The sequence below is a fragment of the Mauremys mutica genome, unplaced genomic scaffold (assembly GCF_020497125.1).
Source record: "Mauremys mutica isolate MM-2020 ecotype Southern unplaced genomic scaffold, ASM2049712v1 Super-Scaffold_100120, whole genome shotgun sequence".
NCBI lineage: Eukaryota > Metazoa > Chordata > Testudines > Geoemydidae > Mauremys > Mauremys mutica.
Genome location: NW_025423273.1, coordinates 1,325,077 through 1,395,453, shown reverse-complemented (window position 1 = coordinate 1,395,453; position 70,377 = coordinate 1,325,077). Strand labels below are relative to the sequence as shown.

At 53.3% G+C, this 70,377-nt stretch overlaps 1 protein-coding gene and 1 non-coding gene across 3 annotated transcripts; both read left to right on the top strand.

The window, feature by feature from the left end:
- Positions 1-13,192: 13,192 nt before the first annotated feature.
- Positions 13,193-55,258, top strand: LOC123359407 (maestro heat-like repeat-containing protein family member 1). 2 transcript variants are annotated; one of them, XM_045001078.1, is made up of 10 exons: positions 13,193-13,233; positions 13,587-13,718; positions 14,429-14,534; positions 15,525-15,620; positions 16,328-16,432; positions 16,783-16,918; positions 17,694-17,788; positions 18,273-18,425; positions 22,381-22,529; positions 47,550-48,029. In XM_045001078.1, the coding sequence occupies exons 3-9, from the start codon at positions 14,493-14,495 to the stop codon at positions 22,483-22,485; spliced, it is 732 nt and encodes a 243-aa protein (XP_044857013.1). In that variant the 5' UTR covers positions 13,193-13,233; positions 13,587-13,718; positions 14,429-14,492; the 3' UTR covers positions 22,486-22,529; positions 47,550-48,029. The 2 variants fall into 2 exon arrangements, 1 of the variants encoding a protein (XP_044857013.1); XR_006575853.1 differs by lacking the exons at positions 13,193-13,233; positions 13,587-13,718 and adding an exon at positions 55,133-55,258 and having other exon boundaries at positions 14,362-14,534; positions 47,550-47,725.
- Positions 55,259-68,732: 13,474 nt separating this feature from the next.
- On the top strand, positions 68,733-68,917 carry LOC123359421. Its single transcript, XR_006575862.1, has one exon. It is a non-coding gene; the product is annotated as a U2 spliceosomal RNA (small nuclear RNA).
- The last annotated feature ends 1,460 nt before the right edge of the window (positions 68,918-70,377 follow it).

Here is a 70,377-nt window from a genome sequence, read left to right as displayed (position 1 = left end):
AAGGGGGGCAGCCAAGCTTGGTGCCCCAGCACTCTCCCCCGCTGGCCCATCAGCGGGGCGAGGTAATGTGACCATCAGTTGCTGCAGCTGGTTCCCCAGTTGCTGCACCAATTGCTGCTGTTGCTCCAGCTGATCCGCGTGCTGCTCCTGCTGTAGTTGGAGATGGGCGGCCTCTCGTTGCTGCTGCTGCTGCAGCTGGGCCGCCTGCTGCCGCTCTTGGCTCTCCGCGAGTAGTTGGAACAACCGCTCCATGTCCATGCTCCTTGCTGGGAGGAGGGTGGGCAGCGGCCCCTCCCCTTCGGCCCCTTCTCACAGGGACTCCTAGGTTCGGGCAGGGCACCAACCACCGAGTCACGATGCTCAGCCCCCTTTTGGCCCAGGGCTGAGCATACAGTCAGTAACCCCAAAGTTCAGGGAGCTCAGGCCCTCTGGTTCAGGGCTGAGCAACAATACAAAGTTCAGGGAGGCTCGGGCCCTCTGGTGCAGGGGCTGAGCAACAATACAAGTTAGTGACTAGGCCAGGCCCTGGATCAGGGCAGGGCAACAACAGCCAGGGCCCAGGCCCTTGGGCCTGAGCGCTGGGGTGAGGAGGAAGACGGCCACCCGTGAGCGGGGTGACAGGGGGGACGCAGGCCCACCCACTCCATTGTGTCCCAGCCCGGGGCCCTAGCAGCGGCTATCACCGCTGCAGGTCATTGGGGATCCTGACCGCAACACACTGACATAGGTTCAGGTGTGTCCGCAGCCTGACTGGGGTCGGCTACCCCTGGGCTACTTCCAGTTTCCCCCTCAGGGCCTACCTGGTCCGTGGCATCGGTTCCAGGCCAGTCCACCAGCATGGGCTCCTCTCGACCAAGGCTTGGCGGCAGGTCCGGCAGCTCCTCGGGGAAGTCCGGCCAGGCATGCTTGGGCGGCTCCTCTGGGTAGCAGCAGGGCCGGGGAGGCTCCAGCGGCTTCTCCGGGTAGTGGGCGTGGGGAAGCTCCGGGGTCTCCTCCGGGTAGTGGGCACGGGGAAGCTCCGGGGGTTCCTCCGGGTAGTGGGCACGGGGAAATTCCGGCCAGTTTGGGTGGCTGCCCCGGGTCCTGGAGATTTCCCAGCCTCATGCTCCCGGCGGCACGTCTGCTCCCTGCGGCGGCTGGGGCCTGACTGAGCTCTGGCGGCTGGCTTTTATACTTCCTGTCCCGCCCCTTGACTTCCGGGGGCGAGGGGGGCGGGAACAGGTGGCAGTGGCTCCGCCCACTTAGGTGTCTGTAAGAGCGCTCCCTCTGCTGGGCAGGAGGGGAGCCACACTGACTCACTACAATGCCTTATAAAATCTATCTTTCTGTAGCTAATAAACTTGTTTTACTATTTTATGTAAATCAGTGTGCTTGTGTTTGATTGAAGTGTTTGAGAAATCTCTACTCAGGTCAACATGGCTGGTGCATATTCATTACCCATTGTTGGAATGATGGCCTAATTTATGAGTTTGTATGGGCCAGTGGGCTACTGAATGGTAGAAGATGTACATTTCTGGGAGGCAAGGCTGGGACTGTGGGTGTCGCCCTGTATCTATTCATGGATGATGGGACATAGCATCCATGTACTCAGCTGGGAGTGACTTTGCATGCCGGTGGCTGTGAGTGAGCAGAGCCTGGAGTGGTTTGCTATTCCCTAGCAAAGCAGTGTAAAAGGCATCCCAGACTGGGGAACTAAGGGGACAGAGCAGCTTAGCAGTTCAGGTTGCACCCTGGGGAAGGTCACAATAAGTAACAAGTTGCTTTGCTGAATCCTGCAAAGGGAACTGCTCAGACACCCAGGTGGAATCTCACTGCAGTTGGTAGAGTGCTGCATAGGCACAGGGGTTGCGGGGTGCTAAGGGCCAGATTTTCAAAGGTATTTCAATGGGATTTAGGTGCCTAAACACCTTCAAGGATCTGGCCACCAACATTTTGGGGGGAGGGATAGCTCAGTGGTTTGAGCATTGGCCTGCTAAACCCAGGGTTGTAAACTCAATCCTTGAGAGGGCCACTTAGGGATCTGGGGGAAAATCTGTCTGGGGATTGGTCCTGCTTTGAGCAGGGGGTTGGACTAGATGACCTCCTGAGGTCCCTTCCAACCCTGTTAGTCTATGATCTTCAATGGGAGCTAGGCACCTGCCTGCATCTCTAGCTACCTCAGTACTGGCCCCAAGCACCTTCCATTAATGACATTTGCAGAGCATAGTTAGCAGCAGTGGCTACAGATGCCAGACAGAAAATAATACATGCCCAGGGAGATTAGACATATGGGGAGAAAGTAACCATACAAGATTCAACATAGAGGATACAAGTGAATATACTGGTATCAGGTGAAATTGCCTAAGCAAGCATGGCCTTTGGCAGACTATGTGTAAATGTGTGGGAGTGCATTAGTCAACAAACAAAGTGGAAGGTTTACAAAGCCATCGTGTTGCCAACTTCGACATATGCATGAGAAATCTGGACAGTGTACAGACGCCATGTTATGAAGCTGAATCATTTCCCCATGGGCTGTCTGAGGAAACTCATGCGGATAAGATAGCAAGACAAGGTTCCAGATACTGAGGTTCTCATATGGGCAGGCACTCCAAGCATCCATACTCTGTTGATGAAATCACAGAGGAAACGGGCAGGCCACGTCACCAGAATGTCAGATGAATAACTGCCAAAGAAGATATTTTACGGTGAATGAAAGGAGGGAAAGTGCTCTCAGGGAGACCAGAAGAAACATTTCAAAGACTCCCTCAGGTTATCCTTGAGGCATTTCAACACTGACCCAGAGTTTTGGGAAGATCTAGCTCAGGATTGTTCTACCTCGTGAAGTCTCAGCCATACTGGAGCTATAACCTATGAGCAGAGGAGAACTGCAGAAGCAGAGCAGAAGCGCCAGCAGCATAAATCTCACAACAGCAGCATGTCCGTTGTTAACCAAGTAACCCATAGGGGCCTCTCTTGTTCAGTGTGCCACAGACAGTTCAAAGCTCAAATTGGCCTGATTAGCCGCTCACATGTTCACAGAAACCAAACTACAGTGATGTCATGGTCATCTTCGAACTCGAAGGACAAACAACAACATCAGGTGAAAGCACATGGATTAATTGGGAGGGAGACACCTGGAATATAGTGATGCTGAGTCCCTATGTGGACAGTAATTTAGACATATTACATTAGACAGCATGTAATATGATAGCAAAAGAAAAACATTCAGCAATGCGCAGATAGATCTGTTAATGCAGCCCTGGTGAGACAGCCTTTGCAGTACTGCACTGATCTCCAGTCTAGTTGGAGTTTTCACTTCCATAGTGTCTTTTATGTGAGGATTTCAAAGTGCACAACAGGCAATGATGAATAAAGCCACCATCACCCTGGGACAGAAGAGGAAGGATGGGCCAGTGGTGAGGGCACTGGCACATGCTCCTAAGTGCCTCTTGAAAATGAGCTGAGCACAACAATGGCTAAACAGCTGTAAAAGTCTGGGCCTCGGGGCCTTAGTTCCCCATCTGTAAAATGGCAATAATGACACTCCCCTACCTCCCAGGGCTGTTGTGAGATTAACTACGTTAAAGAGTGGGAGGCAGGCACTCAAATACTCTGGTAATAGGGGCCAGATAAGTATCTACGGAAGACAGATGAATGAAGAGGCTAGAGAGACTGACGTAAGGAGAGATTAAAAGAACAGCGGATTTACTGGGGAGGGATTTCTTGGCTGTACAAGAGAAGATGCCTAGGAGACACAGAATGTAATTAGAACAGGAAAAGTCCTGTTGGTATGCATACTTCCACCTTTTCATGGTCTCTGTATGTATAAATATCTCCTGTCTGTGTGTTCCATTCTATGCATCCGAAGAAGTGAGCTATAGCTCACGAAAGCTCATGCTAAAATAAATTTGTTAGTCTTTAAGGTGCCACAAGTACTCCTGTTCTTTTTGCGGATACAGACTAACACGGCTGCTACTCTGAAGAATGTAATTAGGGACACAAAGATCTAGGCTAAACATTAACAATAAGAATTATTAATCCTCACTGTCTCCCAAGGGAAAATAGTAAAAGATCAATTGCTGGAGACATTTAGCGAGAGACTGGGGGGTAGGGGCGTGCCCTGGCCCCCGGACAGATGACTCTCCAGTCTCACAAATTGTTTCTTTCTCTTATTTTTCCTTGATACTGTGAACACAGTTCCCTGCGGAAGCACCTAGGGAAGCTGGGGGTGGGAGGGGAGGGATCGATCTAAGACACGCAACTTCAGCTACGCTATTCACGTAGCTGAAGTTGAGGTATCTTAGTTCAACTTACCTGGCCGTCCTCACGGCGGTGAATCGACTGCCGCGGCTCCCCTGTTGACGCTGCTTACTCCTCCTGCCGAGGTGGAGTTCAGGCATCAATTCACAGATTGATTTATCACATCCAGCTGAGACACGATAAATCGATCCCTGATAGATTGATTACTACCCGCAGATCCAGCGGGCAGATCCAGCGGGTAGTATAGACGTACCCTTAGAGCCAGACTGTGAATGAACCTTGCACAGTGGGAAGCATACAAGGAAATGTCCCTCTTTATGCACCCCACACAAACACAGTTACAGTCCCTGCATTTGGGGGCTGCAGCCCTGGGACTGATCCCTCACCCACGTGGCATGGAGAAGGATGGGAATAAGGTGGAGCCATGGGCTGGCATGACCAGCCACTTCCCTACCACCTCCAATAGCCCCTGGAGAGGGTCAAGCACAAAGGGAAGAGATGGTCTCCCTGGAACATGGTAGCTCCACACTGACCCAGAACCTTAATGTTGTAGCTTGTCCCATGCAGATATTCAGTAGCACAAAAATAATGCGCTTGTGGAGAGCCACAATCACAGACACACTTTCAGCTCCATTCTTTAACTAAAGACATTGTGTTAATTCTGATTTCTGCATATCACTGTGACAAAGTGGGATTTTTTCAGAATATTTTATATGAATACTGTGTGCCTCAGTTTCCCCTATGTGCTGCATGATGAACTTGGTGGTGGTAGGTGGAAGGGAAGGTGTTTTCTTTGCAGAAGAATCCAGATATCCAGGTGGGGCTTGGGCCCAGATACTGGCCCGGCGAGTTGTTACCTAGACTGACGACACTGGACCCCTCTGGGGAGCAAGCCTGTTTGACCAATTGGAGAATTAAGAGCGAGTGAGGAGGAGACCAGGTAACCCTGTTTGCCCGGGAAGAGGAATGAGAGACTGAAGAGGGGTTGGGGGGAGGCTGGAGTCATGTTTCTGTTCTGGGGGCAAAAGAGGGAATTTGAAAGAGGGGTCTACACCCACTGGGACTCTGGACACGCCCAGATGTTCTATGCTGTAACTTTTCTTTGCTATCCAAGGGCTTTCTATGCTGTGGTCCAGACATCTAATAAACCCTTCTGTTTTTACAATGCTGCCTGAGAGTCACTCCAGATTAAAGAGGTCGGGGGTGCATTGCCATTTCAATGAACAGAACAGGTAATCATCAACTGATCCATCCCCTGTCACCCATTCCCAGCTTCTGGCAAACAGAGAGGGTCACCAAATGAAATTAATAGGCAGCAGGTTTAAAACAAACAAAAGGAAGTATTTTTTCATACAACACACAGTCAACCTATGGAACTCCTTGCCAGAGGATGTTGTGAAGGCCAAGACTATAAGAGAGTTCAAAAAAGAACTAGATAAGTTCATGGAGGACAGGTCCATGGCTATTAGCAAGGATGGGCAGGGATGGTGACCATCCTTCTTGTAGGTCACGCTCCCTGTCATGGTGGTAGGGTTGTCCAGTACCCTGGCAGCCCCAGTCAACACCGCTGACCGGGCCAATAAAAGTCCAGTTGGCGGCACAGCAGGGCTAAGGCAGGCTCCCTGACTGCCATGGCTCTGTGTGGCTCCTGGAAGCAGCAGCATGTCCCCCTGTGGCTTCTCCACATAGGGGCAGCCAGGGGGCTCTGCACACTGCCCCCACCCCAAGCACCGACTCTGCAGCTCCCATTGGTCAGGAATTGTGGCCAATGGGAGATGCAGGGGCGGCACCTGTGGATGGGGCAGTGCGCAGAGCTGCCTCGCTGAGCCTCCCCGTAGAAGCCAGAGGGGCTACTTGAGGTAAGCACTGCCTGGAGCCTGCACCCCTGACCCCCTTCCACACCCCAACCTCCTGGCCCAGCCCTGATCCCCCTCCCGCCCTCCGAATCCCTCGGTCCCATGCCGGAGCACTGTCCTGCACCCCAAACCCCTCATCCCCAGCCCCACCCCAGAGCCCGCACCCCCAGCCAGAGCCTTCACCCCCCTCACATCCCAACCCACTGCCTCAGCCCAGAGCCTGCTCCTGCATAAAGTCATAGAAGAATCATAGAATCATAGAATCTCAGGGTTGGAAGGGCCCTCAGGAGGTCATCTACTCCCACCCCCTGCTCAAAGCAGGGCTGGATTAACCTTTAGTGGGCCTGGCATCAAACATATTTGTAGGCCCCCATGGGGGCAATGGAGCATGGCGTGGGGAGGTCGGTCCTCAGAGCGAGGGGCCAGCCAGGGGCAATGGGGCGGGGCATGGCAGGGACGGCCCCGCTCCGCCCTGCCTAGTGCAAGGACACTATTTACAAACCAGCAGTTGCCAAACGCACAGTGGCCCACCTGATATCCCCACGGAGAGGAAGTTCTGTCACCAGCTGGGCAGAGAAACAGCTAGGAGGCCCCTACTGGGTTCTCCTGGCTGGGGGGTCCAGCAGGACGGGAAGATTGCATTTCATGGGGCAGGGCTAATTCGATCTAGCCAAAAAAGGCACTACAAGAACCAACAGCTGCCAGCTGAAGCCAGAGAAATTCAAATGAGACGTAGGCACACATTTTTGACAGTGAGGGAGACTAGCCACTAGAACAAATTACCCAGGGGAGAGGTGGAGTCTCTGTTTCCTGGTGTCCTACCATCATAACTGGTTGGGAAGGTGCCTTTTAGTGACTTACAAGCAATTGGGCTTCATATGGTGCAAAGTGTGTGAAATTTCATAGCCTGTGAAATAGAGGCCAGATTAGGAGATCGAATTGTGTGAAAAACTCAGTGTGGGGTGCGGAACAGACTCTGCTGTTTTACTGGGTAGCCTGCTTGCTCCCCAGAATCAATATTGAGCAAGTGGGGTGATCCGGGCTGCAGCTCAAATATCCAGCTGGGCTGGCCAGGGGCAGACATCAGGCCTGCCAGGGAAAGGTGGGTGTGGCAGTGACTTCACAAAGGCCTTTGGCAGGAACTCAGCCTATTGGGCAAAGATGATGAGGTGTCTGTGACCTCACAGAGCTCCCTTGCCAACAGCCAGGCAGGACAGGGATGCGGGGCAGGGGGAACCTCGCAGAGCCCTGTAGCCTTGCTGCAGCAAGCCTCTGGCTCGCGGTCTCTCGCTGAGGACCAAGAGACGTTGGTGTGCAGGAGATTCTGTGCGTGTGTTTTTCATTCCCTAGTGGATTTGTTTCAAAGACATTGTCATCTGTGTAGAAGGTAAGAAAAAATATAGGCTCTAAGTACAAGATAGGGGACTCTATCCTAGCAGATTCAAAAGCATCACCACCCTTCTAGGGAAAAAGTTTTTGCTAATATCCGAGCCTTCCACACTGCAACTTGAGATCATTGCTCCTTGTTCTGTCATCTACCAGCTCTAAGATTTCATGAGAATCAATCTTTCATTAGGAAAATAATTCAAAAATGGAAATACAAAAAACTTTGAGTGAAATCAACCCCTCCTGATCTTTAGTGTCTGGGGGTGTGGTCCTTGGGGGCCAGACTGAGACCCTCATGGACTAGTAACACCCAGGAAGCCAGTAAAATAATTTCAGTTCTCTTAGCATCCAGGCCTCTCTAATCCAAGGAACACCTGAGGGCTGCGGGAGACAGAGGGGGGCTGAGACTGTCTAACTCATGACTGAAAATACAGAGAGGTGTTATTGGCTTTGGTTGGGGGACAAGTAACAAATCCGTCGGGATTCTTGCCCCAAACAACAATCGCCCATTGTCCTTTAGAGCACGAGGGCCCTAACACGCCTGACTTGCTCAAATCTCTCTCCTGCTAGGACTGAGAGAATTTTCTCCATCCCCCATGATACCGAGGGAAAGAGAAAAGAAGTGACCTCTCTTTGGTCACACAGCAAGGTCATGCCAGAGCTAGAAAGAGAAGCATAAGAAACAAGTTGTATCAAAATGTTTTGCATTTCAAACTAACAGATTTCTTAAACAAAGGCAATTTGATGTGTGGTTAGTGAAGTGAAATGATACATTCTTGTCTCCACGTGTTTCTAGATTGATGAACCAGTAGATCTATCCCCTAGTGTTCATCCCTAGATTGAGGGAGGAAAACAAGTTTGCCTGTTTTGTGAATTCCCAATGGCTTTCTTGAATTTCAACAAACTAGTCGATTGAACTGAACGATTTGAATAAACTGAAAGGAAGACAATATTTTCTGCACCTTTACTGCTGCCCAAAGCTGGGTTAGCATTTCAGCTATCTTTGCTTCCAGGGCCTTAGCTATCACATCAGTGGTGCGACTGTCTGAAAAACTTGGCAGTGAACATGTTCTACTGAATGTTATTTTTTCTCTTCTATTTAAATTATTTAAAAGATTGTCATAAATTTGGCCCTTATCAGAGATTGTCAATTTCCAATGTAATTTTGACAGTGAGGGAGACTAGCCACTGGAACAAATTACCCAGGGGAGAGGTGGAATCTCTGTTTCCTGGTGTCCTACCGTCATAACTGGTTGGGAAGGTGCCTTTTAGTGAATTACAAGAAATTGGGCTTAATAGGGTGCTAAGAGTGTGAAATTTCATAGCCCGTGAAATAGAGGCCACATTAGGAGACTGAATTGTTTCACAACCGATGCCTCTATGAAAAACTCAGTGTGGGGGTGTGGAACAGACTCTGCTGTTTTACTGGGTGGCCTGCTTGCTCCCCAGAATCAATATTGAGCAAGTGGGGTGATCCGGGGTGCAGCTCAAACATCCAGCTGGGCTGGCCAGGGGCAGACATCAGGCCTGCCAGGGAAAGGTGGGTGCGGCAGTGACTTCACAAAGGCCTTTGGCAGGAACTCAGCCCATTGAGCAAAGACAATTAGTTGGGAATTGGTCCTGCTTTGAGCAGGGGGTTGGACTAGATACCTCCTGAGGTCCCTTCCAACCCTGATAGTCTGTGATTCTATGAATGAGGCGTCTGTGACCTCACAGAGCTCCCTTGCCAACAGCCAGGCAGGACAGGGATGCAGGGCAGGGGGAACCTTGCAGAGCCCTGGAGCCTTGCTGCAGCAAGCCTCCATCTTCGCTTTACCAGAGAAAGGTTATGAGCAGACAATGGCTGGAAGTTGAAGCTAGACCAATACACACTGGAAAGAAGGCGAGGAGCATTTTTAACCTCAGAGTTTGGAGCAATTGACTGAGGGTTGTGCTGGATTTTCCACAACTGGCCTCTTTTAAAATCAAGCTCGTGTGTTTTACTAAAATATCTGCTCTAATTCCTATGGGAATTATTTTGAGGCACATTCTATGGCCGAAGTGAAACAGAAAGTCAGATGACAGTGGTGTCCTCTGGGCTTGGAATTAACCTGTGACTCGCTGGGGGCGTTTGGAATGTGGCCATTTTGCTTCCCTCTTGTCCCTTCTTCTCAATTGGAAAACGGGCCACCAGAAAAGCCTGATTTCCACCCTGTGCCCCTTCCATTCGTGCTGTAAGCTGAAGGGCATTGTGACTTGAGAATGAATTCAGCCAGTCAGTGCTAACTCTCCACAGGTGATTTGCATAAGTCAGTAAATGAGCCTGCAGGTTTCCGTGGGAGCGATGCCCAAGGCAGGGCTCAGGCTTCGGGTTTATGCTCAGGGTTAGTGGAGTCAGGGAGCGACAGGTGGCTGAGTTACCTCTGGTGTCACAATGTTACTGCTCAGGTTCCTCTGCCTGCTGCACCAACTGGGCAGTGACTGTCAAGGGGAAGGTTTTGTGGATTTGAAACTTAGAAACCAGGAAGCGCAGAAGAGGACTGGCTTAGAGAGTTTGGCAGTAAAATGTAGGTTTTGTGGCAATATCCTGTGCAATTGCTACTGGATCCGGGACGGAGACAGCATTCCTGCCCCTCCTACCACCTCTTAGCTGGGCCTACATAAAAGAGACTAGCTAGAGTTTTGCACACTTGTTTGTTTGAGACTGAGCAAATAAGGCCCAACAAATTACTGCTAGGATGAATTTTGCTGCCTCCTCTCCTTGACTAGAATACAAGCAGTTTCTGATTCTCTCAGATGAAGTAGTTCTTCTGAAATCAAGGGCAAGACCAATCAATGGCTTTTTCACAACCCACCCCGCCCCCCCCACCCCCAGAAAGAGATTTTTTTTAAATTGAAACTGGGTTTTTAAAATGTATATTGAAAGTTATTTTTAAAACCTATCAAGTATAAAATTTGAAACGATGACAAGTGATGTTAAGGCCTCTAGTTGCTCCAGCCTATTAAAGTTATTTAAATAAATACCTACATGAAGAAGTCCATGTTTGCTGCCAAGTGTCAGAGGAAGTCAAAGCACTGAACTGTTGGAAGTCATTGCCTAAGCACCTGGGGGTCCAGAAGTTATTGAAACACTCAGCCAGATTTTGGCAGCACTAGCCTCTTCTGCAGGTGCAGAAAGAATATTTTCTTCATTCCAGCTGATGCAGCTACTTCATTCAAATGTAAGAAACTGATTGGGAGTTGAAAAAGGATGAAGGCTTCTTTTCCCCTTGTAATATATGAATAAAGGCTAGAGAGGAGGAGATGTGAGCTACTACTTCTAAAATCTGGAAGGACGTTATGAGCAGGAACAATCAGTTCAGTGCACGAACTAGAGATACTTCTTTACCTCAGGTTGTTTGAAATGAAAACAAATGGTTCAGTCAACCTTTTTGTTTTTATGTATCCTGCAAAACCAGCAAGTCAACATGTTTGAATGGATCCCTATTCCTAGCATGATAGAAGACTAGGGCTGGAACAGACCTCAGGAGGTATCTAGTCCAACCCCCTGCTCAAAGCAGGACCAAACCCAACTTCATCATCCCAGCCTGGGCTTTGTCAAGCCTGACCTTAAAAACCTCTAAGGAAGGAGATTCCACCACCTCCCTAGGGAACCCATTCCAGGGCTTCACCACCCTCCTAGTGAACTAATATCCAAGCTAAGCCTTCCACAGTGCAACTTGAGACCATTGCTCCGTGTTCTGTCATCGGCCATCACTAAGAATTTCATGAGAATCAATCCCTCATTAGGAAAATAACTCAAAAATACAACTACAAAACATTTCGAATGAAATCAATCCATCCTGACCTGTAGTGTCTGGGGGTGTGGGCCTCTGAGGCTAGACTGAGACCCTCATTGGCTAGAACCACCCAGTGAGCCAGTAACAATATCCAGTCCTGTTACCGTCCAAGCCACCGCAATCCAAGGAACAGCTGAGGGCTGCGGGAGACAGAGGGGTGCTGAGAAGGTCTAACTCATGACTGCCAACCCAGAGATGTGTTATTGGCTTTGGATGGGGGACAAGGAGCAAATCCGTCAGTCACTACAACAGGTCCCACTCAGAGCCAGGGAGACTGGGAATCGAGTCCTGCTGGCACTTCCAAGCTCTGGCTTTCTGGAGGAGGAGGAAGACCCCAGCTCCCCTAGCTGACCCTGAGGCACCTTCTGGGCCCAAATGGAGGTGGCCCCGGGTACAGCTATGGAGTGTCCCAGGAGTGTTCCGCTAGTGGCATTGTATTGTTTTCACAGCCAGTTTCAATCTCTGGCTTCTACCCCTTGCCCTGCTGGCAGGGCATTGAGCGGCACCCGTTGCCGGCCACCTGGGTGCAGAGATCGAGGAAGGTGAAGGGAGGAGCAACCCTGAGCATCTGCCATCCAGCTCCATCCGATCTAGAGCAAGTAAGTGGAGTTCTCCAGAGCGTTACTCATTCACACAGTGTGGTGTGAATATCCCACCACTAGGGCTCCCAGCCCGTCCCTTGTCAGGGTTTGTTCCCCAGGTTGAGGGTTTCTGTGCCCTGGGGTGGGATGTGTCGGGAGGAGAAATTGCCTCAGCAGAGGGGAGGTGGGCAGGGGAGCAGGCAGGCTCGTTAATGAGGGCTGCTTTGAAGCCAGACTCATGGCTGCTCCCCACTCAGTTCCAGGATGGAGCGAATCAGGCGGATGCTCAGGAGGAAGGCCGGGCAGGTGGCTCCAGAGCCAGCAGGAAACATCAGGCAGCCTTCCCAGGAGGAGAGCGGCCCCTCTGTCCCCGCGGGCAGGGAAGAGGCTCGTGGCCAGGGGAAAGGGAGGAGCTGTGTCGCCTGCTGGAGGAGGCGGAAGACACCAGCTCCCCTAGCTGACCCTGAGGCACCTTCTGGGCAAAAATGGAGGTGGCCCCGGGTTCAGCTGTGGAGGAAGGAGCCAGGGGAGGGCAGGAGCTGGGGAAGGCAGCTCTGGGGCTTCCTTCGCAGGAAGCCAAGGAGCCAGGAGCTGCGCCCAGGGCCCAGCAGGAGCCGCCAACCACCCTGGCCCCAGAGGAGCCTCCCGCCAGCCCCACCCTGGCCCCAGAGGAGCCTCCTGCCTGCCCCACCCTGGCACCTGTGGCGCCTCCTCCCAGCCCAGAGCAGGAGTTGAGCAACTGCGGGACAAACACCAGCAGCTCTGTATTCTCCTGCGGGGCCAGCAGCTCCTCCGTGGTGTCTGGCAGCCCTGTGTTGCTAGGCTCCCTCTTTGGAGGTGAGGGGAGACCCAGGGGAAAGGGAGGAGGACTGGGGCGGTGGGGGACTAGTAACACCCTGTGCCCATCGGCTCGCCAAGGCGCCAGGATTGACCCACGTGACCCCACTAACACCAGTGGGGGTGGCACAGCCACGCCCCATGGCAGGGGATGCTGGGCGGAGTCGGGGAGCTCCAGCCTCCCTGATCATGTTGGGGGGGGCGCTAACTGCCACTGGGCCCTGAGGCTGATGGGGCTGAGGGCGTCTCTGGGAGGGGCAGGGTGGGGCCCTGGCTGCCATGGGGCTCCTTACAGAGAAAGGGGAAACATGGAGCCTTCTCTGTCCACTGCATCCCCCAGCAGCAGAAGGGATTAAACTTTCTCCTTCCCTCCCTGGTGCAGACACCCCCAGTGCCCAGGTGTCGTGGCCGGAGGAGGAGGAGGAGGAGGAGGAGCAGGAGGAAGAGGAAGAGGAGGAGGAGGAGGATTTGTCCTCCATCACGGTGATCCAGCAGCACCTCCAGGGCAGAGCTGAGGTACAAAAATCCCCCAGCTGCGCTGCCCCCCAGTCTGTCCTGCTCCTTGCTCCATCCCCACCCAGGCAGGGGGGCTTGTCCCAGAGAATCCCTCACCCGCAATGGGGGGTCACAGCTCCTCTGTTATCTGGCACCCCAAAGTGGGGACATTTGTCCCACACAGGCCAAGGTTTCCGCTCCCCGCAGACACTATCCCAGTTACAACCCCATGTCTGTGCAGGGCGACACTGGTTTTGGGAAGGGGGCGGCTTTCCCTGTCCAGCCCCATGGAGGTCCTGAGCCCTGGAGCTGGTTTGGGTTGGGCGGGGAGGTCCCTATGTAACAGGCTCTCTCTCCCCCCACCCCACTCCTAGCTGGTGGCGGACAGGGCCAAACAGCTCCGCTTCCTCCAGGCTGTGCCGCGTCTCTGCTTCTCGGCACACAAGCAGGGGCGGGACACCCTGGAGCCCCCGGTCTCCAAAGCGGCCCTCGTGGGGAGCATTGCGGTGAGTGGGACCCCGTGCTCAGCCCTGGGGCGAGGGAGCCAGACATGGGAGGAAGCGTTAGTGGGGCCGGAGCGGGACGCAGAAGACGGGCGGTCCCCTCGGGGCGGAGGGCTGGGGAGCAGGGAAGGGGAGAATTGTGACACTGATGGGGAGCTGGCCGTGGGGGAGGGGAGGGCGGAGTTGGGTGGGGAGGGGGAAGGAAGTTTGATGGATGGGAGGAATGGGGGGGCCCAGCTGGTTGGGGGTGGGGTGACACTGGCTGTTTCTGCAGAGCACTTGGGGCTCCTCCCGGGGAAGTGCCTGTGCGTCTGCAGGGCCTGAGTCTCACATGCAGTTTTGTTTCCTTGGGGTCTCGCAGGAGCTGATTGAAAATCTCCCTGGTCCGTCAGAGCCGAGCTCCATCATGCCCAGCTCCATGGCCGCAGTTTGCAGCCTCAGCTACCAGGACCCTCCCGTCCAGCTGCCCTAACCCTGGTGCTGACCGGGCCCAGAGCCGGGAGTCACAGCTCCTCCCCCGCCTAGGTTACCCCCGGCTGTGGCTGTTCCCATCCCCCAGCAGAGGAGGCGGGAGCCGGGGGCTTGATTTCACTCCAGGAACGTTACAGCGGCCGTAGGGAGGGGATCACTGTGGAGGAGGGGGTCATGTCCATGGCAGTGCCAGCGCCACGCTGGTGCTGCAAAGTGTAACATGGGCTCCTCTCTCCTGCCAGCAAACTGAAGCCACCGCTTGCCCTGGAGCTAGAATCTCGCCTCCTGCGGGCTCTTCTGAACAGGATGTGCACCCTGGGCACTGGGCAGGACATCACACACTTCCGGGTAGGTCCTGATCCTACTTCTCTGGCCCAGGAGCAGGAGCAGGCTCTGGCCCTGCTCCCTCGCTTTGATGGAATCATAGAATCATAGAATCTCAGGGTTGGAAGGGACCTCAGGAGGTCATCTAGTCCAACCCCCTGCTCAAAGCAGGACCAAACCCAACTAAATCATCCCAGCCAGGGCTTTGTCAAGCCTGACCTTAAAAACCTCTAAGGAAGGAGATTCCACTACCTCCCTAGGTAACCCATTCCAGTTCTTCACCACCCTACTAGTGAAAAAGTTTTTCCTAATATCCAACCTAAACCTCCCCCTCTGCAACTTGAGACCATTACTCCTTGTTCTGTCATCTTCTACCACTGAGAACAGTCTAGATTCATCCTCTTTGGAACCCCGTTTCAGGTAGTTGAAAGCAGCTATCAAATCCCCCCTCATTCTTCTCTTCTGCAGACTAAACAATCCCAGTTCCCTCAGCCTCTCCTCATAAGTCATGTGCTCCAGCCCCCTAATCATTTTTGTTGCCCTCCGCTGGACTCTCTCCAATTTATCCACATCCTTCACATGGAGCTGCTGAGACTAGGGGAGGGGTGGGCAGAGCTGGGAACAGGCCCGGGACAAACTGGCAGGGGGGCCCCTTCCCTCCAGAGGGGATTGCGTTACCCCTCCCTGGCTGATCCCAGCCTTCCCTCCTCTCCTCATTCTCTGATCTCCTGCCTGGACTCTCCCGGCGATCCTGCCTCCCACCCATTGCAGTTTGGCTGGCCCATACTCTACTGGGTACCAGGCCCTGCACAGAGAACTGCTAAGAACAAGGATTGACGAGGCAGCAGGCATCCGGCCATGAACTCTTGCTAAGTGTCCCTGGAGTGATGTGAATGGGAGAGGCCAGGATGTGCCTTTTGAGTCTTGCCAGGGCTCCTGGAGAATCCTCCTAACTGTCCCCTGACTGGTGTAGCCCCATGTCCCATGACTGACAGGTGATCCCTCTTCTTGCAGGCTCTGTACATCAACTATTCACAGAGCCTGGACATCCTGCTCAGGGGCCTGCTGACAGAGACCCCCACCATGGAGAAGCTGCAGCACCTCCTGGAGGTGAGTAGAATGGACGGTCTGGGGTGGAATTGCCCCTGAACCCTGTGGGAGGGCAGCAAAGGAGAGACTAGAAGAGCCACATTTCCATTGTGTCCTCCCAGCTTGGACCCAGCCGGCCACACTTTCCCAGAGCTGCCAGTGCAGGGGGAAGGAGCTGGGACTGTCAGCCACAGCTCTGCACAGTTGCATTAAGCACTAACAGTGAGCACCAGGCCTGGCTGGGGCCTGAGAGACTGAAACCTCTGTGAGATGCAGGACATGGGCCTCAGATAAAAGTCGCTGGCTCCTCTCTAGGGAGACCCTGAGATACAGGAGGAGCCTCAGGGAATCAGCTCTTATGTCCTAGGGACACTGCAGTTCCCGGAGGGATTGTCCTCAGGGCTGTTCCATCCATCGTACCGAGGCCTTTGCAAGTTGGGTCTGGGGTCCAGGGCATGTGCCTTGATCCTGACGTGCTGTTCATGGATCAGGGGTTCAGAGCAAATAGACCAGCCCCAAGACTGATCATTGTCCCAGCCTGGAGAGAAAAGCAGCTTGTGCCCAGCAAGATGTGGGCAGTGTCATGAACTCCCTTTTCAAACTCTGCGACCAGGGCTCGGCTACTCCACCCTGAGCACAAAGTCTGAGCCCCTTGGGGAGGGGGAGAGGCTGGTTTGTAGAGCATGTACGCCTGCCCGCTGACCCTCCCCTGCCTCCTTCTCCCGCAGCACGTCCATCCCTCTCTCCTGTCAAACAACACCCAGGAGAGAGCCAGGGCCGTCCAGACCAGCGCGGCCCTGCTCCAGTTTTCCACCTCCCTGCCTGGATTTGACGTAAGTGACCTCTGACCCCAGCGTCCTGCAGAGTCAAGTTCCTCATCCCCTGGCTAAGTGGTCCCCACTGGTTCCGTAAGGGACTGTGTTCCATAGGCCGCTGGCTGGCAGGGTCGTGCCTGGCCTCAGGGCCCTTGTTATTCTGGAGCAGCGAGGCAGCAAGTGCTCATCGAGTGCCCTTGCCCTGCTCCCTTTGCTCCAAGCTCCCTTTGGGGCAGAGAGGAAGAGGGCTGTCGCTCCTCTCCCCCAGCGCCTTCTACAGAGGGGTGGGAGCAGAGCTCAGGTCCAGGGGCGCTGGGGAGCTGAAGGGAGAATGTTGATGGATTCCCCTCTCCTCCTCCTTCCACCAGACCTCCTCCGCCTTCTCCAAGGCAGGTGAATTTGTGCTGCAGCTGGGTCTCTGTGTATCTCACCCAGCCAATAACATCAGTCGGCAAGCCAGGGGTGGGATCTACTGGCTGCACAAGCTCCTGCTTCAGAAGAAGGGTAAGAAACCCAGCTGGGCAATGGGACCCCATGGAAACGAGCCTCTGGGAGACTAGCTCCAGCTGGCCATTGGGACACCTCTAGAACTAAGGCCTCTCTGCTGAGACCCACTGTAGCGGGGAAGAGGAACCCCGATAGAAACAAGGCCCCTCCTTTGAGACTCCCTCTGCTGGGCAGTGGGACCCTACAGAAAGAAGCCCCCTCCTCTGAGACCCACCCCACCTTAGATGGTGACTCTTTCTCTCCCCCTTTCTCTGAATTAGGGAGATGAATGTGAAAGTGCCAGGGAAATTGGCTGCTTTATCTCAGAGCCCGGCTCTGTCCCCCAGCCCAGGGAAATCAGCCCACCCCCGTACGGGGCAGCCAGCTCGTGAGGGGACAGGAATGGAGCTGTTGAGACACATGGAGGGAAAGAGCCCATCATGAGGGCAGGGGCAGGAGCAGGCACCACAGGAGATGGACACAAAGCTTGTAGGGTGTCACCAGTTGGGTAGCCAGGGCCAAATCCTGACTTCAGTGGGTGTGGGGAGTTCTCAGTATTAGACACTCCCATGAACAGGCACCCACTCCCAGAGCACAGTGACAATAAGGGTCACATGATTACTGTGATGGCTGAAACAAATCCCCCTTCTGGTACTAACCCGCCTGGCATGGACCCTGCAATTCCATTGGGCCGCGGATGCCAGGAGGAGCCTGGCCAGTGTGCACCCAGAAGGAAACAGGCACTGAAAGCGGAAGGCCAAACCTCCCCAATGGGTGTGTCTTTCTCCCCCAGGGCTCAACACCAGAGAGGCCCCAGACCTGTGGTGCCGGGACGGGCTCCAGGACCCCGAGCGCCTGGGGTATAGAAACCTGGCCAGGGTGGGAGAGGTAAGGACTCTCCACCGGTGCATTGCAGCAGCTCAGATGTGGAACTGTCTCCCCCTGCAGTGAGTGTGTCATGGACACAGGGCAAGAGCCTGCTCCTTATTTCCACAGAGTATGTGAGGCTCCTGGGAATGTCTGTGGGGTGAGGTGTGGGAATGAACCAGATCTAAAAGACCCCGAACCTCTAGCGGATGAGCTGCAGGAGCTATCGCTGCTGGGAGCAGTAGGGGTCCTGCGTTGTCTGTGTGAGCTGGGTTCCAGAGCACGCAGACACATTCCCAGCATCTCATGGCACCTGCGGTGAATCCTGCTCCAGAAAGAGCTTTTTGAGGCCTCAGTGCCTGCAGCCTCCTACTGAAGGGGGTTCCTGGGCCATGGGACCCCAAAGGTTGGCTGCCCCAGGACTCTTCTCCACCTTGTGAGACACTCGAGGGATTTGGAGCCTGGTTCTGGGCCATTGTAAGGGCTCTGGTTCTTTTGGTTTTAGGTCTTTGGCGAGCTCTTCACGGAAGAGCAGAAAAGATCTTTCCTCCAGGTGGGGCTGCTGGCCATCCACGACCCCCTACTCCGCGTCAGCCAGGCTGGCCTGGTGCTGACCTATTCCATCTTGGGGGAAGCTGGCCAGCTGCTAGAGGACGAGGTAACCAAAGGGGTCAACTGGGGAGGGAACCCCAGGGCCTTTCACCTCCAGGCCATTGAAAATCACTCCCATCCCATCCCCATGCGCTGACCAGGGAGCAAGGAGAGGATGACCCCAGGCAGGTGCCATTGGTCGGTGCCAGCTTGTCCCCTGAGCAGCTCAAAGGAGGGCAGACCCAGTTCTCCAGCAAGGCTATTTCCTAACAGGCGTCACATCAACACGACACACTGCCATTGCTCATGCTAGGGGCTGCCAACTCCCCTCGCCACCTCTGTGAGCCTTTCATCCCCCTCCGGGCCTCAGGCCGGTTCCTAGAGCTCTGGTATCATGTTATCCCAGCCCCCACCTGCTCTGGGAGAACTGGAGGAGTCAGTCAGCAGAGGCTGCATAAGTGCCCCATTCACCAGAGCCACTGCCCATGGCATCACGTTAAGGACATGGGGATCCCTTGTGGAAAGGTGTCCACTTCCTCTCACCCCCCGGCACTACTGCCCAAAGCCTCCCAGCCCCTCAGCTGGAGGGGGCGAGGGTGGCTGAGGGGACTCTGGGGAGCGGAGCTGGATTCCCGCTGGGTTGGGAGGTAGAACAGCTCTCAGTGGGGAATTGAGAGGAGTGGGGGCAGGAGTTCATTCCACAATGGTGGGAGAGGGGATGGAAGTCACTAGAGAAGAGAGAAGATTTCGTCTCGGGGGTTGGGCGGGGGAATCCGTCCCTCAGACGTGGGGAAGAAATGTTGCTGGCTCCCGGTGCCGTTAATACCCTTCGTTCTCGTGGGCGTCGGAGTCTCTGATTGATCCTTGTTCCCTTGCAGCAGGCATGGGCGCCGGGTTATATGGGCTGGAGGAGCCCCAGCCCCAGCAATATTCAGAGCTGTGGGCTGTGCTCCACCAATATCTGGAGCTGGATTTCTCCCCTGGCCCTGCCTGGAGCAGGCACTGGCCCCTGGCTGCCACTACCATCATCCCCAGCCCCGGAGCATCCCCGCCCACCCAGTAGCGTAGTGGGGTGGAAGGGGGGAAGCAGCCGCTCCCCTTTGAGCACATTTTACAAAATCAGCACCTTTCCAGGCAGCCAGCACTGGGCTCCGGACTTGGAGTCCGGACCGGGTTTTGCGTGTGGCCGCCAGCTGGCTCTGGGCTCTGCAGGCAGCGTGGGCTGGTTGCCGGGCTCCCCCAGGGAGAGGAGGAGGAGCTCGCAGCTGCTCGCTCCCGGAGCCAGGGTGGGCTCTGCCGGGAGGGGGAGGGGCGGCAGCGCAGCCCCTCCCCCTGCGGCGGGGGACTGAGGAGCAGCAGCCCCGTTGGTCCCGGCAGCCCGGTGCAGAGCAAGGCAGCCACGCGGTAGGGAAGTGGGCTCTGAAGCCCAGCTGGTGCTGGTGGAGAGGGAAGGGGGGGGTGTTTTTTTCTCCTGGTCTCTCTTCAGCAGAGGGGGCTGAGGGATCAGCAGGACCAGGAGGCAAAGGAGCGACTTTGGGTTATTGCCCCCCCCACTCCGCCCCCCCCAGTGCTGCGCCCAGGGCTGTGAAAGGTGCTTAGTGCAGCTTGTGAAGGAAGGGGGGGGGTAAAGGTGCTTTAAGGTGCCAGTTGTGTCTCCCCATCTCACTGCTGACTAGCTGCAGCCCCAGTGCTCAGAACTCAGCAATGTTCTCAGGGGCTGCACAGGGCTCTGTAGGAGTTTTCAATTACCTGCTAAATGCTTCCGCAATGCCACCTTTTCACTCAGTACATCCTGAATAGTGGGGACTGGGGGCGGGGGAGGGGGGAGTGTAGCAGATGCCAATTTGAGGTGAATAGTCTCTTGGCCAGATTCTACTGCGTTTATGGTGCTTTGTGCCATGGGCTGGAGCAAAGTGGCTGGTGGATAACCAGGAATCTGGTTAATAATTGTTCTCTAAATTCAGCTTTCTTCTTTCTCTCGCTCTGAATTATCACTAATTCAAAATAGTAGTGTGCAAGCTGACTGGATAATGGTAATAGCATAATCTCCTGTTATAGCACTGCCTGATTAGTAATTGGATATGTTGGCTGGCACCTTTTTTTACGTGTTCGCTCCCCCTGATGTTAGAACCTGGCTACACCACTGGGGAGGGGAGCTTCCTAGACCTGTGCAGCTGGGGCTTAGGTGAATTTTGTGATACTGTGCCCCTCCCCAGCTACGACCCTGCAGTCCCCACTCCTGCACCATGCTGGGCAAGGGGCAGCCCCATCCCCAGTGAGGCTATGGTGAGGGGTGGCAGCAGGGGAGGCCACACGTGATGGCAACTTCCCCTTCCCCCGGTACCCACCATAGGGGAGGCGAGTGGGCTTTCTGGACCTGAGAGGGACCCTAGGAGCATGTGCAGTGACTGGGGGGCAGAAGGGGTCCCTCCCCTGGAGCTTGCTGCTGCCAGGGAGGGTGGAGGGGAGTCCTCTTTGGCCCTAGCCCTCGGGCAGCTTGTCTGCACCCCAAGTTCCTTATCCCCAGCCCTGCCCCAGAGTCCTCACCTGACAGGAAAAACACGCAACTTAAATTGGGTGGTCAGTTTAGAGTATCATAGAATATCAGGGTTTGAAGGGACCTCAGGAGGTCAGCTAGTCCAACCCCCTGCTGAAAGCAGGACCAATCCCCAACTAAATCATCCCAGCCAGGGCTTTGTCAAGCCGGGCCTTAAAAACCTCTAAGGAAGGAGATTCCACCACCTCCCTAGGTAACCCATTCCAGTTCTTCACCACCCTGCTAGTGAAAAAGTTTTTCTTAATATCCAACCTAAACCTCCCCCACTGCAACTTGAGACCATTGCTCCTTGTTCTGTCATCTTCTACCACTGAGAACAGTCTAGATCCATCCTCTTTGGAACCCCCTTTCAGGTAGTTGAAAGCAGCTATCAAATCCCCCCTCATTCTTCTCTTCTGCAGACTAAACAATCCCAGTTCCCTCAGCCTCTCCTCAGAAGTCATGTGCTCCAGCCCTCTAATCATTTTTGCTGCCCTCCACTGGACTTTCCAATTTTTCCACATCCTTCTTTGCAACGTGGGGCCCAAAACTGGACATAGTACTCTAGATGAGGCCTCACCAATGTTGAATAGAGGAGAATGATCATGTCTCTCGATCTGCTGGCAATGCCCCTACTTATACAGCCCAAAATGCTGTTAGCCTTCTTGACAAAGGCCAGAGGAGGGAGTGTTAGTGCCTGTGCGGACTTCCAGGAAGCACATGGGGTGGAAGGGGATGCTGGGATGCTCTGGAGGAACCACTCCTTCAAAGCCAGTCAGGACTCTGGGGGAGCCTCCTCTCTGAGCAGACTGTCTCCAGGGCAAGAAATTTACACCTTCCTGGGTCTGACCTCAGAGCATTCAGCCCTTCCACACTGTGCGCTTTCCACAGCGAGTCCGCCCAGGCGGGGTCCTGGGGCAGCCAGAGGTCCCTGCACCCCAACTCCGCAGTCAGATGTGACTCTCAGCCAGACTGTAAAACAGAAGGTTTATTAGATGACGGGAACACAGTTTAAACAGAGCTTGTTGGTACAGAAAACAGAACCCCTCGGTCAGGTCCATCTTGGGGGGTGTGGAGCCCAGACCCAAGTTCTGGGCCTCTCCCCATTTCTCCAGCCAGCTCCAAACTGACACTCCCTCCTCTGGCCTTTGTGTCTCGATTCCGGACAAGGAGGCCACCTGATCTTTGTCCCCAACACCTTCAGTTGGCACCTTGCAGGGGAAACTGAGGCACCCACACAGTATTCAGAGAAAACATTAAGAACATTCCCACTTCATCACAACAGGTGCAACAAAATATAATACTGTATATTGAAGTAGGCAAGTGCTGCTTCTGACTTTCCACTTTTAATTGACCCTTGTAATCTTGTGGCACTGACGTGTTGTAGCTTCATTTTATATCAGCTTACAGGGCGGGAGCGGGGGGAGGGGGGGCACCACTATTTTGGGCCCCACCAAAAATTACACAAACCTGCCGCCTATGGCAGCAGGGGGACATTACAGCCAACATCATGGTCCAGCTATTTAACATCAGGGCCTTGGGCCAGGTGCCCGATGCACTGCAGGGGCTGTGCTCTGTGGGGCAGCATTGAAGACCCCCCCTCTTCGCATGACCAGCTCCCACCCCCTGCCGCAGGTACTGCTCTGTCTCACTGTACCTGGGGGGAAGGGCTGGGGGGAGCGGCCATAGAGCCCCCCGCAGCACTGAGAGAAACCAAGGCCGAGCACCTCGCTCTGGACACCCTGTCCCACCCCGACCCCTGGAACTGGGGCCAGGGCAGATACTGGTTGGGAAGAATCAGGCTGTGGGGCTGGCCCAGAAGTGAGAGCATCCGCAGAGCCAGGGGTTATGCTCAATAGCCATTGCAGTCTGGGAGGGGTGGCCTGACATGGAGCCCCTCCCCCGTCGTCACTGCTCAGACCCTCCCATGGCTCCTGTCACCCCTGACGCAGCGAATGTCCGACCATCCCCCACCTGGGGCCCAATGCACCCACCTGGTCTCTGAACCGTTCCCAGCCAGGAATGAAACTCCCCCCGAACACTCTGGGGCAGGGGAGGATCCTCCCCATCTGGCAGGTGGGAACTGAGATGCAGAGGAAGGGCTGTGGGCCTGGTCACACGATCCTGGGTGTAGATCTGGGAAGTGGACTGGGTCCCGGCCTAGAGCCTTTCCCCCAGGGGCACCTTCGCTTCTGCCCTTTATTCTCCCGTCCGGCCAGGGGGTCTGTGAGTGTGAAATGAACAGGGAGGGTGACGGGGTCCTGGCACACAGCCTGGATGGGAGCTCCCCTTGGCTTGGTCCCCAGGCTCAGAGACATCTTTGTCATCCCACTGTCCTTCTGTTATTGCTAGGACGGGAGTCCCCAGATGAGGGGTCTCCAGGGCTCCAGTAAGTCATCCTCATTCCCGCCCGCATGTACCCCCTGTCCTGCCCTGCCCTCCGGTTTCTCGCTGTTGACTCTGGCTGGACTCTTGACTCCGGTCTCTGGCTATGACTTTGCGTGACCCTTCTTGGCTCCAGATTTGGGTTCTGAACCCCGGCTCAGTATTCTCCTTGCCTTTCCCTAGCCTCGGTCCAGGCCCTCCACCCACCCACTCCAGCACTGCCTCCTCCTCCTCCTGATCTTCCCCAACCCCTCCGATTTCGACTACACGGATTCGACCTTTGCGTGGATAGGGACTTTGGCTTGTATTTCTGACCACCTGGCTTCGACCTGTGGCCTGGACATGGACACTGGCTCCGGTTCTGCCTGGACATACTCAACACCCAGCAGCAGTAGAAAGGCCCCACCATTAATCAAAGCCTAACCCCGCCCCATGACCCCTTAGTCCCTCCCACCTGTCTCCGGAAGTCCCGCCCCATGGGGGTATTACTTCGTGGTCAAGGCGGCCACATGACTGGAAGCCAGGTGTGTCATGTAACCCCTCTAAGAACTCCTCCCACCACCCTCTACCAATCAGGATGGGTTTCATCCTGGAAGGACCATCCCAAGAGGAGATTTGACCAATCAGGGCAAGCTCTGGGGTGGGAGGGTGACCCGTCCCGACGTGGGTCTTGTGACCCCTCTAGGAACTCCTCTCACTGCCCTCGACCAATTAGGATCGGTTTTGTCCTGACAGGACCACCCCAAGAGGAGATTCTGACCACTCAGGGTGAGTTCTGGGGCAGGGTGACCCATCCGGGAGTGGGCTGTTTGACCCCACTAAGAACTCCTCCCAAGGCCCTCTGCCAATCAGAGTGCAGCACCATCACCTCATAAGTCCCAGTGCTGAACAGACGAGGTCATCTCTTACCAAGGACACATGGTTTAGAAATCGTGGGAAGGCTGCTGAGAGGAAACCTGGACTCCTTCACCACCCCCGTGAGAACTTTGGACTCTGTCTTCACCCCGAGGGTCTTTGACCATCCGCGGAGAAAGCGCTACATCAGCGACAGTCCCGAGGAGGAGGAGGGAGCGACCGAGGGGAGCCCTTCGGCTCAGCCATTGACGGATACTCCAGAACCCGAACCCAAAACCCAACTGCTTGTTAGACACCCCGATGAGCATGGTGGCCTCTCTTTGTCCACCCCCTTAGAGGTGGAATGTGATTGCGGCTGGGGGGAGTCACCGGCGGACAAGGTGAACTCAGGTAAAGGAATGATTAAGTCAGGGGTGAAAGTAACTTCCAGGATTTACCGGTACTGCCAGAGTCCTGAGGGGGCGTGGCCTCAACCGGAAGAGGCGGGGCCTCTCAAGATTTAAAGGTCCTGGAGCATCAGCTGTGGCTGGGAGCCCCCAGGGCCGCCCAGAGGATTCCGGGTGCCCGGGGTCTTCGGCGGCGGGGGGCCCTTCCGTTCCGGGACCCGCCGCCGAAGTGCCCCGAAGACCCACGGCGGGGCCCCCCCCGCCACCGAATTACCGCTGAAGCCGGACCCGCCACCGAAGGGCAGCCCGGTCTTCGGTGGTAATTCGGTAGAGGGGCCCCCGCCGCGGGTCTTCGGGGCACTTTGGCGGCGGGTCCCGGAATGGAAGGGCCCCCCGCCGCCGAATTACCGCCGAAGACCGAGCTGCGCTTCGGCGGCGGGTCCCGCTCCGTCTTCGGTGGTCATTCGCCAGCGGGGGGTCCTTCTGCCCCAGAGCGGAAGGACGCCCCGCCAGCGAAGACCGGTAGCAGAAGAAGCTCTTGCGCCCGGCCCCGCAAGAGTTTTCCGGGGCCCCCCGGAGCGAGTGAAGGACCCGCTCCAGGGGCCCCGAAAAACTCTGGTGGGGGCCCCTGTGGGGCTCGGGGCCTGGGGCAAATTGCCCCTCTTGCCCCCCCTCTGGGTGGCCCTGGGAGCCCCAGGGCCTTTAAATACCCCCCGCAGCTCTGGCAGCCGGGTTCGAGTGTGGATTTAAAGTGCCCAGAGCTCCCATGGCTGTGGGGAGCCTGAGCCTTACCCAGCTGGAGCCAGGATTTAAAGGGCCCACAGCTCCTGCCGCTGCAGAGAGCTCTCAGCCCTTTAATTCCCTGCCCCAGCCTGGGTGCTGGAGCTGCGGGGGGGGGGGAATTAAAGGGCTCTGGGATCTACACAGCCACGGGGAGCACTGAGCCCATTAAATCCTGGCCCCAGCCCAGCTGCTGGAGCTGCGGGGGGAGGAGGGGGGGATTTAATGGGCTCTGGGTTCCCAGCAACCGCCGGAGCTCTGAGCCCTTTAATTCCCGGCCCCAGCCCAGCTCCTGGAGCTGTGGGGGGAATTTAAAGGGCTCTGGGCTCCCCGCAGCCCTAGGAGTTCTGAGCCAGAGATTAAAGTAAGCTGGTACGTGCCAGAACAGCGCAGCGGCAAGAGCCAGTACGCTGTGCTGGACCGCACCGGCTTCCTTGGCGGGGATTTAAAGGGGTAAGAGCTCCGGCGGCTGCGGGGAGCCCAGAGCCCTTTAAATCCCTCCTCCCCTCCCACCGCAGCTCCAGCAACCGGGCTGGGGCTGGGAATTAAAGAGCTCGGTGCTCCCTGTAGCGGAAGGAGCTCCGGGACCTTCAAATCTCGGCCCCAGCCCGGCAATGCTCTGGCTCCCTGTAGCCGCGGGAGCTCTGAGCCCTTTAATTCACAGCCCCAGCCTGGCTTCCGGAGCTTCAGGGGGGTATTTAAAGGGCTCTGGGCTCCCCACAGCCGTGAGATCTCTGAAGCAGAGATGAAAATAAGCCATTACGGGCCAGTACGGCGTATCAGGAAGAGCCAATATGCCGTGCCGGACCGCACCGGCTTCCTCAGCAGGGATTTGAATGGCTCAGCGCTCTGGTGGTTGCAGGGAGCCCAGAGCCCTTTAATTTTCCCCCGCAGCTCTGGCAGCTGGGCTGGGGCCAGATTTAAAGGGCTCGGTGCTCCCCACAGCCGTGGGAGCTCCGGGCCCTTTAAATCCACACATGAATCCGGCTGCCGGAGCTGCGGGGGGAATTTAAAGGGCTCGGGGCTTCGCGACGGCCTGAGCCCTGGGCCCTTTAATTTGCCCCTGAGCCCAGGGTTGATTTAAAGGCCCTGGGGCTCCCAGCCACAGCCAATGCTCCAGGACCTTTAAATCTTGAGGCCCCGCCTCTTCCGGTTGAGGCCACGCCCCCCCAGGATTCCGGCAGTACCGGTAAGTTCTGGAAGTTACTTTCACCCCTGCTGTGAGCCCTTTAAATCCCAGCCCCAACCCAGCTGCTGGAGCTGCGAGGGGAATTTAAAGGGCTCTGGGCTCCCTACAGCTGCCGGAGCTCTGAGCCCTTTAAATCCCTGCTGAGGAAGACGGTGCGGTCTGGCACGGCATACTGGCTCTGGCTGGTACTCCGTACTGGCCCGTACCGGCTTACTTTCACCTCTGGATTAAGTGACGGTCGAGGTCGTGAGACGTTCCATAGAGCTCTCTTGGCCGCAGTGCCCATAACAGAAGGTGGTACGTTGCGTTCCGCCATGACATTCATAAACACATCCCATCTTTAAGGTCCATGTCTGCTAGGAACAGAGCGTGTCTGGGTCACGGCCCTGACTAAGTCGAGCATGTTAGAACCATTAACCACAGAGCCTTTGAAGAGAGATTTGTAGCCTGGCCCAGCTTCTTTAGCAATACGAATGCATTTTTCTTAGAACGCTTCTTCACGTTATCCAGCACCTGCTGAGCAACAGAGTGTGAGGTCTTTGGTGTTTCTGGGGGGTTTCAGTTACATTCAGTCTCTGTTCTGGTAGAAACAGACTGATTTTCACTTTCTCCGCATCGCTCGGCTTCACGTACATTAGGCACCTTTGAAGCTCGGCGCTGTAAGGTTTAGACTTTTAGTATTCAGCTCAGTCGGTTCTTTGAAGAACAGACTCGTTTCAGCATTCAGTAAGTGAGTTGTGGTCGGTCGTTAGGCCCCCTGAGGATACAGAGGTCACCAGTGTTCTGAGCGAAGTGTCAGATTTTTCCCAACTCTCTTTAGAATGCCATTCTTTTAGCCCCCTCCCGCCCTCCGGGGACACAGCGTCCATCAGTTTTCTGAATGAACCATCAAACTGTTCCCCAATACTAGAATATAGGGGAGTGGTGACGAGCTTATGGTTTTGGGAGAATGGTTTGTCAGTCCTTGGTGTTTTATTCACAACCCCTCGAGCGCATTCTCCGGGTTTGTGAATGTGGGTGTTTTCTCAGGGTTTGCTGTGGCAGTGGCCGCTGAGGAACTGGAGTTGTGCTTGTTGTTTACCAGAGTCTTGTTTTGCCCTTGGGTTTGACGGATATGAGGTTTGGACTTCCCGGATGCTTCATCTGCACTCTTGTGCTGTTTTGCGTTGTTAAAAGTCTCAAAGCAGATTCCTGGTTCTTTGGCGGTTCTGGAGGAGGTGTCCTTGTAGCGCGGACTAAGCATTGTCAGAAAAGTTGCCCATGCCTATGGGGGATGGGGGGAACCATTTTACAAAACTGAACTTTCCATCTTTCTCACCCACACCTATGTATTCACTTCAAATACAAAACCTCATAGAACAACCCAACCAATAAGCAAAATATATTTACTGGGCTTCATCCATCCATCAGTCACTGATGCTGGTGAATTTTCCCTTTCAGCGGTCTCGTTCCCTTTTCTTCTGAGCTTGTTTTCCCTCTGCTCTAAGGATCTCTCATGTTTTCACTGTACTGTGGAGCAAACAGCATTATTATAAAACACATGAAACCGTCTTGTAAACTTAAAAACTAAATATTCATTAGGGTGTTTTTCTGTTTAAAAAGTCACAGCTTTAAAACAAATCATCCATTTCAGGCTGTACGAGAAACACAGGTTTTGAGTTTATTTCTGCCACTTAAAAAACAAAACAAACAACAACAAACAAACAAACAAACAACAAAAACCTCAAAAACATTTTTTTAAAATACATCTCATTTTGCAGAATAAAAACCAAACTGCTTTTAAAATCTATTTTAAACCACATTTTGCACAGGAAAAAACCCTGTTGGTTTGAAACAAACCAAGTACTTTTAAAACCCTACACCTATGCCTTGCCCAGACCTCTCTCACACACAAATCAGCAGCTTTAGAAACACACCAAACCAAGTTTGCCTCCATATACTTTTCAATAACCCCCACCTCCCCATGCATTTAAAAGTCAGTTGCAAAAAAGTTCCCTTTCACTAAGGGATCATGTGTTGCAGGCACATGCTTGTTCTGTTCCCCCATTGTGTGTTTGGGCCTTCAGGTTAAAGAACAAGCAAAAATGTTAGTTACTATTACCACTAAATCCCTATATAAACTGTGCAATACTTAAAGTTTTTTAAAACAGTATTAAGCACAACTATAGTTAAAATGGTTTTTACCTTGGCCTGGTGGTGAACTGCAGCTTAAAGTTACTGGTTCCATGCTAAGCAGATCACGCTGCAATGAAGATAGGCACCATTATTTTCCTAAGACAGCCTGGGCAAAGAGTGGCATTATACAATATATCGTTTCAGAGTTCAAGCCAGCCAGCTGTACCTCTGTCTGCCGTCCAGCAGCCTTTCAAGAAAGTTTCTGTTGAAAAGGACAGTCTCCAACAGACCTGAGGTTTTTATACCATCTTAGCCCATTGTTCAAACAGACTTCAGCATAGTAGCTAGCAGGTTAATTTAATCCCCACAGCTCTGAACTAATAGACCCTTAAGGACTTTAGGCACCCCTCCCATAGCACCCCCTGTGGTGATCTGGGGTGGGGGAACCAAGCTGTCTGCACAACAGGGCTTTTTTTTTTTCTTTTTTCCTTTTTTCTGTAAGTTAAAATAAATGTTTCTGCGGGGCCTTCTTACAGTATTGAACAGTACCCATTTCCAAGCGGGGGGCCCTTTGCAGATATCAATGAATGTCTTGGGGCTTGGGTTTTTCTTTAAACACGTTTCTTTCATGCTTAAAGTTTGGGGTGGGGTGTTTTCTAGAAAGAATGACCCAGAGCATTCGACCAACTCCAGGGCCATATTTAATCTGTCCAATAGTGTTCCACCAACTGCTGGTGTCATATTGAAACTGTCTAATTGAGTTCTGCCAACTCCGGCAGTTATATTTAAACTGTCTAATGGCATCTGCAAATTCCTGAGGTTTTATTTCATTTCATATTAATCAGAACTCACCATCCACCCCCACCCACCCCCATCAAATTTAACCCTATGGCAATAAGGGTAAGTAATCGCAGTCACCCTGGCTATTCAGTGAGGGGGGGGGTTAAACCCACTCAGTTCAACAGGATAAGTCAACTCTATTGTACTCAAACACAGGTCTGAACAGCCTGTTTGTTTTACTGTAAGCACATTTCTTAGGATTTTCCCCCCACCCACAACATACATTTCAGCTTTTTGCTGTAAATGGGTCACTTTTACACACAAAACCCACAAGCGCTAGGTTCTCACAAACAATTGATTTTTTATTTAAAAGACATACAGCTCCTTGAAACCAAGCCAAGATGCTTCATTAACACTTTTAGCTCATTTAAAAGCCAAAGGCCTTCGAACAGAAACACAGATAGTCACAAAGCCCTTTTCAATAGGGTTTATTTTTAAATTTACAGCTACCAAGTTTTCTATTGCGTGTTTGTCCCCTCACCATTCTCTAGCTGAATCCTTTTAGATTCCTTACAAATAGTCTTTTCCTTAAGCAGGAATCTGTAACTTTTTGTGCAGACTAGACGGCCAATATCACGCCGTGTCGTGGAAAAACGACCCCGCGTTGTGTTTGGATCAGAATCACACGAGGCCCCTTTATTACGAGCATGTGTAGGGGGGCGGGACACCAGCGAACTGACTTACCCCTGAATACAGATTTGTCAACAGGTTTTATAGCAAAAAAACACAATTAGTGATACACACGTCCTTGTTCACATGATTGCCATAACTGGAGAAATGCTGTGCAAGTGAGTGGAGACCCTGACTGTGTTTTAAAGAAAATGAACCTGAAGATGGCTGCAATTTTCCCACTCCAGCTGTAAGCAGGTTATTTTCTTTAAAACACAGTCAGGGGCTCCACTCAACTGCACAGCATTGAACAAGGTCCCCCCTTGCGCTAAATGTTCTTGACTTAGGCACAGACATTGCACAGCAGAACCTCTGGCAATAACGGTGTTTAATCAGCTTTTCAAACCCAGCTCAGCACATAGGCCCCAGAGCTTGTGGTTTATATCCACTGAAGTCCAAGACACTCAGTCGTGGGGCTGTTGGCCTGGCGCACCTATGACACGGCCCTCGCAATCTCCACAAAGCTTTTCCCTAAGGCAGTGCTTAAGGGCAGCATAAACAGCAACGCGTACAATAGGCCGCATGACTTTTTTACGCTCATGATGTGGCACTGGCCCAGTTAGTTCTATGCCAAGCCTCCTCCGAAACACCTCATGGCCATCATCCTCAGAGTCCTCTTCATGGACAATTTGTATCGGCATTGAGCAAAACCAAGGTGGGCCCGGTTCATCTTCCCTGCTTGATGCAACGCTGTCCAGGGCTTCCAGGCCATCTAGAAAGGCATTGTCGAGCTGTTGAGAGATTTTCAGAACAGAAACAGTGTAAGCGCCCCACTGCTTGTTTTTAGATTTACACAACCCCCGGGTCCTTACAAATTAAGAAGCGATTGCTTCTTAATCATTCATTTACCTGTGTGACGTCTTTTCCGTTCACCTTGGGACAAAAATCGGGTTCCTGGGTACGTAGCCTGGCTGAGATCATCCCTTTTCCCTGGGATTCAAATGTCATTCTCTGTGTGGTGTCCTTATTTTATTCCTAGGAAAAGGATCCCCAAAGGAGGTGTAAGGATCCGGGACTCTAATGTCTGCCAGAAGATTCAGCCACCTTCACTGGTAGAAGTCACTGGCTTTCCTACAATGCCACTAGTGCTCTTCCTGCTCTCCAGGTCTGCTCCCTCCAGCAGGACAGAGACACCCCTTAACTCCCCGAGTCCCGATTTCCTGCCATTCAAAAGGCTGAGGGTTTGCATTGCCGCCACCCCAACCATCAGAGACTTTTCCTATGGGAATCTCCCTAGAGCAGGGGAGAAATATGTTCTTCCATTAGAACCAGTCTGCTCAGTAAATCCACCCACACTGACCTCATCTCAGCTGCTTTGTTTATCCGAGATTAGTGGTATCTTTGGAAATAATTATAACCCTTAGCGTGTCAGGGTGTGAGGTGGAGCAGGGGATGCAGGAGCACCAGCAGATTCCCCTGAAGAACACCACCCTGTCTTTCTCTGGTCAGGTTAGAGCTCACCGTCCATTGCGGAGGTGAAGACCAGATGAGAGCTGCTGGATTGACCTTGATGTGCCATGTCCTTGTGTGGAAGAAGGACCTACATCTCAGGGATGGCCAGCAGCAGATGTAACACGTGTGTCCAGGAATGGGCTAAATAAGCTACATTGAGAGGTAAGTAAAATCATGGCCACATGTAGACATCACAGGAATTGGTGGGGATTGACCCAGGGTCCTTCAGCACAAGCTCCTCTCACTCACTGTCAACAAATCCAGCTCCACTCACTAGACCACACCCCATTGCAGAGCCCCAGATCCCAGGAGCCCTGATTCTCAGACCCAGGCCTCACATCACAAGGCCAAACCTCCTCCCATTATGGGCGCTGTAGAAGGGACCATTGGCAAAAAAACCCTCTACATTCCCCCTGTCAGAGACTGCGGCCACGGGTGACAAGTGAATGAGCTGAGATCTCCCCTGTGGGAATCCGAGGGGCTGCACATTTGGGGTTTCACAGGGACGGCGTCTGGCAGCCATTGACAGAGTGTTCCTGGGAGGAGATTTTCCGTCTCTAACCAAGGGTTTCTGTTCCCCCAGATCTCAGCCGCTCAGCAGAATGTGGGAGAGCCGAGTGCTGATGGGCTAGAGGGGTCCCAGGAGTCGCTGTGCAGCAGGGGCAGGGTCTGCAGTCACCATGGGCCAAACCCTGCGCTCCAGACAACCCAGGTTGGTTCCCTGGATTGCAAAGGGGACTTTGGCTTGGGGAATCGGTGCTGGTGCCTGTGTTCACAGCTGGGATGTTTTTCTGAGGCTACTCCATGGTCCATGAAGCGCCATGCAAGCAAGAGGAGAATGGACATTAGAGAGCGAGGCCGGGACCTCTGCGGGGCTGCTGCAGTCAAACATCCACAGCCAGAATAGAGACGATGGGAAACTCACTTCGCTGGCTGGCCACAACCGCAGCAGCTGTCTCAGAAAGCTCTGCTCATGTTCCAGCCAACAGAGGCAGGACGAAGAGCCACACAGGGAGAGCCTGGGTTGCAATTAGCAAGTTGCAGTTTTTTCAGTGGATTATGCTGCCCTGACAGTCTATTTCCTGCAATGTGCACATCCAGCCTCCCTGGCTGACCTCAATGGGAGTTAGGTTCTCCGTGCCAACAGGACAGGGCTGGCCTTACCATGAGGCGAACTGAGGCGGCTGTCGCAGGTGCCAAACTGTGGCAGGCCACCACTAGGACCCAGAGCGTAGAAAATTGTCTGGTGCTGGTGCATATGTTTTCTCTCTGCTGGAGATGCACAGAGATTGTGGAGTGCTGTGCTGGAGGAAGGGGGCACAAGAGACATAACAGGCAGGCAGGAGAAAAGGGGAGAGGGAATAACAGAAAGCAACAGGAGCTGCAGGGAGAGAGAGGAGGAGGAGCCTCTTATGTACCTCTCGAGCACCTCCAGGAGCCTGGACTGATTAATACCAGCTTGTCAGGGAGCTTCCTGTTTCCTGCTGCTTCCGTGAACCCGCTTGAGGAGAACAGGCAGTCAACTGAAGTAGTAGGAGCCGAGTAGGCCCTTAAGACGCTGATATCTTCCCTCATTCAGACTCTGCTACCAGCCTGCTTATTTGTCCCCTGCCACTCTAGCTGGCACAGAACAGCAGTCATGAGTGAAAGAAGAAAAGGCCCCTCTGAGGCAGCATTCAGAAAAAGAAAGAAAGCAAAGGAAGCTTTTCTGTCTACGCAGGAAGGACACTCTGCTGAGATACATAGACACACATGTTCACGCTGAGCCTTCCGGCCCCAGTGAGGATGTGAGTGCTGAGGAGATGCCTGATCTTCCAGGTAGTCAGAGTGCAGGTGACCTGGCAGCTACTGCAGCGTCCATATCTCCATCTCAAATGGATGTAACCATGCACATTCCTGAAGAAAAGTGTAGATCAGAGAAGAGTGTGGTGGAGGCACAAGAAACAGCTGCTGCTGAGTTTAGTTCCTTAAGTCTAGATGATCCAGGACTGTGGACTCTTTGAGCAGTAGCCTGAGGGACTTCCTTGTACTGCATGGGCCACAGCAAGTGAAAAACTTCATGTTCCCCAAAGACAATGAAAATAGATGTTTCCATCCAACACATTCCTGGTGTGAAATCCCCAATGGTGACAAAGTGGAGCGGCCATGACTTATGTACTCAAAAACCCAGAATGCTGCATACTATTTTTGTTGCAAACTCTTCCAGTCTAACGTTCCAGCCACACTGAGTTCTACAGGAACAAAGGACTGGAAAAATCTGGCTAGAAATGTGGCATGCCATGAGAAGGCAGCAAATCACCAGAGAGCATTCCATAGGTGGAAAGAGCTTGAGAGGAGCCTAAGGTTAAAGTCCACCATAGATGATGAGCATCAAGAGAAGATTGCATCAGAGTTCTGAAAAGGCTCTTTGCCATTGTGAGAGGGCTTGCTACCCAAAACCTAGCACTGCGCGGCACTTCAGATCAGCTGCATGTGCCAAACAATGGGAACTTCTGCACAGAACATCCTCACCACACAAGTTCCCCAATCCACAACCCTTTCTTTAATCATCATAATAATTCATAATAAACAAATGACTATTCATCAGAAAAAAGAAAGAACGTCCTAGTTCTTACATCTCCTGCTTTCTTTGTGTGTCAGTCTTCCTCAGATCATAGGGGCTTTGTACCAGGGAGTGTCCTTACTTTCTCTGTCTTGTAAAGCGCACACTAGTGACACTGACCAGATAAATAATGGAGACATCGCACACACAAAGAAATAACCAAGCCCTTTGTCATAAAGACTGTTCTCCTCAGTAAAGCAAGCTATAAACATTAGGAAATGCACAGAGGACTAAAAGGCTGCAAAGTGAAGCACTCTCAAGTTAGGAAATACCAGAATGAGCATTGCCTGTGCAACGTTAACTCTGCAAGAAATGAGGCAGGGACCCTACAGGCAACAGACTCCTTCAATACCCAGCCCCAGAGCAGAAAACCCTGTGCACTGAATAAGGAAGGGGTCCAGTGGGAAAAAAATACTATGGGATCATGTCATTAAAATCTGCATCGTCCTGCAAATGTACAAGAGGACTGAATTGAGGGTGCCAGGGCAACACTTCTTTGGACATTTGCTAACCTGAGAATGCTTCACTTTGTCACCTTTCCATCCTGTTTAGAAACCTTGACTTTGCATTTCCTAATGATATTATTGATGAAAGCAAACGTAAGTAACGTTAAATGAAGGGTTTTTGTTGTTAATTTCTCTGTGCCATGTAACAGGGTGACCCCCCCGCTGCAGCCTGGAAGGGGTTGGAAAAGCCCTGCAGAGGGCTGGGGCTGGGCAAGGTAAAACCCTGGCGGATGGGAGGAAGTGGCTGCAGCTGGGGCCACACCCCAAACTGAGCAACAGGGCCTTCTAAGAAGGCCAGGGAAGCCAGACGGATCAGTCTCTCTCTGTTTGTAACGGGAGATGGGCCTGGCTGCAGGGAGCTAGAGACAGGGTACCTGACTGGAGCAGGGCCTAGCAGAAGGCCAAGAGGTCCTGGGAGTTGCAGAGGGCAGCCCAGGGGTAGGCCAAGGCAGCAGGTCCAAACCCTCCTTGCCAGTGCTGAATGGCTGATACTGCAGTCTGCCCCAGGGCACGGGGGTGAGACGATGACTGGCAGTAGCCGTATACTGAGGTGAGGTGGGGATAGTGGGTGGGGGGTTCCCTGGGCAGGGTAGACCCTGAGAGAAAGGGGTTACTGCCAGGGGGCAGCACCTCAGCTAAAGGGGCACCGGGTCCAGGGAGGGGCACGAGGGCCAGGGGCCAGGCGGATCACCGGCCTGCAAAGGGCGCTCCGGAGCTGGAACGAACTAATTCCCAGAAGTCACCAGCAGGAGGTGCCGTGGGGGTGAGTCCGCACCTCTAGAAGCTGTTAAACAGTGAAGCTCTTACTCATGCATTGGTTCAGTCTATATTTTATTGCCATGGTTATCTTTGTGAAAATCCCACTTTTACCACGCAGGGCTGTGCTGATCAGAGAATTGAAAGGAATGAAATTAAACTGTATTAAAACAAAACTCATTTTATGCAACTTCAGGGTCAGTGAAAGTTCTCAGCTATAACCCTGAATGTGCAAGAAGCAGAGAAACAATATCCAAGAAAAAGAGCTGGAATTTTGCATCTTGTTTTCACCTAGGCCTTACTGAGGAAAGTAGTAAACACCTGCCCTTTGCGAAGGAACACAGCACCGTACCGCAGCACAAACCCCACTGAGCACAGCAGGGGCTGTCCTGGTTATCCAGCTCTGGCCCTGTTTCATTACAAACTTCCTTTCGGTGGTGATGTTCTGGTAACAAGGGGGCAATCATGTTGCCATGACAGCCAGGGTGCTAGTCATTCTCCCCAAGTATGAAAATGAACCGGAGGGAGGGAGTGCTGAGTGGTGGGTTATCTCTGATGTCACAAGGCTACTGCTCAGGCAGCACCAGTGGGCAGCAAATGTGTGGTGTGTATGTGTGTTTGGGGGTGGGGGGCAGGCTTTCCCAGTGCTCCCGTTTCCCCAGATTTCCTAAAGAAGCCAACAACAGAACTACCCAGAATACACATTAATGGTGATTCCACCCACATGATAATTAGTGGCTGAAATTTGATTCAAATCCTGCATGGCATGTTTAGAAACAAGGGTTCCAAAAAAAGGAGAGACCTTGTAAAACAGAAAATGTTGATGCTCTGGTGCATTTGTGGTTGTGTTAAAATTGAATACTGTGACTTTAAACGTTGGGCAGGGTTCCTGGGCGTGCTTGCATGCTAGGGAGCTCAGTAGGGCAGCACACAATCGGGGCGTAGCAGCAGCCAGTCAGCAGATACCCAGTGAGTTGTGCCTCTCTGTTATAGGCAGTAGCCTGCGTTCTCTCCCTCTGATTTTTGGGTTCTTATGTGTTGTTGTTCTGGCTCCTAAGAAACAAATTAGCGAGACGTTGGGAACTTCCATCAAGAGTATTTTATATTTTCTCTAACTTGTCTGCTTGTGTGGCACAAAACATGAAAGGCACAATCTCATCCAAAATAAAATAAACTTATGAAGCCAAATGTCCTTTTGAAACAAAAAAATGGAACCATTTCATTCTGGTAACGTTGATCTTACTGAAGCACTTCACTTTTCCTTCCCCTTTCACAGGGAGCAGCCTAAATTAGGTTTCCCTAAATCCATGATTGGAATAGCGACACAAAGCCTCACTAGAAGCCAAGCAGCTCAGAAAGAATGGGATGATCCCAATACAGTAGAACCCTGTTTATCTAACCCTCTATTATCCGGTTCTCCGTATTAACCCAACAACCAGCGCACACAGGTCCAGAAGTGGGCAATCTCTCCTATGGTCACTAGATGGCGATGCAGCCTGGCACTTTCCCATTCATGCGATGATCCGACCTTTTGGTTAACCAATCTGGCTCTGGTCCCAATTCGATGGGATAAAGGGGGTTCCGCTCTCCTTGTGAGCGATCGTTTGATGCAGGGGATCTGCTGCTGGTGTTATTCCTTGTGGAAAAGTACAAATTACAAAACTGATGGGAGGGGCCTTCTGAGGTGGTAGGGAGGGGTCACGCTGTTACCTGCAATGTACACAGGCCCCACAGCAGGGACGCACCTCGGACTGTGCATAGAAACAGGTTAAAAGTGCTTCACAACAGTGAAGCCGTTGTCAAGATGCTATTCTGTGCAGAGGACTGTAAGACAGCCCCTGTTCCTGATCTGAGGCCTGAATGCAATAGGGATATCCCACTCGAGAGCATTGAGGTGTGTGAAGAGGTTACCGTAACTGAAAAGACAGAGGTCATGGCTGTGCTGCAAAGTCACTGGCAGGTATTATCAAGCAGGCCAGGCCTGACTCACAAAAGTTGCCTAAGATGAACAGTGTGGGATCACAACCTGCACCCAGCAAAGCATCCCACAGAACTGGTCCATTGCGGCAGCAAGTTCATAAGGAGATGACAAGCCTGCTGGACAGGGAATAATGAAAGAGTCAAACAGTCCCTGGGGTGAGGAGGTCATTTTGCTGATGTTTACAGGGAGCTCCTCCCAAGTGTGCGGGGCAGAAAGCACGAAGGGGCTTGTTTGAAGATTTAACAAGGGAGTGATGGTGGTTAGCATCATGGACCATGTAACTGCGAACACTGTGTGCCCTTAGCCCAGGGGTGGGCAAACTGCCCCATCTGCAGGCACTGCCTCTGAAGCTCCCATTGGCTGTGGTTCCCAGCCAATGGGAGTGCAGGGGCGGTGCTTGGGGCAAGGAGAGCGTGTGGAGCCTCCTTGCTTTCCCTATGAATAGAAGGCAGATAGGGGATGTGCTGCTGCTTCAGGGATCCACATGGAGTCATGGCACTCGCGTTTTTGTCGCTCTTATCTGGTCTCTCTGCAATTGGTCCACATCTTTCCTGAAAAGTGGTGCCCAGAACTGGACACTAGACTCCAGTTGAGGCCTAATCAATGCGGAGTAGGGCAGACGAATCACTTCTTGTCTCTTGCTTACAACACTCCTTCTCTTACCTCCATATTACAAGTGACAAACTGAGGCAAAGGGAGACTAAACCCAGGTTTTTTAAAGGTATTTAGGCCACATAAATCCCATTGATTTCAATGGGAATTAGGAACTGAAATCCCTTTAAAAAATCTGGCCCTAAGTGATTTGCTCAAGGTCGCAAAGGAAGTCTGCAGTGAAGGCAGAACTTAAACTCAGACCCCTCAAGTCTTAGTCGAGTGCGATAACCTCTGGACCATCCTTCCTTTCTCCTGTGTCTGTCTAAGGACGTGCTTCTGTCTATCTAACCCCAGACATAACCATGTCTCTCTCTATCTAGCCCCGTAGAAAAACATCCGACTGTCTAGTGTCTACCTGTCTACCTACTTTTCCATAACTAAGCCAGGAGCTAGGCTATTTATAATAAATCAATTAAAACCACAAACTAGGAATAAACTCTGATTACATTCAATAACCAGCATTCTTGTTGAAATCAGTAAGATTATGTTCAGACTCGTTCACTGTATATTAACTGAAGAGATATGAATGAAGAGCAAAGTTAAGCAGCGGGAGCTGAATTAAAACTATGGGTGAAACCCTCATGCCTCCTCTGGCTTCTTGCACAGCCTAAAACTGGAGTTCTGCAGTGGGGAAGCAGAGGCAGCAAGTGAGTTTGGAAAAGCTTCCCTCTCCAAAAGAAAGGACGCTAATGAATACTAAGTAAAACATCTCCCTCTCTCCCATGCTCACATGCAGTATCTTATCATCCTGTACAACCTACGGCTACAAATCTCTATAATTTACTATGAGTGAATGGAGAGAGTGGGAGGACCAGCCTGCCCTTATCAGAAGATAGTTCGTTAGCAGAGTCATGAAGCAGCTTCCTAGAGAATACCCACTGATCTCCACCTAAAGGGCCACAATGAATTGCAGGTCAAACAGCATCAAGAAAGATGGTTCCCTTGGAAGCTAGGTGAGTCCAGATGTTCCTATTCCTTCTCCCGCTTCAAACTAAGAAGAAAACTCAACTATGCAAGAGAGATTTCATTCTCTTATCGGTGTGTATCCACCCCGAACCCATGAGAGCTTCCATGGGGGCAGAGAATGGTGCACTGAGGAAGCCCATTCCATACTGTATTGTCTTTATTCACAATCTTCTCTCTCCAGGGCTGTCGACTGGGAATATTTCACCAGCACAAAACTTACTCTGGGAAATTTTAAATGAAAATGTTTGCTATTCAAATAAATGAAACACATTTTTAGAAAAAAAAGAAAAAAAACTCCCTTAAATAAGATTCTGTGAAACCAAGAGGTAATTTTAAACAGACTATTTTCATCTTGATTTGCACAGCGTATGACACCTTTTAACTCAGTACAGCAGAATGGACCAGACACTCGGTTGGTATAAATCACCGTAGCTCTGCTGATGCTGATGGATCTGTGACAACTGACGCCAGGTGATGATCTATTCTGATATTCCCAAACTCTGACATGCAGCGTTCAGGATAGCTTAGGCAGTTGGTCCCATTTCACTGCAAGTTATTTTGTGAGAGAAAATGAAGACAACATTTTGGGGTCAAATGCATCAGCACTTTGAGAACAGAAAAGCAATATTTTCTCTTGGTCGACAGAATGGATTTTGAAGCTTTCCTCAGGTATTAGAACTGAAAGAAAAATAGACCACTCACCTTAGTCTTTGCCCCGTAATGTTAAAACTTGTTGCAAGACAGATCTCTCTTTCTTGAACTCAAATGGATTGTGTAAGGGGTAATTGGAGGTGGGGTTTCTTTGTTCTGCCAACACAAGAGGACAGAATTCATAGAATAGCAGGGCTGGAAGGGAACTCAGGAAGTCTCTAGTCCAACCTCCTGCTCAAAGCAGGACCCATCCCCAGACAGAATTTTACCTCCATTCCCTAGACAGCCTCCTCAAAGATTGAACTCACAATACTAGGTTTAGCAGGCCAATGCTCAAACCACCGAGCTAGCTCTCCTGAATCTCAGGTCAGGCACAAGTGGAGTGAGTGTGTCGTTAAAATACCAGCTGCGTCTCCCGGCAGCAGGAGGTAGACAGACACCAATATATGGTCTTCAAATATTGTGCAAGTTCTTAGACATGTTGATGCTTCTCTCTGTTTTTCCCTCTGTTTTATGCAGTTCATCTGTCTGAACATCCCCCCTAGCAAGAAGCACGTCCAATTACAAATACACTTAGAGGAGCATGGCAAGATTTTAATCAATATCTGCCAGGATTAGGCAGGGCCGCCCAGAGAATTCAGAGGGCCTGGGGCAAAGAAATTTTGGGGGCCCCTTCGATTAAAAAAAATTTGCAATGCTATATTCTCCTGAGGGCCCTTGCGGGGCCAACGGCAAATTGCCCCACTTGCTCCCCACCACGGGCGCCCCTGGGGAAAATAAACCTTCCGCATTTCGGCACAAACCCAGTTTTGAGAAAACTTCTTTACAAGGTATCACTGGTTCTCAGCATCAGCTAGTGCTAAAAGGCACTAAAGCTCATTAAAAGGGTTGGACAAATATTTTCCATCAAAATTTTATCTGGATCGAAAACTAGGGTTTTTAAAAAGCAGAAAAAAATCACGGACAATGTGTGCTTTCCTTCAAAATTTGTTATTTTTTTAATTGAAAAGCTGAAATTAGTCTGTCAAAACCTGAATATGGTTTGAGGTTTCAGAAATGTGTGGCCAAATATCTGCTGCTTGCTGTGTTTGATTGTTTAAAGAAACAATAAAAAAATTCTGCTTAAAAAAAAATCCAAAACTTTTGAACCACCTCAGCTTGTAACCAAACACCTGAGCCCATCCAGGCAGAGATTTTTCCAGGTTTCTGATACTCTGCTGGCTCCTTGACTCATATCTGTCTCCATAACTTTGGGTTCATTTAGGTTAGAATATAAGAACAGCCATACTGGGTCAAACCAAAGGCCATCCAGCCCAGTATCCTGTCTACTGACAATGGCCAATGCCAAGTGCCCCAGAGGGAGTGAACCTATCAGGTAATGATCAAGTGATCTCGCTCCTGCCATCCATCTCCACTCTCTGAGAAAAAGAGGCTAGGGACACCATTCCTTACCCAGCCTGGCTAATAGCCATTAATGGACTTAATCTCCATGCATTTATCTGTTTCCTAGAACCTGGCTCCATGTGGTCCCTCACAAACTGGAGACAGTTACTGTGGGTTTGCCTTTAGTATAGCTTATGTACATACTCCACGAACTGAGCATTTGAGCTTGTTCCAGAATCTGGGATGAGCCTATATTGTCAAAACTGAAATGCTCAAAATAGCACATGCATGTGAATGGACACAGGGTGCTAAAATTAAATTAATCCAGGGGTTCTCAAACCGGGGGTCGGGACCCCTCAGGAGGTCACGAGGTTATTACGGGGGGTCGTGAGCTGTCAGCCTCCACCTCAAACCCCGCTTTGCCTCCAGCATTTATAATAGTGTTAAATATATAAAAAAGTGTTTTCAATTTATAATGGGGGGGGGGGGGTCGCACTTAGAGGTTTGCTATGTGAAAGGGTCACCAGGACAAAAGTTTGAGAACCACTGAATTAACCCTTCTGGAGCCTCAGGGAATGCAGGGGAGGGGGGGTCTCCCTTGGTAGGGTTGGGAAGGATATTGCTCTTCTCATGTGACCCCTCCCCACAGTGGCTAATTTTAAATGAAGCTACTACCCTCCCCTGACATGAATCTCCCTGTGGCACTGAAATTAAATATAGACTATAATTTAGCATTTGAGAAGTGAAAGGGATGGTAGCCCTAATGGAAAAGCTAACAGCTTGGCTCTTCTGCAAGCCTCAAACCACTGAATGAGCTTTAGGGTGGGGAAGGCTGTGCCTCCCAAACAGCCTGGCCCTGCCCCCTATCCGACCCCCACCCACTTCCTGCCCCCCCCGACTGCCCCCCTCAGAATCCCCGCCCCATCCTGCTCCTTGTCCTCTCACTGTCCCCCACAGACCCCCCCAACCACCACCCTGGGACCCCACCCCTGCTCCCTGTCTGCTCCAACCCCTATCCACCACCCCCCGCTAAGTCCTGACAGACCCCCCCCTGGAATGCCCCCAATCCAACTCCTCCCCATTCCCTGCCCCCTGACCGCTCCCCCAACCTCTGCCCCCTCCCTGTGCCCTGACTGTCCCCAGGACTCCCTGCCCCTTAACCAACCCCCCCGGCCCTGGCCCCTTACCCCTGGCTCCCTCCTCACCCGGAACCTCAGTGCGTCGCTGAACAGCTGCAGCGTGTCTCCGGCGGGGCCCGAGCTCCGAGCCGCGTGGGGAGGGGGCGGGGCTGTGAGTCCCCGCCGAGCGGAGGGAGCTGAGCTCAGCCTGGAGCTCCCAGCCCCGCCCCCTCCCCACGTGGCTCTGAGCGGGGCGGAGCTCAGGGGCCCTGCTGGGGCCATGCTGCGGCACTGTCTGAGGACGCCACTTGATGCGCTAAGGCTCCAGGAGAGGAGCAGAGGCGGGAGCCTCAGCTGTTCTCTTGGGGGCCCCTGCGGAGCCCAGGGCCCGGGGCAAATTGCCCCACTTGCCCCGCCCTCTGGGCGGCCCTGGGATTAGGGCTGTGAAGACGGTTTCTTTCAGAGCAGCAGGACTAGACATCTGGATGTCGCACAGCCAAAGGGCAGGGAGCATTCTGCTGCTCAGCGCTGAGCGAGAAGGAACATTTGCAGCAGCATGAGAGGGTCCAGGAGTCCAGTAAAAAGTCAGGCAATGCACCTGCACGTGCCCGTCCGATTCAGATCTCGATTGGGTGCTGTCAAGGGCCCTCAGCAAAGAGCCTGACATGCCACATGCTATTTGGCTGAGCCCTGGCGGGATCCTTATCAGGCAGGATAACGAGGGAACAGGGAAGATCCTACCAATGTCATAGAATCATAGAATCACAGGGTTGGAAGGGACCTCAGGAGGTCATCTAGTCCAACCCCCTGCTCAAAGCAGGACCAAACCCAACTAAATCATCCCAGCCAGGGCTTTGTCAAGCCTGACCTTAAAAACCTCTAAGGAAGGAGATTCCACCACCTCCCTAGGTAACGCATTCCAGTTCTTCACCACCCTACTAGTGAAAAAGTTTTTCCTAATGTCCAACCTAAACCTCCCCCTCTGCAACTTGAGACCATTACTCCTTGTTCTGTCATCTTCTACCACTGAGAACAGTCTAGATCCATCCTCTTTGGAACCCCCTTTCAGGTAGTTGAAAGCAGCTATCAAATCCCCCCTCATTCTTCTCTTCTGCAGGCTAAACAATCTCAGTTCCCTCAGCCTCTCCTCATAAGTCATGTGCTCCAGCCCCCTAATCATTTTTGTTGCCTTCCGCTGGATTCTCTCCAATTTATCCACATCCTTCTTGTAGTGTGGGGCCCAAAACTGGACACAGTACTCCAGATGAGGCCTCACCAGTGCTGAATAGAGGGGAATGATCACATCCCTCGATCTGCTGGAAATGCCCCTATTTATACAACTCAAAATGCCATTAGCCTTCTTGGCAACAAGGGCACACTGCTGACTCATATTCAGCTTTTCGTCCACCGTAACCCCTAGGTCCTTTTCTGCAGAACTGCTGCCCAGCCATTTGGTCCCTAGTCTATAGCAGTGCATGGGATTCTGCCATCCTAAGTGCAGGACTCTGCACTTGTCCTTGTTGAACCTAAACTTGTCCTTGAATGTCCCTAAAGGCCAGGATGTGACCTCACATCAGATCAGGAGGACCAGTTTGGAGACGATAGCAGTGAAAACTCTGGAGAGGGGGATGTGCCTGGCCAGAGACTGGAAGTCCAGGTGGTTACTGCAACTCTCTAACCCCTCCCTCCCATTGTTTTCTAGAGAAATTGTACTTCCAACACTGAGGATTTTGTAGGTTATGGCCAAATAATTTACTGTCCTGGATATTATGCCCTGCATTGCTGTGTGTGTGTGTGTCTGTGGGGTAGTGCAGATGCCACAACATTTGCGTGGCCTCCTCTCCCTTCCCCTCCCCTCCACCAGCCTCTGCTGGGCACAATCCCAAGTGGATGCAGAGCACTGGGGGGAAAGGTTTGGGAAAAGCCAGCTTTGCTGTTTATCCAAGAGTTCAGAGTATGGGCTGTAGGGCTTGTGCTGAAGCCCACGGTCTGTAGCAAGTTCACAACTAGAAATCAGTGCCCCTCTGTCCGTTTCACCGCAGGCAGGCAGGTGGGGGTGGAGGGGTTCAAACACCGCTTGGATCAATGCTCTCCATCCTAGCTCAGGCTTTGGTTGGTTTCCTTCATTTCTCCCCCAGTCCTGGTAGCTTCTTCTGGGAAGTTTCTCAGGCGGCAGGAATTCTCCATGGCCTTTCAGGAGAACTGGGAGTGCAAACCTGCTCGGGCCTCCATAATAGCCAGGTCCCTACCAAATTCAGGGCTCACTTTGACTAATTTACAAACCCTCTGGCCTTGAAATTGACCAACGTCACCATTTCAGATGTTTCCACCTGATATTTCTTGGTATTGTAACCGTGGGGGTCCCGACCAAACTGGGAGAATGGGGGAGTTCAGAGGTTGTTGGGGGGGGTGTCACAGCATTGTCACCCTCACTTGTGTGCTGCCTTCAGACCTGGGCTCCAAGGGCAGCAGCCAGCAACCTTTCTGAAGCTAGAGGAGGTTCCCACATGTGCAGGTGGGTCCCTGATGTTGGGAGCACCTCAGCTCCTACCTATTACTTGGGAACACCTCGGCTGCTACCATTTTTGGGGCATCCAGAGAAATGGGCCCCTGAGCCCCAGAAGGAGCTGCAAGGGAAGCCCAGAGCTCTCACTTCAGATGCCAGGCAGAAGCCCCGAGCCCAGGCACCCAGAGTGCCGGCAGGAGTGGGGAGGGGCATGACAGTCCTGAGCCCAGTGCCCCAGCACTGGCTGCAGCCACAGGGGGCCAGAAGCTCTGAGTCCGGGCACCCAGAGACGTGACTGGAGCAGAAGCTGCCAAGGCCAAAGCCCTGAGCCCAACGCCGGGCTGATGCAGCGCACTCACTTCTGCATTGCCTCTGCAGGTGCGTCTGCCACCTGGCCCTGTGCTGCCAGTGTGCCCCTTCCCCTCGGGGGTAGGCCCATGCCACGCCACACAGCCCCTTCCCCCCGGCCCAGCACCCCATAGGCACCAACTTCATGGGTGCTCTGGGCTTAGGCGTCGACTTCCCCTCTTCCCTGGGGGTGCTTGACCCCCCCGGCACTGCCCCTGCACCACCCTTGCCCCGTCCCCATTCCACCCCCTTCCCCCAAGTCCCTGCCTCTGCCCCACCTCTTCTCCACCTCCTCCCCGAGCGCTCGGCGTCCCCGCTACTCCCCCTCCCTCCCAGAAAGTACTAAATGCCGCCAAACAGCTGTTAGGCGAGGGGGGGAGTGCTGGGAGGGAGGGGTAGGAGCGGGGACATGGCGCACTCGGGGGGGAAAGGAGGCGAGGGGGGGAGCATGGCTGCCAATGGGTGCAGAGCACCCACTAATATTTCCCCATGGGTGCTCCAGCCCCGGCCCTGCTGATCAGCTCCTTCCCCTCCCTGCAGCGCCTCCCGCCCGCTGCTGATCAGCTGTTCAGTGGTGGGCAGGCAGCACTGGAGGGCGGGGGAGGAGCTGGGGCAGGAAGAGGTGGGGCAGGGGTGAAGCGGGGGCAGGAAGCGGTGGGGGGGTGGGGCCATGGGGAAAGGGGTGGAGTGGGGGGGCAGGGTCTGGGGCAGAGTGGGGGTCAAGCACCCCCAGGGAAATCAGAAAGTCGGCATCTCTGCAACACTCTCCCCCTCCCCTGGCTCCCTAAGGCCAGAGCCTCCCAGACGCACTATGCCCAGCACCTCCCCCCAGCCCTCCCCCAAAAGCACAGCGCCCTGCACAACACCACCCCTGCCCAGCACCCCCCTGCTCACAGCCCCACCACAACTGCCCAGCACCCGACACAGAACCCCCAATCCCTAGTGCCCCAACACACACGTCTTCCCCGCCCCCTCACAGCCCAGAACACACACACAATCCCCCAGAGACCCACTTCCCCATGCCCTGCCTCCCAGCTGTACTCACCGGCTGAGCCGGGCTGAGCTGCCAGTGCAGCTAGGGCTTGTCCTGGGGCCGGGACTCGCTGCAGCCCCTTGGTAGTGGAGCAATCAGCCAGGCCAGGGTCTGCCCCAGTTGGGTGCCTCGGGATCCACTTGCCTGGAGGTGCCGAGCCGAGCACCCACTGCCCGAGACTGGCCAGGGTTCTGCACCAGTTCCAGGCGACTCAACTCCGGGGAGACAGGCGGGGCCCCACAGGTGGTGGGAAGCAGAGACTGCTGGGAGCCGGAGGTGCACTGGGGTCTGGCCAGGGGGACGAGAGGAGCCGGCCAGTGGGACCAGGGGGTGGAGACAGGCCAGCCAAGAGGCGCAAGTGATGGGCGGGGGGAGCCAGCCAGGGCCGTCCTTAGGATTTATGGGGCTCTACGCAGTATTATTAAACTGGTGCCCCTATGCCTGATGGCAGCCCAGGGCTCGTGGGGGAAGAGGCAGCAAAGGATAGTGAGACGCCCGGCCTGCCTCACAGTTGCAGAGAGTCACCGTTCCCCGCAGAGACCCGCGTACCCTCTCCTTCACACAAAATGGACACACAGAAGGTACATAATTAAAAGCACTAAACTTGGGAATAAAAAATGTCAGTCACAGGTTTTTTGATATACCCTGAAGTTTGTTAGAGATTTATTTGCAAAAACTTTGTAGTAAGGGCAAATCAGCTGTCTTGCTGAACACAACATTAAATATTATGGAATACATGATGCAGCTCTTCTTTGTTTTACATTTTTTAATCAGTATTTCTAAGATGATTTTATATTTTAAATGTACTCTTAAGCCTTCATAAAGTAATCATTCCAGATTGCTACATATTTAACTCACTGAAACAAAGACATTCTTCTAAATTAATCAGTCACAGAGGTTTAGTGTTCATAACAATGTGCATTGCTTTTAGAAAAAGGGAACACTCATTTACTGTGTGTGAGCTCCATAACAATAGACATGTTTATGAAATTTCACCAACTTTAAAAAATATGTTTCCAAAGATTTTAGGCATAACAAGGGATTTTATATCTTACTAAGGTACCGATTTTGCTGAAGGGTTCTCTTAAAACTAGTTCATCAGATAGTCAGAAGTAAAGAAAGGGAAACTCTTTGTCCAAATATCTGGAAGGAAAGGGGTGTTGTCCCTTTAAGGGCTCTCTTCAAGGGCGGGGGATGAAAGGAGAAGAGAATGGACAGGAAGGATAGGAAGACTTTGGAAGCAAGTTTTTTTTACTATAGTAATTAAAATTAAAATGTCTATTTTAGATAAGGGTGGTCTTTTGAAGGATTTATTTAAAAACCTATGTCTGAAGATTCAAGCATAAAAGGCTAAAGATGATTATGCATCTAAACATGCAGGGATTTTTTAGAGATGTGATTTTATAATCTTCACTAATGAAATATTTTTAAAGAAAATTTTCAACTAAGGTCCTGTAGACTGACATGTCCGGATGACCAGCAGCTGCAAGGAGCCGACCCGACTGCCGACTGCCGAGCGCCAGCTGCTACGGAAAGATCACCCCCCACTGCTGGAGGAACCTACAGCTTCGCGATCGCTAACACCAGCTGGAGCCCGTTCCCGCCCGCCTCAACTGCCGGAGGAGACGCCCACTGACCAACTGCTACTCCCCATGGGTAAGTACCCCACTACACCCCAGCCCCGGACCCCCCGGGGGGACCCCCCCTCAGCCCCGCTATCGGGAGTTACCTGCACTGCGCCGCTGCTGCAGGGGCTACCTGGGGAGCCCCACCGCGTGCTCCGGCCACTGCCTGAGACGCGGAAGAGTCCCTGCCCCAAGCCCCGCCACGTGCCCCAGCTGCTGCTGCCCTGGTGATCAGGGGAGCCCCCTGGTGTGCCGCTCCTACTCGGGCCGCCGGGGGACCCCTGCCCCACGCACCGGCCGCCTCCACCCGAGCGGCCAGGGAATCCCAGCCCCGCGCCCCGGCTGCCGCCGCCTGAGCAGCCCAGGAAGCCCTGTGGCGTGCTCCCGCCGCCGCCGCTGGGGCCGCCGGGAGACTCCTGCCCCGCGGCCCGATCGCCGCTCCCCGGGGGGCCCCGCGGCGTGCTCCCGCTGCCGGTACAAAGTGTTTGAAGCATCAGTTATTGTGTCATTGGGGGTAACATACAGGTTGTAGGGGGATGTTAGCGTTTTGGTATTGGACGGCATATACATATACACAGTCTGTCATGTCCCCAATGCGGGGTATACGGTGGGTGAGTTCAAGGTACAGCCAGCAAGCAGTGAGGGTACATCACTCATACAAACAGGTAATGGATAGTCGTGGGCATGAATAAATGAGCGGACTGGGTAATGATGATAGGATGACCCTGTCGAAGAAAAACTCAGTTCTCGCTTTTTGTTTGGGTACAGCAAAACCAAATACTTTATTATTTCTCCAGTAATTACCATGGAGGGAGAGAGTGCCATAGGACACAGGGTCCTGGACAGGTCTCTCCACTGGTAAACAATCACAGCAAGCCTTTATACCTTTTACAGACAATTTCTAACAATAATACAGACAGTAAAAAGCAACAAATACATTTTGTTTATACATAAGCTTCTCTGCTATCTCACTAGAAAAACAAGACTGCAAGACTGCATATTGCAAGGTCGTAATAACTTTCACACAATTCCCTCTGTCTTACATTATCTTGCTTCCTCACGTCACCAGGGTCACAGTTAACCTAACTCATGCTAACTAACATTCATTAAGATCTCTTTAAAACCTTGTTAATTATTTACTGGCTTCCACACTCCCCCCTTTTGTACTTCTAGTACAACAAACAATTTCAACTCTCAATTCGCATGAAACCATGGACTTCAGATTCTACAGCAAACATGTCAACCGTCATGGGACGTAATGACAATGCATGATTAGAATGAACATGAAAGGTATTGCTATTCTTACGTTATTTACAACAACAACAACAATAATATAATCCTAAATTAACTAACAACATTACAAACAATAACAATCCCATAGGAATAATATAATGGGGCTGTTGTACAATTGCGAACACAAAGCACAAAACATCATACCTAGTACATAAAGTAAACACTCTATAAGCTGTATGAAAGGCATTCCTTCCAGCTTGATATATATTCTAAAGCATGGGAATTTGCCCTTGCAATTCAGAGATTCTTAGAACCTTTGGTAACAAGGAAAGCAAATTTTGAAACCGATCAGGCATTATTCTAGTCCAATCAAAATATACCTAAAATCTAAGAGCTACTTGCAATATTTTATCTGCATTCTATCTACATTCTATCTGCATTCTATCTGCAGGCCAGTAAATGATATAATTGCCTGCAGCAGTGGTAAAATCAATATGTATATCCCATCAGGTGTTATTCTAGGGGTACTGTCTATAAATCAGGTAGGTATACCAGGTGGTCTAATTTCCCAGATGTCTCGGTAAATAATTCAGTTCCACATGCATCCTCCCCATGGACCCAGCAGGATTCGGTATGTGGGAGCCCACACCCCCTAACTGGTCCATATGCTTGGAAGGAGCACTGCGAATGTCCACACTTCCATCCAGAAAGTGTCCAAGTATGTCTTCATGACCACAGATCAGATGGTACTCCTGACGTGTCTGTAAGGGCAGTGGGCCAAGTCTGGTCCAGATCCCACTGCAATGCCTTCCCAGCCTCAGTGATATTCAATACCATCTCTGTCAGTCTCCTTCTGGGTCATAGAACTAAGGGTGGAAACGACAATCTGGGTATGTAGAAAACTGGATAAGGGCAATGTCAGTTAAAATCCAATTAGGGAGGGCAATACATACTGAAGGATTTATCCAGAACACAGGGCGCAGCCTGTAGAATAAACCCCAAAATCCAATTAATACCACAGTCCCAAGCATGGGTCCCACAAATTTCTTCCTGCCAGAATGTAATTCTTTGTTCCTTCACCAGGGTCAGTTCTCAATGTCCTTTTCAGTCAGGAATTCCTGGACTTTGGCAATGTCAGTGGAGTGAGTGCTTCTTCTTCTTTCCCAAAACAATTAAGGTTCAGCATCCTACAGGGGAGAGGTTTCCAGCACATATCACCCTGTAATAGCTGTGCTTTTTCTAGAAAAATCTAAAGGCACAGTTGGTCTGTCAGTGGACAAGGGAGCTTTTTCCCTGCTGTCCAGAAGCACAGTAGAACTAGAAGAAAGAATAGGCTAAGCATCAATAGGAAAATTCGTCTGATGTGGAGGGGTGTTTTTGCAGTGAGAATCCTGGGTCCAAGCAGTCAGTCTGTGGCACTGCACAGCGGTGTCGGTAGTCAGCAGGACTTGGAAAGGGCCTTTCCAGCATGGAGCCAAGGCAGTCTTTCGCTGATGGATCTTTATGTAGACCCAGGCTCCTGGTTCCAACGAGTGGCAAGGTTGCACAGGATCCTTTGGTAGTGCTTCCATCACCTGTGTATAAAAAGACTTAACACATTTCATTAGTGCCTGACAATATTTAAGCATTATGTTATCCAGCAAATGAATGTCCATCTGAGCTGGGGTTAGTGGGGATGCAGTTGGTAGTCACATTGGGCGTCCTGTCAAAACTGCATGAGGGCTGAGTCCAGTCTTTCGATTGGGAATGGCTCTCATACACATCAGTGCCAAAGGAAAGGCATCTGGCCACTTTAAGTGTGTCTCAGCACAAATCTTGGCCAGTTCATTTTTTGTAAGTCCCGTTCCGGCGTTCCACTGTCCCAGCAGACTGTGGGTGGTGAGGGCAGTGAGTTGCACATAACCCCTTTACAATCTGTCCAGTAAAATGAGTTCCACGACCACTGTTGATAGTCACAGGGATGCCAAAACGTGGTACAAAATCTGTAAGCAAAGACATCTACTGTCCTGCAGGGAAAAGCTTCAACCCAAGTGGTAAATACATCAATTAAAACTAATACATATTCATAACCACAACATTTAGACATTTAAATAAAATCAATCTGAATATTTACAAAAGGTCCCAAGGAGGAGAGTGGGCTGGCCGGTGCACACCAATCTCGTGTAACTGCAGCAAGCAGTCCCCCCCCGCCTTCTCTTGGTAGGCAGCCAAGCGGTGTCCTTGACTGGGGCCAGCGCATGTTAGCCATTCTCTTCTTGGCTTTTTTTTTTTTTTTCATTTAACCTACAAAGGAAACTTTTACTCTTCAATTATACACCTTTTTCATAACATGAACACATAAACAGTACTGTTATACAGTACAGAAGTATTATCATTCAGTGTATGCCACATATACCCTTTCACTAAAATAACCTTATTACAGAACTTTGGAAGAACAAGCCAGGACAAGCACACCCACTTTGAGAAGTCCACTTAATATAACTTCTAGTCCAATAGCTATCCACCATCCCCAGCCCTCTGGCTAAAAGTCTGAGGTAGCCAGAAGGATCCCTTGTACAATATGGGGAGTGGGTTAACTTTTCATGTCCTCGCTTCCAATTAACCCTGTCAGTATGCAAATTTTAACAACAATTCTCAATTAAAAGATGTGGCCAATGTAGTTTCTTTCTCTTACTTAAGAAAATGTATTAGACTTTAGTATATCACATTTTCTGATGTAACCAAACACTTTGTATTCTAAATTGAACAAAACAAGTATCTGCATCTCAATCCAACATTTCCGCTTGATATCAAATCAGACCATCTCATGAAAATATTAAACACAACAATTCTGGCTACGAAAAAAAAACACAACAAGACAGAACATAGAACACACAACATAATTTTTTACTGTGCCAGTAAATCAAGGTACGTTGAATGCTGTGCTGCTGGCATTAGTTTTCTTTGATTATCTGAAAGACAAACAGAGGTCCACCCCGTCTGGGCAATTAAATACTTAAAATATACAAATACTCTTGTTGATTCTAGGCAAAACAGAGGAATTACCCCATATTTTCTCGTATGTGTTTCTTAGACAGCCTTGGTTTCAGAGGCCTGTACCTTATCAGTTAGTTAATTTGCAGTAACACAGATTATTTCTGGCTTGCTTTTTATTTCTTCTAACTCCTGCTTTTAAACACTGAAAGAAAACATCACCACTTATAGTGCCTGTAGAGCCTAATAAAATTTTCATTACATAGCACTGTATACAGTCTTCAACTGATTTAACAAAATTAGTCACAGCCAAATTATTACAATCTAATAAATTTATTTGCCTGAAATTATTTACAAACAGTTCAAAGACACCAAAACTGTTCTCTTAAAAATCACTCGCTTTTCCCTTCCAACAGCCACTTTACCAATTCAAATCACCATTCCAAATATCCTCTTGAGTATTTGAAATCCTCATGCTTATATTCACTTACTCCTTCTTTCCACTACACCCTCAAAAGTTTCCAACCTGTTTTCCAATCACTCTGTCTGTTGCCCTCCCGCTTGGGCCCGATCCTTTTTTCCTCACTGAATCGTCCCGTCCATGGACACTAGCTTGTTCCACAACCAGTTTAGCTAGGATGGTGAGCTTCTCAACTAGCCCCACCCTACTGGTCTTTTCCCCAAAATATTTCTACTCACAAGACTACCTGAGTCCTCCCTAGTAAGGCTTGCCACCTGGGCAAAAATACATGGCCATTCACTTAACACATAATCCAGACCCCTTTGGGGGTCTACCCAGAGACCCACCCATTTGTCTGCTGACACTTAAACAGAAAAGAAAATTACACAAAAAACAAAAAATTACAGTCTAAGCCAAATTTTTCTACTTCTATTATATTGTCCGCTACGGGGGGGCGGGACTGTAAAAATCTCAGGACAACCTCAGAGCTTCATCGCACACATGGCTTCCACCCTGAGGAATTACGAACGAGAAGTTCAGTTCCGCTCACACACCTAACGCCCAAATGAACAGAGCAGAAAAACATCAGTAACCGGTTAAACAAAACAGAGCCAAAGCTAAATAGTGTTTCCTTATTCTATTAGAGCTCACCTTTAATCATGCAACCAACAATACCAAACAAAGCAAACACAAAATAACAAGGGTAAACAGAGAGATGGTGTAAATTCTGCAGGGCCCCCCCATTATTAATTGCACACCAAACTGTGACAAATTCCTGTTACTAATTTATCCCTCATGTCAGGTGATCAGACTGACAGAGCATACAATCAAATTTTAAAGCTTCATTAAAAATAATAAAACAACAATGGAGAGTATTGGGAATGCTCCCACCTCACACAGGAAAACATGAATGCCCCAAGCCTTAAACCACTTCAATACTCACACATGTCTCACTGGGAAGTTAAGCTTTGCAAATATAATTCCAATTCTGTAACTTGTACAGCCTTTGCACTTAGCATAGTCCGCACTGATTCATGACCTTGAAGACAAAACAACTTCTCCTTTATCTCAGGGCTAAGCCGAATTTCAAATTAACCCGTTCCTAGACAAATTGCTCACACTGTGTCAGAGGCTTTTCTCTGTGATTAAAGCTCCACTGAGATATATGATCTTATCTAGATTGAAGGTACCTTCTAATGGGCATTGTTTAAATGAATTTTTCACGCATGTACAGATTCCAATCATTTAAATACCTGCAGATTTTAGAACCATAATGTACGTACATGTAATATGCTGGGGTACCCTTAGGGGGTGAGGTGGAATATTTAGACAGTCCCTTACCCATTTTCCACTCACACAGGAGAGACTCACAAGGAAAGGGGAGGGAAGATGGGTTCACACACTCCTAGACCCAGGCAGCTTCCTCGCCGGACAATGCCTGGCCGAGTCAGCCCACTGTGGGTCGGATCTCCTAAAGATCCACTAGTTACCGGGCTAGCCCGGTAACAGCCACTCACACTGGTGTACACACACACACACCAAGGCCTCTTTTTCTTCCTTTTTATCTCTTTTTAAATTTTTTTTCCTTTTTATCTTTTTAACCACGATGCATCTTTACCTGGTCCGGACCAATACCATGAGGCGGTATGACAACCCCTCTTGAGGCGGTAAAAACCCCTCAGCACCGGTGCATTCTAATGCATTTACCTATGCATTTACCTTATGCATTACCTTATGCATTTCCTTGGCCAACTCAGCAGTTCCCAGTACTGCTATAAACTAACCTTATTGGGGCCTCTCCCCAATACCACTTGCATCTGATCCTGCTGCACAGTCAATAAGTTCAGATGGCGTGAGCCCAACAGAGACAGACGTCCTCACGGAAAGTCCTCCTCCGATACCCCAATAGAGATTTCAAAAGGTCTCATACCTCTCATGTGGCGCCATGGGGTTCGAAGGGGAATGATCCGTAGTAGCCGTCTGTGGGTCCGTGGGCGTTGCCATCCCGGACGAGCCCCCAAATTGTCGAAGAAAAACTCAGTTCTCGCTTTTTGTTTGGGTACAGCAAAACCAAATACTTTATTATTTCTCCAGTAATTACCATGGAGGGAGAGAGTGCCATAGGACACAGGGTCCTGGACAGGTCTCTCCACTGGTAAACAATCACAGCAAGCCTTTATACCTTTTACAGACAATTTCTAACAATAATACAGACAGTAAAAAGCAACAAATACATTTTGTTTATACATAAGCTTCTCTGCTATCTCACTAGAAAAACAAGACTGCAAGACTGCATATTGCAAGGTCGTAATAACTTTCACACAATTCCCTCTGTCTTACATTATCTTGCTTCCTCACGTCACCAGGGTCACAGTTAACCTAACTCATGCTAACTAACATTCATTAAGATCTCTTTAAAACCTTGTTAATTATTTACTGGCTTCCACAACCCTCACGGGGCAGAGTTCAGTTTGGTTGGTTCAGGGCTCAGGGGATAAAGTCCAACAGGGGAAGTTGACAGGTCTCTTCCCCCTTGTGGGTGCACGAAGTCACGCCGGCTCACTCTTGGTATTGACGGTGGCCGGTGACGTGCTCTGTGTAAATGTCTCTGGACCACCGGATAGCGTCCAAGACCATTAGGCATCTCATGAGCCGCGCGTAGTGACGGCCCACCCCACAGATCCGCAGCACGCGTTCATTAAGGGGGTCCCAGGCGCCCAAGGCCCCAATGATCAGAGTGTTGGTGTGGACCTCGTAGCCCTTTGCTCGCAGGATGTCAGCCAGGGGAGCGTACTTTTCGAGTTTGCGGGCTCGGGCTTGGCGGAAGGCCGTGGTCCTATTCTCGAACGGGATCGTCACGTCGACGAGGATCGGGCCGGTGGGTGCGGAGGTGACGCCCGGTCTTCCGTGTGCAGCTGTCGTCTGCACAGACTCCTGGCTATAGTAGCCCCTAGGGTCTCAGGGACGCACCTGGCCAGCAAACCTGGGGATCGAAACAGGAGCAGAGAGGATCATGTCCAAGTTGCTGCTGCAAGCAGCTCCCGCATCCCAAAACGAACAGAGCGGGACACCATCCTACAGGGGAGCACGGATCACGCTCCCCATCTGCAAGTGGACCGCCCCGCTGTCTGCCTGGCACCAGACGAAGCCCCAGCTGCTCATCATCAACAACCACAGCCTGAGAAATCTCTCCCTGATGACCAGCAGCATGAGAAACCTCTCCCTGATGACCAGCAGCCGCAGGGAGCCGGCCTCACCACGCTTCTACCCTGGGAAGATCCAGCAGAGGAACCCTCAGCCTCGCGACTGCTAACGCCACCTGGAGCCTGTTCCCGCCCGCCTCAACTGCCGGAGGAGACCCCCACCGACCAGCTGCTACTCCTGATGGGTAAGTGCCCCGCTACACCCCAGCCCCTGACCCCCCCAGGGGGACCCCCCCACAGCCCCGCTACCGGGGGATCCCTGTCCTGCGCCGCTGCCGCAGGCGCTACCTGAGGAGACCCACCGCGTGCTCCGGCCACTGCCTGAGACGCTGAAGAATCCCTGCCCCACGCCATGGCTGCAGCTATTGCCGGGGAAGCCCCACCACGTGCCTCGGCTGCTGCTGCCCTGGCGATCGGGGGGGCCCCGCAGCATGCCGCTCCTAGTCGGGCCGCCGGGGGATACCAGCCCCATGCCCCCGCGGCCGCTGCCCGAGCCGCCGGGGGATCCCAGCCCCGTGCCCCGGCGGCCGCTGCCCAAGCTGCCGGGGGGTCCCGGCCCCGTGCCCCGTCGGCCGCTGCCCGAGCCGCCAGGGGATCCCGGCCCCGCGCCTCGGCTGCCGCCGCCTGAGCAGCCCAGGGAGCCCTGCGGCGTGCTCCCGCCGCCGCTGCCCAAGCTGCCGGGGGACTCCTGGCCCGTGGCCCGATTGCTGCTCCCCGGGGGGGCCCGCGGCGCATTCCCGCCACTGCTGCCCGAGCCGCCGGGAGATCCCGGCCCCGTGCCCCGGCTGCCGCCGCATGAGCAGCCCGGGGAGCCCCGTGGCATGTCTCCGCCGCCGCTGCCCGGGGACTCCTGCCCCACGCCCCGGCGGCCACTGCCCGAGCCGCTGGGGGATCCCAGCCCCACGCCCCGGCTGCCGCCGCCCGGGCCTCTAGGGAACTCCTGCCCCGCGTCCCGGCTGCTGCCGCCACTCCGGCAGCCTGAGGTGTCCGGCCACGTGCTCCAGCTGCTAACGGCTGAGCCGCCGGGGGATCCCTGCCCCACGCCCCAGCCACCTGCGCAGCCTGGGGAGCCCTGCTACATGCTCTGGCCAGAGCAGCCAGGGGATCCCTGCCCCACGCCCCGGCTAATGCTGCCTGAGAGGCTCTGCCGCACGTTCCTGCCGCCACTGCTCTGGTCGGGGGATCCCTGCCCCCTGCCCTGGCTGCCGCTGCCCCAGCGGCCTGGAGAGCCTCGCGAGGTGCCTGGGCTGCCGCCGCCCGGCCCGCCGGGAGACTCCTGTCAGGAGCCCCAGCTGCCACCACTCGCAGCACCTGGGGAGCCCCTTGATGTTTTTCAGCAACCAGGAGTCTGCCCTCCCGCGAACACGCCGCTCCAGACCCCGCGAGTCCTGACCACTGACCGCCGATCGCTCCAACCGCCAAGAGACGCCTCCCCTGTCCTCCTGCGCTCACCGACCACACCCGCCGCACCCCGGGAGACCCAGCCGCTGCGAGATGATTCCCCCATCCTCCTACGGTCGCCGGACACGCCCCCTGCACCCCAGCAACCCCCGCCACCAAGGGGCAACCCCCCCGACCCCCTGCAGGACACCCACACCTCTCAGGAACTCCAGCCACCGGGAGGAAACCCCAGTGCTCCTGGGACACAGATACCACCGAGGGATGCCCCCTCCCCCACCAGCTGTGCGACGGAAGACAAACAGGAGGGCCTTAACGCCCCACAAGATGGCTGCTCCGCCCCAAACACAGTCTACCTCAAATACCCCCTCGCTACAGATGCGCTCGTCTGCCCCATCTGCCTGCCGTCCCGACGCTTCCATCTCCTCGGAGGGGTCACCAGACATCTGAGGAGATACCACAACCAGTCCACCGCCTTCAGCTGCGCCCTCTGCAGCCTGCCCTTCGAGTCTCAAGCCTGGTCTACACTAGGCGTTTAAATCAGTTTTAGGAGCGTAAAACCGATTTAACGCCACAACCGTCCACACTAGGAGGCACCTTATATCGATTTTAATGGCTCTTTAAATCGGTTTCTGTACTCCTCCCCGACGAGAGGAGTAGCGCTAATATCGGGATTAACATATCGGAATAGGGTTAGTGTGGCCGCAAATCGACGGTATTGGCCTCCGGGCGGTATCCCACAGTGCACCACTGACCGCTCTGGACAGCATTCTGAACTCGGATGCACTGGCCAGGTAGACAGGAAAAGCCCCGCGAACTTTTGAAATTCATTTCCTGCTTCCCCAGCGTGGAGAGCTCATCATCACAGGTGACCACGCACAGCTCATCAGCACAGTTAACAATGCAGTCTCCTGAGAATCGAAAAAGAGCCCCAGCATGGACCGCTCGGGAGGTACTGGATCTGATCGCTATATGGGGAGAGGATTCAGTGCTAACAGAACTGCATTCCAAAAGACGAAATGAAAAAGTATTTGAAAGAATTTCTAAGGCTATGACGGATAAAGGCCACAGCAGGGACTCAGTGCAGTGCAGAGTGAAAGTTAAGGAGCTCAGACAAGCCTACCAGAAAACCAAAGAAGCAAACGGAAGGTCCGGGGCAGGTCGAAAAACATGCCGCTTCTATGCTGAGCTGCATGCAATTTTAGGGGGCTGCGCCACAAGTACCCCACCCCTGACCGTGGATTCCGAGGTGGGGGTTGTAATCTCTGCCATGTCTGAGGATTATGCAGATGGGGAAGATGAAGATGAAGAAGAGGAGGAAGACCTAGCAGAGAGCACACAGCACTCCGTGAGCCCCAGCAGCCAGGAGCTTTTTATCACCCTGACGGAATTACCCTGCTCCCAGCCCTCACAAGCAACTATCCCAGACAATGACGCCATGGAAGGGAGCTCTGGTGAGTGTACCTTTGTAAATAGCAAACATTGTTTTTTCAGCAAGCGTTTTTTAATGATTGATTTGCCCTGAGGACTTGGGATGCGGTCGCAGACAGTATAGTTACTTAGAAAAGTTTGTTAACATGTCCGGGGATTGAGAGGAAATCCTCCAGGGACATCTCGATGAAGCGCTCCTGTAGGTACTCCAGAAGCCTTTGCAGAAGGTTTCTGGGCAAGGCAGCCTTGTTCCGCCCACCATGGTAGGACACTTTACCACGCCATGCATGTAGCAAGTAATCAGGTATCATTGCGTGGCAAAGCATAGCAGCGTATGGTCCCGGTGACTGCTGGCATTCAAGAAGCATCCGTTCTTTATCTTGTTGTGTTATCCTCAGCAAAGTGATATCGTTCAGGATAACCTGGTTAAAAATCAGGAATTTAAGTAAGGGGGGTGGCCATTTTTCTAATGGGTTCGTGGACTGCAGCAGCTTAAAAAAAAACCTTTCCTGCACGTAGCGAAGATCGCCGATGATCTTTTTTGTGTTTGGTCATCGGCGATATTCCCCAAGCTACCAGCCACGCAGTGGGTGGGGGTGGTGGGGAGGTTGTTGATTAGCGGGGAGCTAGCGTGGTAGTAGCCATGCGTTGGGGGGGAGGGGTAAATCACTACAGAAGCCGAAAGACAGTGGCTTACCGTGGCCGCAAGCAAGCTGAATTCTGATGCCTGGACCTGTGTCTGTGAGATCTGTAACTCCAGAGCTGCAAGCACTCACTATTAAGATGAAAAATGCGACCTTGTAGGGAAATCACATGTGCTAGGTGAATAGTGCTGTTCACTGTGAAAGAGTATAACCATTGTTCTGTAAAATGTATCTTTCTAAATATTTATCTCCCTCATGCAGCTGCAAATTTTTCAACCATCCCTCCTCCATCCCAAAGGCTAGCACAGATAAGGCGGAGGAAAAAGAAGACGCGAGATGAGATGTTCTCGGATATTATGGAAGTTACACGCAATGAAAGAGCTCATCTGAATGAGTGGAAGGACGTGGTATCAAATTACAGGAAAGAGGCCAGTGAACGTGAGGACAGGAGGGATGAACGTGAGGACAGGAGGGATGAACGTGAGGACAGGAGGGACAACCGAGATGAGAGGTGGCGGCAGGAAGATCAGCGGTGGCGGGATGCAACTCTGGGGCTGCTGCGTGATCAAACTGACGTGCTCCGGCGTCTGGTGGAGCTTCAGGAACGGCAGCAGGATCACAGAGTGCCGCTGCAGCCCCTGTGTAACCACCCTCAACCCTCACCATGTTCCATATCCTCCTCACCCAGACGTGTAAGAACGCGTGGGGGGAGGCTCCGTGCACCCGCCCACTCCACCCCCGTGGACAGCCCAACCAGAAGGCTGTCGTTAATGTGAAATTTTTTTAATGGCCTTCTCCATCCTTCCTATCCTCCTCCCAAACCACACCCTTACTTCTCTCCCTCTTTTTATAATGAATTAATAAAGAATTCATGATTTTTAAACAAGAGTGACTTTATTTGCATAAGTAAGCTGTACTCGAAGGGGGAGGGAGAGTTGCTTTCAGGGAATGAGTCAATCAAGGGGGGGGGGGTGTTCATCAACAAACACAGCAGTCACACTGTACCCTGGCCATTGATGAAGCTCCTTTTCAAAGCTTCTCTGATGCGCACCGCTTCCTGGTGTGCTCTTCTAATCTCCCTGGTGTCTGGCTGCGCGTAATCAGAGGCCAGGTGATTTGCCTCAGCCTCCCACCCTGCCATAAAGGTCTCCCCCTTACTCTCACAGAGATTGTGGAGAATACAGCAAGCAGCAATAACATAGGGGACATTGGTTTGGCTGAGGTCTGAGCGAGTCAGTAATGTGCGCCAGCGCGCCTTTAAACGGCCAAATGCACATTCCACCACCATTCTGCACTTGCTCAGCCTGTAATTGAACAGATCCTGACCACTGTCCAGGCTGCCTGTGTATGGCTTCATGAGCCATGGCATCAAGGGGTAGGCTGGGTCCCCCAGGATAACGACAGGCATTTCAACATCCTCAACTGTTATTTTCTGGTCTGGGAAGTAATTCCCTTGCTGCAGCCATTTAAACAGAGTAGTGCTTCTGAATACGCGAGCGTCATGAACCCTCCCTGGCCATCCCACGTGGATGTTTGTGAAACGTCCCTTGTGATCCACCAGTGCTTGCAGCACCATTGAAAAGTACCCCTTCCGGTTTACGTACTGGGTGCCCTGGTGCTGCGGTGCCAAGATAGGGATATGGGTTCCATCTATCGCCCCCCCACAGTTAGGGAATCCCAGTGCAGCAAAGCCATCCACTATGGCCTGCACGTTTCCCAGAGTCACAACCTTTCGTAGCAGCAGCTTAGTGATTGCTTTGGCTACTTGCATCACAGCAGCCCCCACAGTAGATTTTCCAACTCCAAATTGATTCCCGACTGACCGGTAGCTGTCTGGCGTTGCAAGCTTCCACAGGGCTATCGCCACTCGCTTCTCTACTGTGAGGGCTGCTCTCATCTTGGTATTATGGCGTTTCAGGGCAGGGGCAAGCAAGTCACAAAGTTCCATGAAAGTGCCCTTACGCATGCGAAAGTTTCGCAGCCACTGGGAATCGTCCCACACCTGCAACACAATGCGGTCCCACCAGTCAGTGCTTGTTTCCCGGGCCCAAAATCGGCGTTCAATGGATAGAATCTGCCCCATTACCATCAGGATCTCCAAAGCGCAGGGGCCCACGGTTTGAGAGAATTCTGTGTCTACGTCCTCATCACTGTCATCGCCGCGCTGCCGTATCCGCCTCTTACTCGCCTCGGTTTGAAGGTCCTGGTTCAGCATATACTGCATGAGAATGCGCGAGGTGTTTAAAACATCCACGATTGCGGTATTGAGCTGAGCAGGGTCCATGCTTGCTGTGCTATGGCGTCTGCACAGTTCACCAAGCAAAAAAGGCGCGAAACGGTTCTCTGCCGCTTTCAGGGAGGGAGGGGTGAGGCTGTACCCAGAACCACCCGCGAAAATGATTTTTGCCCCATCAGGCACTGGGATCTCAACCCGGAAATGCCAAGGGGCGGGGGAGGCTGCGGGAACTATGGGATAGCTATGGGATAGCTACCCACAGTGCAACGCTTCCGAAATCGACGCTAGCCTCGGACCGTGGACACACACCACCGATTTAATGTGTTTAGTGTGGCCGCGCACAATCGATTTTATACAATCTGTTTTACTAAACCGGTTTATGTAAATTCAGAATAATCCCGTAGTGTAGACGTACCCTCAGAAGAAATGCAAGGCGCACCAGGCCAGCTGCAAGAAAACCCACACAACAACAGCTCCGGCTCTGGTCCCCCGCCATCCTGTGCCTCAGCCCGCTGCTCCTGCACTGCAAAAAGGCAGAGCGACCCTGCCAACCGCTGCCCAGAATCCCACTCCAGCCCCTGCGCTGGTGAACCAGGGCACTGCCGCCAAAACGACGACTACCACAGCGAGAAACGTCGACCGAGCCCCTACCAACTGGAGTCCCTTCACATCCACCCAAGTCGCCCGGAAGCTCTCTGAACTAAGGCGTCTCAGTGCCCCCGCCCTGAGAAGGCTCAGCGCTCCGCCACGCGTGGCTGCCCGAGACCCTCCCTCGGGAGGCACCAAGGCTGGCTCCCGGCCCACCCTGCGAGCGCCAGCCACAAGGGTCACCAACGCAACTCCTCAGCCTGCCCTACGAACCTCACCCACCGGAGGAGCGGGGACCACTCCTCAGACCGCCCCGCACACTGCTACCGCTGGAGGCCCCACCGCTACGACCAGACCACAGCACCAGACCCCCATCGTCAGACAGACCGGCACGGCCCCAAAAGACGCCAGGCCAATCCCGACCACCAGACGGTCGCACGCTCCCACAGCAACCCCCCGGACAACGGCCGCACGTGGAAGCCCGGGCACCGCCCCTACACCCACCGACCTGAACCAAGTCACACCATCAACCAGCAATGATACTACTGCACCGGCGCCTATGTCTCGGGGCCAACCGAGAGGTCCCCCGAGCCGCAAACGAGGCTACCCGTCGACCAAACTGCAAACGCACTACTCACGCAGGCCAAGGAACACAAGGACCGGTGGCCGACGACTAGGCCAACCATGTCCTGGCAGGCCACCTGGATCGAGAAGCTCCAAGCAGCAGCCTCCTTTGAGGAATTTGACCTGCTCATTGACGGGCTCACCCGCGAGCTATCAGCAGAGATTGCCCCCAAGAGGACACCAAACCAGGAGGCCACCCGGCCCGCCCTCAGACGACCCCTCCCAAATCGCGACACCTCCGCCAGAGGAACCGGAAGAAGGAATGCCAGTCCCGATATGTGGCACCAGGACTCCAAGCTCCCGCCGTTCCTCGCTCCACACCCAGTGGCAGCCCAGTCGCTTTCCCAGTCGGCGCGTGGCGTTGCGGGCACGGCTCCACAGCGAGCCTTTCTCGGGCTGTGGTTGTTGATGAGTATCCGGGTGTTTGTCTGGCAGCAGGCAGATAGCGGGGCGGTCCACTGGCAGCTGGGGAGCATGACGCCTGCTCCCCCACGTGGTGGGGTCTCGCTCCATTGGTTTTGGGATGCAGGAGCTGTTTGCGGCAGGACCTTGGTCCCCGGACTTCCTGGCTCGACATGTCCCTGGGACCCTCGGGGCTACTATAGCCGGGAGCCTGTGCAGGGCAGCAAAGTGCTTCTGGACAGGGCTTGGTTCCCTGGGCTGTGGTGCAGGAGCCACAGGGTCTGTCTTTTGGGACATTGTCAGGTCCCCTCAGTATAGCATCTCATAGTAAAGAGATTAAACTCATAAGAACAGATTTAAAGTTTATTAGAGAATATTTAAAAATAAACGATATAAAGTGTTTGAGGCATCAGTTATTGTGTCATTGGGGGTAACATACAGGTTGTAGGGGGATGTTAGCGTTTTGGTATTGGACGGCATATACATATACACAGTCTGTCATGTCCCCAATGCGGGGTATACGGTGGGTGAGTTCAGGGCACAGCCAGCAAGCAGTGAGGGTACATCACTCATACAAACAGGTAATGGATAGTCGTGGGCATGAATAAATGAGCGGACTGGGTAATGATGATAGGATGACCCTCACGGGGCAGAGTTCAGTTTGGTTGGTTCAGGGCTCAGGGGATAAAGTCCAACAGGGGAAGTTGACAGGTCTCTTCCCCCTTGTGGGTGCACGAAGTCACGCCGGCTCACTCTTGGTATTGACGGTGGCCGGTGACGTGCTCTGTGTAAATGTCTCTGGACCACCGGATAGCGTCAGAGACCATTAGGCATCTCATGAGCCGCGCGTAGCGACGGCCCACCCCACAGGTCCACAGCACGCGTTCATTAAGGGGGTCCCAGGCGCCCAAGGCCCCAACGATCAGATGATTGGTGTAGACCTCGTAGCCCTTTGCTTGCAGGGTGTCAGCCAGGGGAGCATACTTTTTGAGTTTGCGGGCTCGGGCTTGGCGGAAGGCCATGGTCCTATTCTCGAACGGGATCGTCACGTCGACGAGGATGATCTTTTTCCGGTCCTCATCCGTGATGACGATGTCCGGGCGCAGCAGGCTGTCGGTGCCGGGGATGGCGCGATTGACAGCGATCTCTCCCAGGGGCGGGGCGATGGCCTTCACCAGGCGGTCCTGGACGGCGTTGTGGCGCAGCTGCCAGGCTCTGCCGTGGGGCCTGCAGCTGCACAGGACGTGGGGCAAGGTCTCCAGGGCGTACCCACACTTCCTGCAGCGCTTGTCCGGGTTCCCGTGGCGGATGGCTCCGTTGAGGGGGACACAGTTCGGCCGGGCGCGGTGTATAAACCGCCAGTCGGCGAAACGGATGAAGCTGCCAGAGGGGAGGAAGTGGTTGCTGGAGTCCCACTTGCTGGTGACCTCGAAAGCCTTGCCCTGGTCCGGCTTTTTCTTCAGGGTGTCCAGGTTGAGCGCGCGGACGGCGGCCTTCAGCGACCTTTCCAGCATGCCTCTGGCTCCGGGGCCGACAATGGTGTTGCCCTCCATCCCGATATGTGGCACCAGGACTCCAAGCTCCCGCCGTTCCTCGCTCCACACCCAGCGGCAGCCCAGTCGCTTTCCCAGTCGGCGCGTGTCGTTGCGGGTGCGGGTCCACAGCGAGGCGATGTCGTCTCTGCCCCAGGCGAACTCACCGTCCAGGGAGCCGCTCAGGAAGGTGGCCACATCTTGGTCAGAGGGAGCTCTGCCAATTCGCTTCGCAGTGGCGGCGCGCAGGGCGGCCGTCGCGATGTACTTTACCACGGCGTCCGGGCACGTCAGGAGGCGGAAGGCATGCGTGATTACCGCGATGTCACACAGGTCTCCCATGCGGGGGACGTTGGCGCCGCCGTGACGGTGAGCAATGTATACGAGCTCGTTGCTGGCTCTCTGGGGTAGGGACAGCCACTTCTTCACCAGCTGCCGGATGGTGTTGTCCGCCTTGTTGAGGGGCACCTTTGCTACGGCGGATCCTCTCAGGATGAAGGCGATGCGGGGGATCAGGAAGGTGTTGAGGGCATTGATTTTCTGCCATGGCGCCAGCAGGGATGTGTCGATCTTGGCGGCATCCTGCAGGATCTCCTGGATGGTGTCCTCGGGGGTCTGCCGGACGCGGAAGCCCATCAGTGTGCCGAGGTGCTGGTACGCCTGCCCCTTTGCCAGGGGGACGACGGACTCGCCCTGGATAAGGAACTCCGTTGTCAGCACCGAGTCCCTCTTGTTCCCGTCAATGTGGAGGGACGCGCACTTCTTGGCGTTGAAGCGGAGTCCTGTCCAGTCCGCAGCTCTCCCGATGGTGTTGAGCATGCCCTGGAGTCTCTCGGGGTCGTCCGCGATCAGGACCAGGTCATCCGCGTAGGCCAAGACGCTCACCCTCTCGCCATGTAGGTCGAAGCTGTCAGTGCCGTCGGAGATCGCCCGCAGGAGCAGCTCCATGGCGAGGTTGAAGACGATGGGGCTGAGGGGGCAGCCCTGCTTCACGCTGCTGCGGATAGGAATCTCGGCGGTCTCTCCTTCCACCGAGCGGATGGTGGTGCTGCAGCCCTCATAGAGTTCCCGGATCAGGCGAAGGAAGGTCTCTGGCATCCCGAACTCCTGGAGTGTGTTGAAGATGTGGTGGTGGGGGATGGACCCGAAGGCGTTGGCCAGGTCGAGCCATACTACCGTGCACTGCTTCCGCTCCCTCCTGGTCGCCTGGAGGACGGTCTGGAGCAGGAAGTTGTGCTCGTAGCACCTCTCTGACGGCATGAAGCCCTTCTGGGCCGGGCTGATGGCTCCCCCGGTCATCGCCCACTCCGTGATTCTGGCTGCCAGGCAGCTGGCATACAGTTTGTACATCGTGGAGCAGAGGGAGATGGGTCTCCAGTTGCTGGGGTCGTCTCACTCGCCCTTCTTGTGGATGAGGACAGTCATGGCCTTCTTCCAGGAGGTGGGAGACCGGCCGAAGCGCCTGCACTAGTTGAAGATGTGGGAGAGCACGAGGCAGCCGGGGTTCCATTTCTTGAGGAGGCTGTAGGGGATGCCGTCTTTTCCGGGTGCGGTGTTCTTGGTTCTGGCGAGTCTCGTCGTCACCTCTTTAGGCGTGAAGTTGGCCTCTAGATAGTCTGCATCGGTAACGCGGGGCAGGGGGCGGAGACACTCCGGGCGCTGCGTGTCGTTCCTGGGCACGTCACCGAACACTCCAAGGAAGTAGTTGTAGAGGCGCTCGGGCGAGATCGTGCAGTATGACGGGGGACCGTCGAGGACCTCTCTTACGGCCTTGGGGTGGTTCGTTCTGTACAGCTTCTGGATCCTTGAAGCTGCTGCTGGGTCGTAGCGGTGGCTGGCATTCCTTCTTCCGGTTCCTCTGGTGGAGGTGTCGCGATTTGGGACGGGTCGTCTGAGGGCAGGCCGGGTGGTCATCTGGTTTGGTGTCCTCTTGGGAGCAATCTCTGCCGACAGCTCGTGGGTGAGTCTGTCGATGAGCGGGTCGAATTCCTCAAAGGAGCTTGCCGCTTGGAGCTCCTCGATACAGGCGGCCTGCCAGGGCGTGGCTGGCCTAACCACCGGCTGTCGGACCTCCGGCTCCTCGGTCGGCGTGGGCAGCGAATTTGCCGCGTGGTCAACGGGTTGTCTCGCTTGCGGCTCAGGGGACCTTCCGGGTGGTTACTGAGGCATAGCCACCAGTGGGGTAGCATCGTTACTGGTTGTTGGTGGGATCAGGTTCGGGCCGGTGGGTGCGGAGGTGACGCCCGGTCTTCCGTGTGCAGCTGTCGTCTGGGGGGATGCTGTGGGAGCGCATGACCTTCTGGCGGCAGGAATCGGCCTGGTGTCTTTTGGGTCCGTGTCGGCCCGTCTGACAGCGGGGGTCGGGTGCTGTGGTCTGTTCGTGGCGTTGGCTCCACTGATGGTAGCAGTGTGCGGGGCGGTCTGGGGGATGATCCTCGTTCCCCTGACAGGTGGGGTTCGCAGGGCGGGCTGAGGAGTTGCGTTGGCACCCCTTGTGGCTGGTGCTCGCAGGGTAGACCGAGAGCCAGCCTTGGTGCCTCCAGCGGCAGGGTCTCGGGCAGCTACGCGTGGCGGAGCACTGACCCTTCTCGGGGCGGGGTCACATTGGTTGGAGGGGGCACTGAGACGCCTTAGTTCAGAGAGCTTCCGGGCGACTTGGGTGGGTGTGAAGGGACTCCAGTTGGTAGGGGCTCGGTCGACGTTTCTCTCTGTGGTAGTCGTCGTTTCGGCTGCAGTGCCCTGGTCCACCAGCGCAGGGGCTGGAGTGGGTTTCTGGGCAGCAGTTGGCAGGGTCGCTCTGGCTCTTCGCAGCGCGGGAGCAGCGGGCTGGGACACAGGATGGCGGGGGACCGGAACCGGAGCTGTTGTTGTGCGGGCTTTCTTGCAGCTGGCCTGATGCGCCTTGCATTTCTTCTGGGACTCGAAGGGCAGGCTGCAGAGGGCGCAACTGAAGGCGGTGGACTGCTTGTGGTATCTCCTCAGATGTCTGGTGACCCCTCCGAGGAGATGGAAGCGTCGAGGTGGCAGGCAGATGGGGCAGATGAGCGCGTCTGTGGTGAGGGGGTATTGGAGGTAGACGGTGTCTGGGGCGGAGCAGCCATTTTGTGGAGCGTTAGCGCCCTCCTGGTCGTCTTCCGTCGCACGGCTGGTGGGGGGGGGGGCGTCCTTCAGCAGTGGCTGTGTCTCGGGAGTACTTGGGGTTCCTCCCGGTGGCTGGGGTTCCTGGCAGGTGTTGGTGTCCTGTAGGGTGTCAGGGAGGTTGTCCCTCGGCGGCGGGGGTTGCTGGGGTGCAGGAGGCGTGTCCGGCCATCGCAGGAGAACAAGGGAGTCATCTCGCAGCGGCTGGGGCTCCTGGGGTGCTGGGGGTGTGGTCGGTGAGCGCAGGAGGACAGGGGAGGCGTCTCTTGGCGGTTGGAGCGATCGGCGGTTGGCGGTCAGGTCTCGCGGGGTCTGGAGCGGCGCGTTCGCGGGAGGGCAGACTCCTGGTTGCTGAAAAACATCAAGGGGCTCCCCAGGCGCCGCAAGTGGCTGCGGCTGGGGCTCCCGACAAGAGTCTCCTGACGGGCCGGGCGGTGGCAGCCCAGGCACGCGGCGAAGCTCTCCGGGCCGCTCGGGCAGCGGCAGCCAGGGCAGGGGGCAGGGATCCCCCGGCCAGAGCAGCGGTGGCAGGAATGTGCGGCAGAGCCCCTCGGACAGCGGTAGCCGGGGCGTGGGGCAGGGATCCCCTGCCTTCTCCGGCCAGAGCACGTAGCAGGGCTCCCCAGGCCGTATAGGCGGCTGGGGCGAGGGGCAGGGATCCCCCGGCGGCTCAGCCGTTAGCGGCTGGAGCACATGGCCGGACACCTCAGGCTGCCGGAGCGGCGGCGGCAGCCGGGACGCGGGGCAGGAGTCCCCCAGAGGCCCGGGCAGCGGCAGCCGGGGCGTGGGGCTGAGATCCCCCAGCGGCTCGGGCAGCGGCCGCCGGGGCACGGAACAGGAGTCCCCGGGCAGCCCGAGCAGCGGCGGCAGCCGGAGCGCGGGGCAAGAGTCCCCCGGCGGCTCGAGCAGCGGCGGCGGGAGTACGCCGTGGGGCTCCCCGGGCGGCAGCCGGGGTGTGGGGCCGGGATCGCCCGGCGGCTCGGGCAGCGGCCACTCGGGTGCGGGGCCGGGATCTCCCGGCGGCTCAGGCGCCGGCCGCCGGGGCGCGGGGCAGGAGTCCCCCGGCAGCTCCAGCAGCGGCGGCGGCGGGAGCACGCTGCTGGGGCCACCGGGGGACTCCTGCCCCGCGGCCCGATCGCCGCTCCCCGGGGGGCCCCGCGGCGTGCTTTGTATAGTTTATTTTTAAATATTCTGTAATAAACTTTAAATCTGTTCTTATCAGTTTAATATCTGATAGGTCCTTGATTTGAGGACTGTATGTTAAATTGATTTTTGAAACAAGGGAATGGAATAGGAGCTTGCTCTGTCCACCCAATGTATTGACCTGTTATTGCAGTGTCTCCAGGACCAGTGCCTCTTCCTCTGGGGAGAATTGTCTGGTTCAAAAGGTAGAAAGAGTTTTGTTCTAAAGATACTGATTTGAGAAGATATTTTTAAAGTACTTGAAAAATCAGGTATCTTTAGCACTTTGGTTTCTTCATGACAACATAGTCTTAAAAGTTTTGGGGGGTGTTTTCTGAGTCTACAGATGTGAGTTTCTTTGTCTTGCTGGAGGATTGTTTTAAAAACTGGAGTTCTTTTGTTTGCTGTGACTCTTCAACAATATGAGGGACGAATGCTTTTTGGACTGAGGGTCTGTTTGGGAGATGGTTGGTTGGGGGGGCAGTTAGTGTGTGTGTGTGTGGGGGGGGGAACACAGATTGGTAATATTTGAGGTCACATGTATATCAATAACTGGATGAGTTACACAGACTTCACCCCACCCAGCCTACGTTCCATGTATCTTGACTGAGCCTGCCGCCCACCATCCCAGAGCAGAAGCCTGAAGCACGTGGGAAGGAGGGGAACTCCCACCGGTTGCCGGCTCCTGCAGTGTTTATGACTCCGGAAGGGGGTAGGGACCAGCCCCTGCAGGCAGCCCGGGGGAAGAGCCGCTGCTTTGCTGCCCCCGACTCCCCCTCAGTTACAGCCCGGGAGGCTGTGGCCACAATAAAAGCCCCTGGTGGCCACACTTGAGAAATGCTGGAGCCTCACAGTAAACAAATCCCAGCAGGTTTGTCACTCCCTGTCCCCCACCCTTCCCCCACCCTGGGGATTTCCTGCCCTCTCCCACCCAGACCAACCTTCCTGGAAGTTCCCACCCCCTATGTATTTACTGCCCTTTCTCCCCGCCAAGGGAACCCGCCAGCAACTCCCTGATCATCCCTCCCTCAACTGGCTCCACTGCAGCCATTTCCCTTCCAGGGCCCCTGGGAGGACCGAATGAGCTGGAGCAAAACATGGATGTTGCGCTGCAGCCTGTTAGGGCAAAAAAGGCAACTGGGGACATGTCAGAACAGGAAATAATTTCACAGCACAATTCCCCCCAGGCTCTTTCCCTGCACACAGATATTCTAGCTTGTCCTGCATGTGACAGAAAAATTCAAATCTAGGGCTGTCAATTAATCCCAGTTAATTTACGCAATTAACTTTTTTAAAAAATCATGATTAATCTCAGTTTTAATCACACTGTTAAACAATAGAATACCAATTGAAATTTATTATATTTTGTTTTTCTACATTTTCAATATATTGATTTCAATTACAACATAGAATACGAAGTGTACAGTGCTCACTATATATAGTTTTATTAAATATTTACACTGTAAAATATAAAGTACTGCAGTGCAATCTCTTTATCATTAAAGTGCAACTTGCATATGTAGATTTTTTTTGTTGCATAAGTGCACTCAAAAAGAAAACAATGTAAAACTTTAGAGTCCAGTCAGTCCTACTTCTTGTTCAGCCAATCGCTAAGACAAACCAGTTTGTTTACATTTAC

Excerpts from the sequence above, each read along its gene's own strand:
- LOC123359407 (XM_045001078.1), top strand. The coding sequence starts at position 14,493 with ATGTGCACCCTGGGCACTGGGCAGGACATCACACACTTCCGG. Across the intron at positions 16,433-16,782 it reads CCTCCCTGCCTGGATTTGAC|ACCTCCTCCGCCTTCTCCAA; the intron begins GTAAGTGACCTC and ends TCCTTCCACCAG. Across the intron at positions 16,919-17,693 it reads GCTCCTGCTTCAGAAGAAGG|GGCTCAACACCAGAGAGGCC; the intron begins GTAAGAAACCCA and ends TTTCTCCCCCAG.